Source organism: Lethenteron reissneri, chromosome 1 (genome assembly GCF_015708825.2).
Source record: "Lethenteron reissneri isolate LAM-NWPU_2019-01 chromosome 1, ASM1570882v1, whole genome shotgun sequence".
Taxonomy (NCBI): Eukaryota; Metazoa; Chordata; class Hyperoartia; order Petromyzontiformes; family Petromyzontidae; genus Lethenteron; species Lethenteron reissneri.
This window is the reverse complement of record NC_083779.1, coordinates 6230383-6302471: the sequence shown is the minus strand read 5'-3', so window position 1 is coordinate 6302471 and position 72089 is coordinate 6230383.

Genomic DNA, 72089 nt, shown 5'->3' with positions numbered 1-72089 from the left:
CTATTTTCTTGCAATATATTGGGGGGGGGACATTTTGAGCATATTTGAATATTGGGGGGGGGGGGGGGAATGTGTCCCCCAAATATATAGCATAATTACGGCCTTGATGTGTACTGTATTGTAAAACTCCCTGAAGTAGCTACTGCCACGCAGTGTCAATCACGAAAGGTTGTTTGACCATACTTCACTGCACTGGTCGGTGCGAATTCTGCTGAGAACCAAGCTCGGCACGGAGCGCTGACCACGCACCCCTACACAGTTACATTGAATGGTGTACAACACCGTACTGAGTGTACTAGATACCCTCTTAACGTGGATAATTGGATTCCACGAAACCGGTCGTGAAGTGATTTGCTCGTTAAGAGAGTATAGGAGATACACGTTAAAGGCTTACATTTGTTCTGATGACGTCGAAAGTAACAATTTCTCACCCCAAAAAAACATGCTCTATGATATGTAAACAAAGGATGTTAATACATAAATACTAACGGCATTATAAACATTTAACATTAAAATAAACATGAATAATCAATGCATTAATTCATATTTACTCTAAGCGCAACAGCCAGTCGTTAACAGAATGGTCGATAAGCAAACACATTGGGCTCTAGGGAGGCACTACACTACGATACACTAGGGCTGAACGATTAATCGATCTAAAATCGAAATCTCAATTTGAAACAAAGCGATTAGCAAATCGCAAAGGATGAGATTGTTTGCGATTTGAAAAGTCCTCTTACTTTCTTATTGGAATTGTTTTATTTATTATTATAACTTAATTTATTTAACTGACTTGTTCTATATTTGATTGTTCTATTTCAATTAAACATTTTAATTAATACATGATGGAAGCAATTCATATCTTTTAAGTCGCTCATCCTTGCATTAGAATATATAGAGCAGTTCATATTTTTATGGTATCGTGTGGTAATGCTCCATCACATGTTTTAAATCTATTACACAGTGAATATTGAACTGAAGCTTGACTGTAACATTTTTAATCGCAAATCAAATCGCAATTTCAGAAAAATCGCCATTTAATAGTTTCCCAAAATCGTTCAGCCCTACTATACACTACACTATACACTACACATTGGGCTCTATGTAGGACCGTCGTTAAGCGATTAGTCGTTAACACAGGGGTGGTCGTTAAGAAGGTTTTAGTTTACACTACTCTACACCACCGTCACGGGGCGACTGGGAGAATGAGAGGGGGATATTGCTACTTCCCCAAACTTCACTCCCTGCCCCGCTAAGTATTGTAATTCTTTCTAATTGCGAGCCAGGGCATCCCTCCCCCCCCATAAACGGGGGACTGTGTGGTGTGGGTGGGTTGCCACACAATTAACGGAGGTCTCGGATACGTCGTGATGAGGCATGTGTATTAAAAGCAGCCGGACACATAGAGGATTTGACATAAACATGCGTTTATCTATACAATTTATCCTTACAAGTTCCAGGACATATTCCCACGCTGCAAAAACCACACGAACCCGTCACACACACACACTCTGCTGCAATTGTGCGACTCTTCCTGGCAACATCATGTATCACCATGCAGCCAGCAATGCGAGTCTGACAGTAGCCACCACTGTGCATGCTGAACACACCAGTAGATCCCAGTCCACACGCATTCTCCACATGAGGACACCCTGGTAGCGGCAGCAGCAGAGGCCAACTTCCCCCCTCTCCCCGAGTCACAGGGGGTACAGCCAGCAGTGGGCACTGTGCACTGGCCCTGCTACCTACCAGTCGTGCTTCTCTCCACTTGCTCGTCCAGCTTGACACGTTCCAGCCTCACTCCTGCTCAGGCCCACCCTGGGTGCCGAGACACAAATAAAGGCCGTCTAACCTTTGACAATACCTTCCGAACAACCCCAAAATCCACATTAATGACAATTTCGAATTCTACTTAAGGCTCAGGAAGTCTCCCTTGCCCAGAGTCCCGTCTTCTGCTCCAGGCTTGAAGCCCTTCTTCCTCCAGTGCTGTACGGGCTGCTGAAGGAATGGCTCCTGCCTGCTTCGATCTGAGCACTTTCTTTTATACTACCCCAGGGGAACTCAACCCCCATCAACCTCACATCGACAGGGTCCAAAACTACTGGTCATACCGCCTATTTCGCTTAGGGGCCGTCCATAAATGACGTCACACACCTAGGGGGGGGGGGTCAGACATTTGTGACTATGTGTGACGAGGAGGGGGGGGGGGGGGTTGAGAAATGTGACGTCACATCAAAATGTGCAAATTGTAATAAATATTACTTAATTAAATATACTTTTTAATAAATGTTTTCTTCTACATCAGAGTGCAGCGCCACATTAAATACGCACTACAATGACAATAGTTTAAAGCGATTTGAAGCATGTTTTTGTTTTTTTGGGGAGGGGGGGGTCTGGCTTTTTGTGACGTCGTGTGACGAAGGGGGGGGGGGGGAGGAAAAAATCGTCCAAAATCGCATGACGTCATTTATGGACGGCTCCTGAGCCAGTTTCAACCTTAATATCATGGCTGGTACTGTATATTGTTCACCCTTCATATCCATTTGGCTATGGGAAACAGCCCATAAGGAGCCTTCATCACAACTACACTATACACTACACTATACGCTACACTTACACTACTATTATGCACGTCACTATACACGACACATTGGGCTCTATGGAGACCCGTCGTTAAGCAATTAGTCGTTAACAGGGGTGGTCGTTCATAGGGGTTCTACTGTATTATTACATTCGTTTGGAATGTAAATATAGATATGAACAACGTTAACATGTTCAAAACTAAATTTTAACAAATGTCCTCTTCTGAGACTGGAAGCAAAAACCGGTGTGGTTGAAAATTGATTACAGGAAACCCAAATTCAAAATATGAACAAAATGAGGTAAAATACACTGCTCTTAATTTGTCTTAATGAAACATTTCTTTAAAATAATTTAATATCCTAAGAAAGAGGATGAAAGGTGTTGAACCGTGAAAATTATTTCCAAATTAAAAAACAATGCACATGTATGCAAAGTATAATAAAAACGAGTGCATGTATACTGTACTATGAACATGACACGTATTTTGTTTACAGGGCAAACAACAATTCTTTCAACAACATCACAGGTGACTACAACCACAAGTGTGGTAACAGGTACAACAACCAAACTAGCACCAACCACAAATGCAGCAACAACCACAACTGCTGCAACCATAGCACAAACCACAACAGCAGCAACAACTACAATATTACCAACAACAACTCCATTAGCAACAACCACAACTGCAGCACCAACCACAACTGCTGCAGGAGCAACCACAACTCCAGCAGCAACCACAACCCCAGGAGCAACCACAACTCCAGCACCAACCACAACTCCAGCACCAACCACAACTCCAGCACCAACCACAACCCCAGCACCAACCACAACTCCAGCACCAACCACAACTCCAGCAGCAACCACAACCCCAGCAGCAACCACAACCCAAGCACCAACCACAACTCAAGCACCAACCACAACTCCAGCTGCAACCACAACCTCAGCAGCAACCACAACTCCAGCACCAACCACAACTCCAGCTCCAACCACAACTCCAGCAGCAACCACAACTCCAGCAGCAACCACAACCCCAGCTGCAACCACAACTCCAGCAGCAACCACAACTCAAGCACCAACCACAACTCCAGCAGCAACCACAACTCCAGCAGCAACCACAACTCAAGCGCCAACCACAACTCCAGCACCAACCACAACTCCAGCTGCAACCACAACTCCAGCAGCAACCACAACTCCAGCAGCAACCACAACTCCTGCAGCAACCACAACTCCAGCACCAACCACAACTCAAGCACCAACCACAACTCCAGCAGCAACCACAACCCCAGCACCAACCACAACTCCAGCACCAACCACAACTCCAGCTGCAACCACAACTCCAGCAGCAACCACAACCCCAGCAGCAACCACAACTCCAGCACCAACCACAACTCCAGCTCCAACCACAACTCCAGCAGCAACCACAACTCCAGCAGCAACCACAACCCCAGCAGCAACCACAACCCCAGCAGCAACCACAACTCAAGCACCAACCACAACTCCAGCAGCAACCACAACTCCAGCAGCAACCACAACTCAAGCACCAACCACAACTCCAGCACCAACCACAACTCCAGCTGCAACCACAACTCCAGCAGCAACCACAACTCCAGCAGCAACCACAACTCCTGCAGCAACCACAACTCCAGCAGCAACCACAACTCCAGCAGCAACCACAACTCCTGCAGCAACCACAACTCCAGCACCAACCACAACTCAAGCACCAACCACAACTCCAGCAGCAACCACAACCCCAGCACCAACCACAACTCCAGCTGCAACCACAACTCCAGCAGCAACCACAACTCCAGCAGCAACCACAACTCCTGCAGCAACCACAACTCCAGCACCAACCACAACTCCAGCAGCAACCACAACCCCAGCACCAACCACAACTCCAGCAGCAACCACAACTCCAGCAGCAACCACAACTCCAGCAGCAACCACAACTCAAGCACCAACCACAACTCAAGCACCAACCACAACTCTAGCACCGACCACAACTCCAGCTGCAACCACAACTCCAGCACCAACCACAACTCAAGCACCAACCACAACCCCAGCAGCAACCACAACCTCAGCACCAACAACAACTCCAGCACCAACCACAACTCCAGCACCAACCACAACTCCAGCAGCAACCACAACTCCAGCAGCAACCACAACTCAAGCACCAACCACAACTCCAGCACCAACTACATCTCCAGCTGCAACCACAACTCCAGCAGCAACCACAACTCCAGCAGCAACCACAACTCCTTCAGCAACCACAACTCTAGCACCAACCACAACTCAAGCACCAACCACAACTCCAGCACCAACCACAACCCCAGCACCAACCACAACTCCAGCCCCAACCACAACTCCAGCACCAACCACAACTCCAGCTGCAACCACAACTCCAGCAGCAACCACAACCCCAGCAGCAACCACAACTCCAGCACCAACCACAACTCCAGCTCCAACCACAACTCCAGCAGCAACCACAACTCCAGCAGCAACCACAACCCCAGCAGCAACCACAACCCCAGCAGCAACCACAACTCAAGCACCAACCACAACTCCAGCAGCAACCACAACTCAAGCACCAACCACAACTCCAGCACCAACCACAACTCCAGCTGCAACCACAACTCCAGCAGCAACCACAACTCCAGCAGCAACCACAACTCCTGCAGCAACCACAACTCCAGCACCAACCACAACTCAACCACCAACCACAACTCCAGCAGCAACCACAACCCCAGCACCAACCACAACTCCAGCCCCAACCACAACTCCAGCACCAACCACAACTCCAGCTGCAACCACAACTCCAGCAGCAACCACAACTCCAGCAGCAACCACAACCCCTGCAGCAACCACAACTCCAGCACCAACCACAACTCCAGCAGCAACCACAACCCCAGCACCAACCACAACTCCAGCACCAACCACAACTCCAGCAGCAACCACAACCCCAGCACCAACCACAACCCCAGCACCAACCACAACTCCAGCAGCAACCACAACCCCAGCACCAACCACAACTCCAGCAGCAACCACAACCCCAGCAGCAACCACAACTCCAGCAGCAACCACAACTCCAGCAGCAACCACAACCCCAGCACCAACCACAACTCCAGCAGCAACCACAACCCCAGCACCAACCACAACTCCAGCAGCAACCACAACTCCAGCAGCAACCACAACTCCAGCAGCAACCACAACTCCAGCAGCAACCACAACTCCAGCACCAACCACAACTCCAGCAGCAACCACAACCCCAGCACCAACCACAACCCCAGCAGCAACCACAACCCCAGCAGCAACCACAACTCAAGCACCAACCACAACTCAAGCACCAACCACAACCCCAGCACCAACCACAACTCAAGCACCAACCACAACCCCAGCACCAACCACAACTCCAGCAGCAACCACAACCCCAGCAGCAACCACAACTCCAGCAGCAACCACAACTCCAGCAGCAACCACAACTCAAGCACCAACCACAACTCCAGCACCAACCACAACTCAAGCACCAACCACAACCCCAGCACCAACCACAACTCAAGCACCAACCACAACCCCAGCAGCAACCACAACCCCAGCGGCAACCACAACTCCAGCAGCAACCACAACTCCAGCAGCAACCACAACTCAAGCACCAACCACAACTCCAGCAGCAATCACAACCCCAGCAGCAACCACAACTCCAGCAGCAACCACAACTCCAGCAGCAACCACAACTCAAGCACCAACCACAACTCCAGCACCAACCACAACTCAAGCACCAACCACAACTCCAGCAGCAACCACAACTCCAGCAGCAACCACAACTCAAGCACCAACCACAACTGCAGCACCAACCACAACTCCAGCACCAACCACAACTCCAGCACCAACCACAACTCCAGCACCAACCACAACTCCAGCACCAACCACAACTCCAGCACCAACCACAACCCCAGCAGCAACCACAACCCCAGCAGCAACCACAACTCCAGCAGCAACCACAACTCCAGCATCAACCACAACTCCAGCACCAACCACAACTCCAGCAGCAACCACAACTCCAGCAGCAACCACAACTCCAGCAGCAACCACAACTCCAGCAGCAACCACAACCCCAGCACCAACCACAACCCCAGCAGCAACCACAACCCCAGCAGCAACCACAACCTCAGCAGCAACCACAACTCAAGCACCAACCACAACCCCAGCACCAACCACAACCCCAGCAGCAACCACAACCCCAGCACCAACCACAACTCCAGCACCAACCACAACCCCAGCACCAACCACAACCCCAGCAGCAACCACAACCCCAGCAGCAACCACAACTCCAGCAGGAACCACAACCCCAGCACCAACCACAACCCCAGCACCAACCACAACCCCAGCAGCAACCACAACTCCAGCTGCAACCACAACCCCAGCACCAACCACAACCCCAGCACCAACCACAACCCCAGCAGCAACCACAACTCCAGCACCAACCACAACCCCAGCAGCAACCACAACCCCAGCACCAACCACAACCCCAGCACCAACCACAACCCCAGCACCAACCACAACCCCAGCACCAACCACAACCCCAGCACCAACCACAACCCCAGCACCAACCACAACCCCAGCACCAACCACAACTCAAGCACCAACCACAACTCCTGCAGCAACCACAACCCCAGCACCAACCACAACTCCAGCAGCAACCACAACTCCAGCAGCAACCACAACCCCAGCACCAACCACAACTCAAGCACCAACCACAACTCCTGCAGCAACCACAACCCCAGCACCAACCACAACTCCAGCAGCAACCACAACTCCAGCTGCAACCACAACTCAAGCACCAACCACAACTCCTGCACCAACCACAACTCAAGCACCAACCACAACTCCTGCAGCAACCACAACCCCAGCAGCAACCACAACTCCAGCTGCAACCACAACCCCAGCATTAACAACAACCCCAGCAGCAACCACAACTCCAGCACCAACCACAACTCCAGCTGCAACCACAACTCCAGCACCAACCACAACTCCAGCACCAACCACAACTCAAGCACCAACCACAACCCCAGCAGCAACCACAACTCCAGCACCAACCACAACTCCAGCACCAACCACAACTCCAGCACCAACCACAACTCCAGCAGCAACCACGACCCCAGCACCAACCACAACCCCAGCACCAACCACGACCCCAGCACCAACCACGACCCCAGCACCAACCACAACCCCAGCAGCAACCACAACTCCAGCACCAACCACAACTCCAGCTGCAACCACAACTCCAGCAGCAACCACAACTCCAGCACCAACCACGACCCCAGCACCAACCACAACCCCAACAGCAACCACAACTCCAGCACCAACCACAACTCCAGCTGCAACCACAACTCCAGCACCAACCACAACTCCAGCACCAACCACAACTCCAGCTGCAACCACAACTCCAGCACCAACCACAACTCCAGCAGCAACCACAACCCCAGCACCAACCACAACTCCAGCACCAACCACAACTCCAGCACCAACCACAACCCCAGCACCAACCACAACCCCAGCACCAACCACAACTCCAGCACCAACCACAACTCCAGCACCAACCACAACTCCAGCACCAACCACAACCCCAGCAGCAACCACAACTCCAGCACCAACCACAACTCCAGCACCAACCACAACTCCAGCACCAACCACAACTCCAGCACCAACCACAACCCCAGCAGCAACCACAACTCCAGCACCAACCACAACTCCAGCACCAACCACAACTCCAGCACCAACCACCACTCCTGCACCAACCACAACCCCAGCACCAACCACAACTCCAGCACCAACCACAACTCAAGCACCAACCACAACTCCAGCAGCAACCACAACTCCAGCACCAACCACAACTCCAGCACCAACCACAACTCAAGCACCAACCACAACTCCAGCACCAACCACAACTCAAGCACCAACCACAACTCCAGCAGCAACCACAACTCCAGCACCAACCACAACTCCAGCACCAACCACAACTCAAGCACCAACCACAACTCCAGCAGCAACCACAACTCCAGCACCAACCACAACTCAAGCACCAACCACAACTCAAGCACCAACCACAACTCCAGCACCAACCACAACTCAAGCACCAACCACAACTCCAGCAGCAACCACAACTCCTGCATCAACCACAACCCCAGCAGCAACCACAACTCCTGCACCAACCACAACCCCAGCACCAACCACAACTCAAGCACCAACCACAACTCAAGCACCAACCACAACCCCAGCACTAACCACAACTCAAGCACCAACCACAACTCAAGCACCAACCACAACCCCAGCAGCAACCACAACTCCAGCACCAACCACAACTCAAGCACCAACCACAACTCCAGCAGCAACCACAACCCCAGCAGCAACCACAACTCAAGCACCAACCACAACTCCAGCACCAACCACAACCCCAGCAGCAACCACAACCCCAGCAGCAACCACAACTCCAGCAGCAACCACAACTCCAGCACCAACCACAACTCCAGCACCAACCACAACTCCAGCACCAACCACAACCCCAGCAGCCACCACAACCCCAGCAGCAACCACAACTCCAGCAGCAACCACAACCCCAGCACCAACCACAACTCCAGCAGCAACCACAACTCCAGCACCAACCACAACTCCTGCACCAACCACAACCCCAGCAGCAACCACAACTCCAGCAGCAACCACAACCTCAGCAGCAACCACAACTCCAGCTGCAACCACAACCCCAGCAGCAACCACAACCCCAGCAGCAACCACAACTCCAGCACCAACCACAACTCCAGCAGCAACCACAACCCCAGCACCAACCACAACTCCAGCACCAACCACAACCCCAGCAGCAACCACAACCCCAGCAGCAACCACAACTCCAGCAGCAACCACAACCCCAGCAGCAACCACAACTCCAGCACCAACCACAACCCCAGCACCAACCACAACTCCAGCACCAACCACAACTCCAGCTGCAACCACAACCCCAGCACCAACCACAACCCCAGCAGCAACCACAACTCCAGCACCAACCACAACTCCAGCAGCAACCACAACCCCAGCAGCAACCACAACTCCAGCACCAACCACAACCCCAGCACCAACCACAACCCCAGCAGCAACCACAACTCCAGCTGCAACCACAACCCCAGCACCAACCACAACCCCAGCAGCAACCACAACTCCAGCACCAACCACAACTCCAGCACCAACCACAACTCAAGCACCAACCACAACCCCAGCAGCAACCACAACTCCAGCACCAACCACAACCCCAGCACCAACCACAACCCCAGCACCAACCACAACCCCAGCAGCAACCACAACTCCAGCAGTAACCACAACCCCAGCACCAACCACAACCCCAGCACCAACCACAACTCCAGTAGCAACCACAACCCCAGCAGCAACCACAACCCCAGCAGCAACCACAACCCCAGCACAAACCACAACCCCAGCAGCAACCACAACTCCAGCTGCAACCACAACCCCAGCACCAACCACAACCCCAGCAGCAACCACAACTCAAGCACCAACCACAACCCCAGCACCAACCACAACTCAAGCACCAACCACAACCCCAGCAGCAACCACAACTCCAGCAGCAACCACAACCCCAGCAGCAACCACAACTCAAGCACCAACCACAACTCCAGCACCAACCACAACTCCAGCTGCAACCACAACTCCAGCTGCAACCACAACCCCAGCAGCAACCACAACTCAAGCACCAACCACAACTCCAGCACCAACCACAACTCCAGCTGCAACCACAACTCCAGCTGCAACCACAACCCCAGCACTAACCACAACTCCAGCACCAACCACAACTCCAGCACCAACCACAACTCCAGCACCAACCACAACCCCAGCAGCAACCACAACTCCAGCAGTAACCACAACCCCAGCACCAACCACAACCCCAGCACCAACCACAACTCCAGTAGCAACCACAACCCCAGCAGCAACCACAACCCCAGCAGCAACCACAACCCCAGCACAAACCACAACCCCAGCAGCAACCACAACTCCAGCTGCAACCACAACCCCAGCACCAACCACAACCCCAGCACCAACCACAACTCCAGCACCAACCACAACTCCAGCACCAACCACAACTCCAGCACCAACCACAACTCCAGCTGCAACCACAACTCCAGCTGCAACCACAACCCCAGCACCAACCACAACTCCAGCACCAACCACAACTCCAGCACCAACCACAACTCCAGCACCAACCACAACCCCAGCACCAACCACAACTCCAGTAGCAACCACAACCCCAGCAGCAACCACAACCCCAGCAGCAACCACAACCCCAGCACAAACCACAACCCCAGCAGCAACCACAACTCCAGCAGCAACCACAACTCAAGCACCAACCACAACCCCAGCACCAACCACAACTCAAGCACCAACCACAACCCCAGCAGCAACCACAACTCCAGCTGCAACCACAACTCCAGCTGCAACCACAACCCCAGCACCAACCACCACTCCTGCACCAACCACAACTCAAGCACCAACCACAACTCCAGCACCAACCACAACTCCAGCTGCAACCACAACTCCAGCTGCAACCACAACCCCAGCACCAACCACAACTCAAGCACCAACCACAACTCCAGTAGCAACCACAACTCCAGCAGCAACCACAACCCCAGCAGCAACCACAACTCCAGCACCAACCACAACTCCAGCACCAACCACAACCCCAGCAGCAACCACAACTCCAGCAGCAACCACAACCCCAGCACCAACCACAACTCCAGCAGCAACCACAACTCAAGCAGCAACCACAACTCCTGCACCAACCACAACCCCAGCAGCAACCACAACTCAAGTAGCAACCACAACTCCTGCACCAACCACAACCCCAGCAGCAACCACAACTCCTGCACCAACCACAACCCCAGCACCAACCACAACCCCAGCAGCAACCACAACTCCAGCACCAACCACAACTCCAGCAGCAACCACAACCCCAGCACCAACCACAACTCCAGCAGCAACCACAACCCCAGCACCAACCACAACTCCAGCAGCAACCACAACCCCAGCACCAACCACAACTCCAGCACCAACCACAACCCCAGCACCAACCACAACTCCAGCAGCAACCACAACCCCAGCACCAACCACAACTCCAGCAGCAACCACAACTCCAGCACCAACCACAACTCCAGCACCAACCACAACCCCAGCACCAACCACAACTCCAGCAGCAACCACAACCCCAGCACCAACCACAACTCCAGCAGCAACCACAACTCCAGCACCAACCACAACTCCAGCACCAACCACAACCCCAGCACCAACCACAACTCCAGCAGCAACCACAACCCCAGCACCAACCACAACTCCAGCAGCAACCACAACTCCAGCACCAACCACAACTCCAGCACCAACCACAACCCCAGCACCAACCACAACTCCAGCACCAACCACAACTCAAGCACCAACCACAACCCCAGCAGCAACCACAACTCCAGCTGCAACCACAACTCCAGCTGCAACCACAACCCCAGCACCAACCACCACTCCTGCACCAACCACAACTCAAGCACCAACCACAACTCCAGCACCAACCACAACTCCAGCACCAACCACAACTCCAGCACCAACCACAACCCCAGCACCAACCACAACTCCAGCAGCAACCACAACCCCAGCACCAACCACAACCCCAGCAGCAACCACAACTCCAGCAGCAACCACAACTCCTGCACCAACCACAACCCCAGCACCAACCACAACCCCAGCAGCAACCACAACCCCAGCAGCAACCACAACTCAAGCACCAACCACAACTCCAGCACCAACCACAACTCTAGCACCGACCACAACTCCAGCTGCAACCACAACCCCAGCATCAACCACAACCCCAGCAGCAACCACAACCCCAGCACCAACCACAACCCCAGCAGCAACCACAACCCCAGCACCAACCACAACTCCAGCAGCAACCACAACCCCAGCAGCAACCACAACTCAAGCACCAACCACAACTCCAGCACCAACCACAACTCCAGCTGCAACCACAACTCCAGCTGCAACCACAACCCCAGCACCAACCACAACTCAAGCACCAACCACAACTCCAGTAGCAACCACAACCCCAGCAGCAACCACAACTCCAGCAGCAACCACCACTCCTGCACCAACCACAACCCCAGCAGCAACCACAACCCCAGCAGCAACCACAACCCCAGCACCAACCACAACTCCAGCACCAACCACAACTCAAGCACCAACCACAACTCCAGCAGCAACCACAACTCAAGCACCAACCACAACTCAAGCACCAACCACAACTCCAGCAGCAACCACAACTCCAGCAGCAACCACAACTCAAGCACCAACCACAACTCCTGCAGCAACCACAACTCAAGCACCAACCACAACTCAAGCACCAACCACAACTCCAGCAGCAACCACAACTCCAGCACCAACCACAACTCAAGCACCAACCACAACTCCTGCAGCAACCACAACTCAAGCACCAACCACAACTCAAGCACCAACCACAACTCCAGCAGCAACCACAACTCCAGCAGCAACCACAACTCAAGCACCAACCACAACTCCAGCAGCAACCACAACTCAAGCACCAACCACAACTCAAGCACCAACCACAACTCCAGCACCAACCACAACTCAAGCACCAACCACAACTCCAGCAGCAACCACAACTCAAGCACCAACCACAACTCAAGCACCAACCACAACTCCTGCAGCAACCACAACTCAAGCACCAACCACAACTCAAGCACCAACCACAACTCCAGCACCAACCACAACTCAAGCACCAACCACAACTCCAGCAGCAACCACAACTCAAGCACCAACCACAACTCAAGCACCAACCACAACTCAAGCACCAACCACAACTCCAGCAGCAACCACAACTCCAGCAGCAACCACAACTCCAGCAGCAACCACAACTCCAGCACCAACCACAACTCCAGCAGCAACCACAACTCCTGCACCAACCACAACCCCAGCAGCAACCACAACTCCAGCAGCAACCACCACTCCTACACCAACCACAACTCCAGCAGCAACCACAACTCCAGCACCAACCACAACTCCAGCACCAACCACAACTCCAGCACCAACCACAACCCCAGCAGCAACCACAACTCCAGCACCAACCACAACTCCAGCACCAACCACAACTCCAGCACCAACCACAACTCCAGCAGCAACCACAACTCCAGCACCAACCACAACTCCAGCACCAACCACAACTCCAGCACCAACCACAACCCCAGCAGCAACCACAACTCCAGCACCAACCACAACTCCTGCACCAACCACAACTCCAGCACCAACCACAACTCCAGCACCAACCACAACTCCAGCACCGACCACAACTCCAGCTGCAACCACAACTCCAGCACCAACCACAACCCCAGCAGCAACCACAACTCCAGCAGCAACCACAACCCCAGCACCGACCACAACTCCAGCTGCAACCACAACTCCAGCACCAACCACAACCCCAACAGCAACCACAACTCCAGCTGCAACCACAACTCCAGCACCAACCACAACCCCAGCAGCAACCACAACCCCAGCAGCAACCACAACTCCAGCTGCAACCACAACTCCAGCAGCAACCACAACCCCAGCACCAACCACAACTCCAGCAGCAACCACAACTCAAGCACCGACCACAACTCCAGCTGCAACCACAACTCCAGCACCAACCACAACCCCAACAGCAACCACAACTCCAGCAGCAACCACAACCCCAGCAGCAACCACAACTCCAGCACCAACCACAACCCCAGCAGCAACCACAACTCCAGCACCAACCACAACTCCAGCAGTAACCACAACCCCAGCAGCAACCACAACTCCAGCAGCAACCACAACTCCAGCACCAACCACAACTCCAGCACTAACCACAACTCCAGCACCAACCACAACTCCAGCAGTAACCACAACCCCAGCAGCAACCACAACTCCAGCAGCAACCACAACTCCAGCACCAACCACAACTCCAGCAGTAACCACAACCCCAGCACCAACCACAACCCCAGCACCAACCACAACTCCAGCACCAACCACAACTCCAGCAGCAACCACAACTCCAGCACCAACCACAACCCCAGCAGCAACCACAACCCCAGCAGCAACCACAACTCAAGCACCAACCACAACTCCAGCACCAACCACAACTCAAGCACCAACCACAACCCCAGCAGCAACCACAACTCCAGCAGCAACCACAACCCCAGCACCAACCACAACTCCAGCACCAACCACAACTCCAGCACCAACCACAACTCAAGCACCAACCACAACCCCAGCACCAACCACAACTCCAGCACCAACCACAACTCCTGCACCAACCACAACCCCAGCACCAACCACAACTCAAGCACCAACCACAACCCCAGCACCAACCACAACTCCAGCACCAACCACAACTCCAGCACCAACCACAACTCCAGCACCAACCACAACTCCAGCTGCAACCACAACTCCAGCAGCAACCACAACCCCAGCAGCAACCACAACTCCAGCAGCAACCACAACTCAAGCACCGACCACAACTCCAGCTGCAACCACAACTCCAGCACCAACCACAACCCCAACAGCAACCACAACTCCAGCTGCAACCACAACTCCAGCACCAACCACAACCCCAGCAGCAACCACAACCCCAGCAGCAACCACAACTCCAGCAGAAACCACAACCCCAGCACCAACCACAACTCCAGCAGCAACCACAACCCCAGCACCAACCACAACCCCAGCAGCAACCACAACCCCAGCACCAACAACAACTCCAGCACCAACCACAACTCCAGCACCAACCACAACTCCAGCAGCAACCACAACCCCAGCACCAACCACAACTCCAGCACCAACCACAACCCCAGCACCAACCACAACTCCAGCACCAACCACAACTCCAGCACCAACCACAACTCCAGCACCAACCACAACTCCAGCACCAACCACAACCCCAGCAGCAACCACAACCCCAGCACCAACCACAACTCCAGCACCAACCACAACCCCAGCACCAACCACAACTCCAGCACCAACCACAACTCCAGCACCAACCACAACTCCAGCACCAACCACAACTCCAGCACCAACCACAACTCCAGCACCAACCACAACTCCAGCACCAACCACAACTCCAGCACCAACCACAACTCCAGCACCAACCACAACTCCAGCACCAACCACAACCCCAGCACCAACCACAACTCCAGCACCAACCACAACTCCAGCACCAACCACAACTCCAGCACCAACCACAACCCCAGCACCAACCACAACTCCAGCACCAACCACAACTCCAGCAGCAACCACAACTCCAGCACCAACCACAACTCCAGCACCAACCACAACCCCAGCACCAACCACAACTCAAGCACCAACCACAACTCAAGCACCAACCACAACTCCAGCAGCAACCACAACTCAAGCACCAACCACAACTCCAGCAGCAACCACAACTCAAGCACCAACCACAACTCAAGCACCAACCACAACTCCAGCAGCAACCACAACCCCAGCACCAACCACAACCCCAGCACCAACCACAACTCCAGCACCAACCACAACCCCAGCAGCAACCACAACTCAAGCACCAACCACAACTCAAGCACCAACCACAACTCAAGCACCAACCACAACTCAAGCACCAACCACAACTCCAGCACCAACCACAACCCCAGCAGCAACCACAACCCCAGCACCAACCACAACTCCAGCACCAACCACAACCCCAGCACCAACCACAACTCCAGCACCAACCACAACTCCAGCACCAACCACAACTCCAGCACCAACCACAACTCCAGCAGCAACCACAACTCCAGCACCAACCACAACCCCAGCAGCAACCACAACCCCAGCACTAACCACAACTCCAGCACCAACCACAACTCCAGCACCAACCACAACTCCAGCACCAACCACAACTCCAGCACCAACCACAACCCCAGCACCAACCACAACTCCAGCAGCAACCACAACCCCAGCAGCAACCACAACCCCAGCAGCAACCACAACCCCAGCAGCAACCACAACCCCAGCACTAACCACAACTCCAGCAGCAACCACAACCCCAGCAGCAACCACAACCCCAGCACCAACCACAACTCCAGCAGCAACCACAACCCCAGCAGCAACCACAACCCCAGCAGCAACCACAACCCCAGCAGCAACCACAACCCCAGCAGCAACCACAACCCCAGCACTAACCACAACCCCAGCAGCAACCACAACCCCAGCAGCAACCACAACCCCAGCACTAACCACAACCCCAGCACCAACCACAACTCCAGCAGCAACCACAACCCCAGCAGCAACCACAACCCCAGCACTAACCACAACTCCAGCAGCAACCACAACTCCAGCACCAACCACAACCCCAGCACCAACCACAACCCCAGCACCAACCACAACTCCAGCAGCAACCACAACTCCAGCAGCAACCACAACCCCAGCAGCAACCACAACCCCAGCACTAACCACAACCCCAGCAGCAACCACAACCCCAGCAGCAACCACAACCCCAGCACTAACCACAACCCCAGCACCAACCACAACTCCAGCAGCAACCACAACCCCAGCAGCAACCACAACCCCAGCACTAACCACAACTCCAGCAGCAACCACAACTCCAGCACCAACCACAACCCCAGCACCAACCACAACCCCAGCACCAACCACAACTCCAGCAGCAACCACAACCCCAGCAGCAACCACAACCCCCGCTCCAACCACAACTCCAGCAGCAACCACAACTCCAGCAGCAACCACAACTCCAGCACCAACCACAACCCCAGCACCAACCACAACTCCAGCTGCAACCACAACTCCAGCACCAACCACAACGCCAGCAGCAACCACAACTCCAGCAGCAACCACAACTCCAACACCAACCACAACCCCAACAGCAACCACAACTCCAGCACCAACCACAACTCCAGCAGCAACCACAACTCCAGCACCAACCACAACCCCAACAGCAACCACAACTCCAGCACCAACCACAACTCCAGCTGCAACCACAACTCCAGCAGCAACCACAACCCCAGCAGCAACCACAACTCCAGCTGCAACCACAACTCCAGCAGCAACCACAACTCCAACAGCAACCACAACCCCAGCACCAACCACAACTCCAGCAGCGACCACAACTCCAGCTGCAACCACAACTCCAGCACCAACCACAACTCCAGCAGCAACCACAACTCCAGCACCAACCACAATTCCAGCACCAACCACAACTCCAGCACTAACCACAACTCCAGCAGCAACCACAACTCCAGCTGCAACCACAACTCCAGCACCAACCACAACTCCAGCAGCAACCACAACCCCAGCACCAACCACAACTCCAGCAGCAACCACAACCCCAGCAGCAACCACAACTCAAGCACCAACCACAACTCCAGCAGCAACAACAACTCCTGCACCAACCACAACTCCAGCACCAACCACAACTCCAGCAGCAACCACAACTCCAGCACCAACCACAACTCCAGCAGCAACCACAACTCCAGCACCAACCACAACCCCAGCAGCAACCACAACTCCAGCAGCAACTACAACTCCAGCACCAACCACAACTCCAGCAGCAACCACAACCCCAGCAGCAACCACAACTCCAGCACCAACCACAACTCCAGCACCAACCACAACTCCAGCACCAACCACAACTCCAGCACCAACCACAACTCCAGCAGCAACCACAACTCCAGCTGCAACCACAACTCCAGCACCAACCACAACTCCAGCAGCAACCACAACCCCAGCACCAACCACAACTCCAGCACCAACCACAACTCCAGCAGCAACCACAACCCCAGCAGCAACCACAACTCAAGCACCAACCACAACTCCAGCAGCAACAACAACTCCAGCAGCAACCACAACTCAAGCACCAACCACAACTCCAGCAGCAACAACAACTCCAGCACCAACCACAACTCCAGCACCAACCACAACTCCAGCAGCAACCACAACTCCAGCACCAACCACAACTCCAGCAGCAACCACAACTCCAGCAAAAACCACAACCCCAGCAGCAACCACAACTCCAGCAGCAACCACAACTCCAGCAGCAACCACAACCCCAGCAGCAACCACAACTCCAGCACCAACCACAACTCCAGCACCAACCACAACTCCAGCACCAACCACAACTCCAGCAGCAACCACAACTCCAGCTGCAACCACAACACCAGCACCAACCACAACTCCAGCAGCAACCACAACCCCAGCACCAACCACAACTCCAGCACCAACCACAACCCCAGCACCAACCACAACTCCAGCAGCAACCACAACCCCAGCAGCAACCACAACTCAAGCACCAACCACAACTCCAGCAGCAACAACAACTCCTGCACCAACCACAACTCCAGCACCAACCACAACTCCAGCAGCAACCACAACTCCAGCACCAACCACAACTCCAGCAGCAACCACAACTCCAGCACCAACCACAACCCCAGCAGCAACCACAACTCCAGCAGCAACTACAACTCCAGCACCAACCACAACTCCAGCAGCAACCACAACCCCAGCAGCAACCACAACTCCAGCACCAACCACAACTCCAGCACCAACCACAACTCCAGCACCAACCACAACTCCAGCACCAACCACAACTCCAGCAGCAACCACAACTCCAGCTGCAACCACAACTCCAGCACCAACCACAACTCCAGCAGCAACCACAACCCCAGCACCAACCACAACTCCAGCACCAACCACAACTCCAGCAGCAACCACAACCCCAGCAGCAACCACAACTCAAGCACCAACCACAACTCCAGCAGCAACAACAACTCCAGCAGCAACCACAACTCAAGCACCAACCACAACTCCAGCAGCAACAACAACTCCAGCACCAACCACAACTCCAGCACCAACCACAACTCCAGCAGCAACCACAACTCCAGCACCAACCACAACTCCAGCAGCAACCACAACTCCAGCAAAAACCACAACCCCAGCAGCAACCACAACTCCAGCAGCAACCACAACTCCAGCAGCAACCACAACCCCAGCAGCAACCACAACTCCAGCACCAACCACAACTCCAGCACCAACCACAACTCCAGCACCAACCACAACTCCAGCAGCAACCACAACTCCAGCTGCAACCACAACTCCAGCACCAACCACAACTCCAGCAGCAACCACAACCCCAGCACCAACCACAACTCCAGCACCAACCACAACCCCAGCACCAACCACAACTCCAGCAGCAACCACAACCCCAGCAGCAACCACAACTCCAGCACCAACCACAACTCCAGCAGCAACCACAACTCCAGCACCAACCACAACTCCAGCACCAACCACAACTCCAGCAGCAACCACAACTCCAGCACCAACCACAACTCCAGCACCAACCACAACTCCAGCACCAACCACAACTCCAGCAGCAACCACAACTCCAGCACCAACCACAACTCCAGCAGAAACCACAACTCCAGCACCAACCACAACCCCAGCAGCAACCACAACTCCAGCAGCAACTACAACTCCAGCACCAACCACAACTCCAGCAGCAACCACAACCCCAGCAGCAACCACAACTCCAGCAGCAACCACAACTCCAGCAGCAACCACAACTCCAGCAGCAACCACAACTCCAGCAGCAACCACAACTCCAGCAGCAACCACAACTCCAGCACCAACCACAACCCCAGCACCAACCACAACTCCAGCACCAACTACAACTCCAGCACCAACCACAACTCCAGCAGCAACCACAACTCCAGCAGCAACCACAACTCCAGCACCAACCACAACTCCAGCAGCAACCACAACTCCAGCAGCAACCACAACTCCAGCACCAACCACAACTCCAGCACCAACCACAACCCCAGCACCAACCACAACTCCAGCACCAACCACAACCCCAGCAGCAACAACAACTCCAGCACCAACCACAACTCCAGCAGCAACCACAACTCCAGCACCAACCACAACTCCAGCTGCAACCACAACTCAAGCTGCAACCACAACTCCAGCTGCAACCACAACTCCAGCACCAACCACAACTCTAGCACCAACCACAACCCCAGCAGCAGCCACAACTCCAGCACCAACCACAACTCCAGCTGCAACCACAACTCCAGCACCAACCACAACTCCAGCTGCAACCACAACTCCAGCAGCAACCACAACTCCAGCACCAACCACAACTCCAGCTGCAACCACAACTCCAGCAGCAACAACAACTCCATCACCAACCACAACTCAAGCAGCAACCACAACTCCAGCACCAACCACAACTCCGGCAGCAACCACAACTCCAGCACCAACCACAACTCCAGCACCAACCACAACTCTGGCAGCAACCACAACTCCAGCACCAACCACAACTCCAGCTGCAACCACAACTCCAGCAGCAGCCACAACCCCATCAGCAACCACAACTCCAGCAGCAACCACAACTCCAGCAGCAACCACAACTCCAGCACCAACCACAACTCAAGCAGCAACCACAACTCCAGCACCAACCACAACTCCGGCAGCAACCACAACTCCAGCAGCAACCTCAACTCCAGCAGCAACCACAACTCCTGCAGCAACCACAACTCCAGCACCAACCACAACTCCAGGACCAACCACAACTCCAGCTGCAACCACAACTGCAGCAGTAATCACAACTCCAGCAGCAACCACAACTCCTGCAGCAACCACAACTCCAGCAGCAACCACAACTCAAGCACCAACCACAACTCCAGCACCAACCACAACTCCAGCAGCAACCACAACCCCAGCAGCAACCACAACTCAAGCACCAAGCACAACTCCAGCTGCAACCACAACTCCAGCAGCAACCACAACTCCAGCAGCAACAACAACTCCAGCAACAACCACAACTCCAGCAGCAACCACAACTCCAGCACCAACCACAACTCCAGCAGCAACCACAACTCCAGCACCAACCACAACCCCAGCAGCAACCACAACTCCAGCAGCAACCACAACTCAAGCACCAACCACAACTCCAGCAGCAACCACAACTCCAGCACCAACCACAACCCCAGCAGCAACCACAACCCCAGCAGCAACCACAACTCCAGCAGCAACAACAACCCCAGCAGCAACCACAACTCCAGCAGCAACCACAACTCCAGCACCAACCACAACTCCAGCAGCAACCACAACTCCAGCAGCAACCACAACTCCAGCAGCAACCACAACCCCAGCAGCAACCACAACTCCAGCAGCAACCACAACTCCAGCACCAACCATAACTCCAGCAGCAACCACAACTCCAGCACCAACCACAACCCCAGCAGCAACCACAACCCCAGCAGCAACCACAACTCCAGCTGCAACCACAACTCCAGCAGCAACCACAACTCCAGCACCAACCACAACTCCAGCAGCAACTACAACTCTAGCACCAACCACAACTCCAGCACCAACCACAACTCAAGCACCAACCACAACTCCAGCAGCAACCACAACTCCAGCAGCAACAACTCTTGCACCAACCACAACTCCAGCAGCAACCACAACTCCAGCAGCAACCACAACCCCAGCAGCAACAACTCTTGCACCAACCACAACTCCAGCAGCAACCACAACCCCAGCAGCAACCACAACTCCAGCAGCAACCACAACCCCAGCAGCAACAACTCTTGCACCAACCACAACTCCAGCAGCAACCACAACCCCAGCAGCAACCACAACTCCAGCACCAACCACAACCCCAGCAGCAACCACAACTCCAGCAGCAACCACAACTCCAGCACCAACCACAACTCCAGTACCAACCACAACCTCAGCAGCAACCACAACCCCAGCACAAACCACAACTCCAGCTGCAACCACAACTCCTGCACCAACCACAACTCCAGCCCTAACCACAACTCCAGCTGCAACCACAACTCCAGCAGCAACCACAACTCCAGCTGCAACCACAACTCCAGCTGCAACCACAACTCCTGCAGCAACCACAACTCCTGCACCAACCACAACCCCATCAGCAACCACAACTCCAGCTGCAACCACAACTCCTGCACCAACCACAACTCCAGCACCAACCACAACTCCAGCAGCAACCACAACTCCAGCATCAACCACAACCCCATCAGCAACCACAACTCCAGCTGCAACCACAACCCCATCAGCAACCACAACTCCAGCACCAACCACAACTCCAGCACCAACCACAACTCCAGCAGCAACCACAACCCCATCAGCAACCACAACTCCAGCACCAACCACAACCCCAGCAGCAACCACAACCCCATCAGCAACCACAACTCCAGCACCAACCACAACTCCAGCACCAACCACAACTCCATCAGCAACCACAACTCCAGCAGCAACTACAACTCTAGCACCAACCACAACTCCAGCACCAACCACAACTCAAGCACCAACCACAACTCCAGCAGCAACCACAACTCCAGCAGCAACAACTCTTGCACCAACAACTACTCCAGCAGCAACCACAACCCCAGCACCCACCACAACCCCAGCACCAACCACAACCCCAGCACCAACCACAACCCCATCAGCAACCACAACTCCAGCACCAACCACAACTCCAGCACCAACCACAACTCTAGCAGCAACCACAACTCCTCCTGCATCCACAACTCCAGCACCAACCACAACTCCACCTGCAACCACAACTCCTGCACCAACCACAACCCCATCAGTAACCACAACTCCAGCAGCAACCACAACTCCAGCACCAACCACAACTCCAGTAGCAACCACAACTCCAGCACCAACCACAACTCCAGCAGCAACCACAACGCCATCTGCAACCACAACTCCAGCACCAACCACAACTCCAGCAGTAACCACAACTCCAGCACCAACCACAACTCCAGCTGCAACCACAACTCCAGCAGCAACCACAACTCCAGCAGCAACCACAACCCCAGCAGCAACCCCAACTCCAGCACCAACCCCAACCGCAACAACTCCAGCAACAACCACAACTCCAGCAGCAACAACCCCAGCTGCAACCACAACTCCAGCAGCAACAACCCCAGCCACATCCACAACTGGTGCACCGACCACAACTCAAGCTCCATCCACAACACCGGGTAAGTTTTTTTCTAACTTTCGCGTCAACTTTTTGCTTGCAGAGTGTTTAATAATTGTAAACCCTACACTGTGAAGGACATTTGTAAATGTACAGCTATTTACATTTATTTCCAGTATTCTACAGATTATAAGATGCACCCTAAACCTTCGTCCAATATCAATTAAGTTATACACACACCACCCACCTAGCATATTATACCATTCTCCCACCACTTTTGCTTTCTGAAATAGAGGCTAAGAAATAATTGTATAACCCAAAGAACATGGTATCTCATTGTAACTTATAATCCCACATGCCCCGTTTGGTTCTCATGTGTAAATTTTATTGTATCCATCTTCAATATTCAATTCAGAATAATCGATAGTTTATATTTGCTCTAAATAGGTTATATCGTCCAAAGAATGCATGCATCGCAAAGACACAATCATTTCTGGTGCAAAATACCCAAATATTTTGACTTGCATTTGAAGTGTGTTAACATTGCATGAACTCCGAATGAACAGCATTAGTTCGTTAACTCTGAATGATCTGGTGCAATGTAAGTGGGGGGCGCGGGGAGAGGGCACCAGGGGAAGGGTGGTATTGCCCAGATAAAACAAAAACACGGATATCAACATGCAAATCATGGTATAAATAACATATTAATTGTTTACCTACAGTTTTTAGTTCATTAAATGATGACGAAATTTGTGAGTACTCTACTGGCACAGGGATAGAGTTCAAATGTATCTGAGCCGGAGTGCGTTCGGTGACCACCATATGGAGAAAATATGTCGTGTTTACTTATATAACGCGGGGGTCAAGATGTCTGATGTTGCGGCCTGCTTATTTACCTTTAGTGCAGCCTTGCACCCCTTTGTCTCTCAATGGTTAAAAATGATGGTTAATACATGCAAAGGTTTCATTTGTGTTTCGGTGATTTGCCTTCGAAAAAAAGTCTGGCATGTCTCGCATCCACCAGAAAGGGATTCTCGCATCCCCAAGGCGTGTGCTTGCACCCCAGGTTAAGAACCACTGGTCTAACGCATACCACTGGTTTAGAGCCCTTGTTTAGAGAACCACTGGTTTAGAACCAATGGTTTAGAGCAATTGCTTTACTTGGAAATACTTTGTGTCGTTAAACACTAATTTAGAACCACTAGTTTAGAACCACTAGTTTGCTTGTGTTGTTAACCACTGGTTTAGAATCACTTGTTTAGAGCGACTGTTTTTCTCTGAAAGCATGTTTGCGGTAACAATGGCATCGAGTCCACTGACTCCTGCCAAGCGAGCGGTAGCTAATCAACAATTCTGCATGCCCATAAAGATCGGAGCTGACCTTAGGGGTGTGGCGACAGCACCATCAGGTGTGTGCCAATATCCAAGTCTTAGTTTGCCTACTTAATCTGAGTTGCAGATTAAGTTATGTTCATGTTAGTATGGTTAATGTGCAACCCAAATAATCCTCTAATGGATGATTGAGACTTAACTATTGCCAAAGCATTGAATTTAAGGATCATAACGTTTGTGATTGATTTGGCTTTCGAAAGGTGATGTTATTGGGCAGGTAAGTGATGGGCAGCACATTAAGCGTGAAACACCTGACCAATGATTGATAATTGCAACAATACACCTCATTGCTGAATACAGCGAATACTTTTGGAAATTCAACGATTACAGGGAAAAAAATCCAAGCAATGAAACACTAATCTGGCACTGAATTCAATTGTAAATAGCCACATATTTTATAGAAATAACACGCTGGAATCTAGCGATAACATGCTGAAATCTAGTAACAAAAAAACTAGTAAAGATGTGCAATTATAAATCACACTAACATGTGAATGAAACAGATTTTGAGAAAATACACAATTAAACTGGCAATAAAACTAAATGCCCATTAATTGCATGATTCACAAAAAATCTTAATGATTTCACAGGATCACTGGTGACAACGTCACCATCAACAACTGCACTACAAACAACTGCAGTATTCACATCATCTCCACAAACAACACAATCACCGAGTTCATCCACAGCACCAACAACAGCAGCACCAATCACAACTACAGCACAAATCACAACAGTAGGAACAACCACTCCTGCAGCACTGACTTCAACAGTGGCACAAACCACAACCATTGCTCCACCATCAACTGTAGTGACAACGTTAGCACCATCCACAACTGTTGCTTCAACGACAACTGCAGCTCCAACAACTAATTCTCCAAGCTCAACTGCAGTAACAACTATATCTCCAACTACAACTGCTGCATCAACAACTGCAGCACCAACGACAACTGTTTACCTGAGCACAACTGCTACACCAACAACTGATGCCCTAACCACAACAGCTATTCCAAGTACAACTGCGGTACCAACAACTGTTGCTCCAACCACAACTGCTGCACTAACAACTGCTACTCCAACCACGACTCCTCCACCAACAACTCCTGGCCTAACCACAACAGCAGGTCTAACAACAACTGGATCACCAACTGTTCCTCCAACCACAACTGCTGCATCAACTGCAGCACTTTCCACAACTGCAGCACCAACCACAGCTGTTTATCCAAGCACAACTGCACGACCAACGACTGTTGCTCCAACTACATCTGCTGTGCCAACTACAACTCCTGGCCTAACCACAACAGCGAGTCCAACAACTGCAGCATCAACAACTGCTGGTCCAACCACAGGTTCGGTAACAACCACCGCAGTACCCTCCACAACTGCAGCACCAACAACTGTTACTCCAGCCACGACTCCTCCACCAACTACAACACTAAGCCTAACCACAACAGCGGGTCTAACCACAACTGGTTCACCAACAACTGTTGCTCCAAGCACAACTCCTGCAACAACAACTCCTGGCCAAACCACAACAGCTGGTCCAAGCACATCTGCGGCACCAACAACTGTTGGTCCAACCACGACTCCACCACCAACAACTCCTAGCCAAACCACAACAGCTGGTCCAAGCACAACTGCGGCACCAACAACTGTTCCTTCAACCACAACCGTTGCACCAACTACAACTCCTGCAGGAACCACAACAGCAGGTTCAACGACAACTACATTACCACCAACGGTTGCTCCAAGCACAACTGCTGCACCAAGTACAACCGCTGGCCTAACCACAACAGCAGGTCTAACCACAACTGGTTCACCAACAACTGTTGCTCAAACCACAACTCCACCAACTAAAACTCCTGGCCAAACCACAACAGCAGGTCCAAGCACATCTGCGGCACCAACAACTGTTGCTCCAACCACAACTCCACCACCAACAACTCCTGGCCAAACCACAACAGCTGGTCCAAGCACATCTGCGGCACAAACAACTGTTGCTCCAACCACAATTGGCACACTAACAACTGTTACTCCAACCACAATTCTTCCACCAACTACAACCCCTGGCCAAACCACAACAACAGGTCCAAGCACATCCGCAGCACCAACAACTCTTGCTCCAACCACAACTGTTGTACCAACTACAGCTCCTGGAGGAACCACAGTAGGTTCAACAACAACTGCATTACCACTAACGGTTGCTCCAAGCACAACTGCTGTCCCAACTACAACCACTGGCCTAACCACAACAGCAGGTCTAACCACAACTGGATCACCAACAACTGTTGCTCAAACCACAACTCCAGCAACTACAACTCCTGGCCAAACCACAACAGCAGGTCCAAGCACATCTGCGGCACCAACAACTGTTGCTCCAACCACAACTGGTTCACCAACAACTGTTGCTCAAACCACGACTCCTCCACCAAGTACAACCCCTGGCCAAACCACAACAGCAGGTCCAAGCACATCTGCGGCACCAACAACTGTTGCTCCAACCACAACTGGCGCACTAACAACTGTTGCTCAAACCACGACTCCTCCACCAACTACAACTCCTGGCAAAACCACAACAGCAGGTCCAAGCACATCCGTAGCACCAACAACTGTTGCTCCAACCACAACGGTTGCACCAACTACAGCTCCTGGAGGAACCACAGCAGGTTCAACAACCGCATTACCACCAACGGTTGCTCCAAGCACAACTGCTGCACCAACTACAACTCCTGGCCAAACCACAACAGCTGGTCCAAGCACATCTGGGGCACCAACAACTGTTGCTCCAACCACAACTGGCGCACTAACAACTATTTCTCCAACCACGACTCCTCCACCAACTACAACTCCTGGCCAAACCACAACAGCTGGTCCAAGCACAACTGGGGCACCAACAACTGTTGTTCCAACCACAACTGGTTCACCAACAACTGCTGCTCCAACCACAACTCCACCAACAACAACTCCTAGCCAAACCACAACAGCTGGTCCAAGCACATCTGCAGCACCAACAACTATTGCTCCAACCACAACTGGCGCACTAACAACTGTTACTCCAACCACGACTCTTCCACCAACTACAACTCCTGGCCAAACCACAACAGCAGGTCCAAGCACATCTGCGGCACCAACAACTGTTGCTCCAACCACAACTGGTGCACTAACAACTGTTTCTCCAACCACGACTCCTCCACCAACTACAACTCCTGGCCAAACCACAACAGCTGGTCCAAGCACAACTGGGGCACCAACAACTGTTGCTCCAACCACAACTGGTGCACTAACAACTGTTTCTCCAACCACGACTCCTCCACCAACTACAACTCCTGGCCAAACCACAACAGCTGGTCCAAGCACAACTGGGGCACCAACAACTGTTGCTCCAACCACAACTCCACCAACAACAACTCCTGGCCAAACCACAACAGCTGGTCTAACTACAACAGCATCACCAACAACTGTTGCTCCAACCACAACTCCACCAACAACAACTCCTAGCCAAACCACAACAGCTGGTCCAAGCACATCTGCAGCACCAACAACTATTGCTCCAACCACAACTGGCGCACTAACAACTGTTACTCCAACCACGACTCTTCCACCAACTACAACTCCTGGCCAAACCACAACAGCAGGTCCAAGCACATCTGCGGCACCAACAACTGTTGCTCCAACCACAACTGGTGCACTAACAACTGTTTCTCCAACCACGACTCCTCCACCAACTACAACTCCTGGCCAAACCACAACAGCTGGTCCAAGCACAACTGGGGCACCAACAACTGTTGCTCCAACCACAACTGGTGCACTAACAACTGTTTCTCCAACCACGACTCCTCCACCAACTACAACTCCTGGCCAAACCACAACAGCTGGTCCAAGCACAACTGGGGCACCAACAACTGTTGTTCCAACCACAACTGGTTCACCAACAACTGCTGCTCCAACCACAACTCCACCAACAACAACTCCTAGCCAAACCACAACAGCTGGTCCAAGCACATCTGCAGCACCAACAACTATTGCTCCAACCACAACTGGCGCACTAACAACTGTTACTCCAACCACGACTCTTCCACCAACTACAACTCCTGGCCAAACCACAACAGCAGGTCCAAGCACATCTGCGGCACCAACAACTGTTGCTCCAACCACAACTGGTGCACTAACAACTGTTTCTCCAACCACGACTCCTCCACCAACTACAACTCCTGGCCAAACCACAACAGCTGGTCCAAGCACAACTGGGGCACCAACAACTGTTGCTCCAACCACAACTCCACCAACAACAACTCCTGGCCAAACCACAACAGCTGGTCTAACTACAACAGCATCACCAACAACTGTTCCTCAAACCACAACTCCAGCAACTACAACTCCTGGCCAAACCACAACAGCAGGTCCAAGCACATCTGCGGCACCAACAACTGTTGTTCCAACCACAACTGGTTCACCAACAACTGTTGCTCAAACCACGACTCCTCCACCAACTACAACTCCTGGCCAAACCACAACAGCAGGTCCAAGCACATCCGCAGCACAAACAACTGTTGCTCCAACCACAACTGGTGCACTAACAACTGTTGCTCAAACCACGACTCCTCCACCAACTACAACTCCTGGCCAAACCACAACAGCAGGTCCAAGCACATCCGTAGCACCAACAACTGTTGCTCCAACCACAACTCCACCAACTACAACTCCTGGCCAAACCACAACAGCAGGTCCAAGCACATCTGCGGCACCAACAACTGTTGCTCCAACCACAACTCCACCACCAACAACTCCTGGCCAAACCACAACAGCTGGTCCAAGCACATCTGCGGCACAAACAACTGTTGCTCCAACCACAATTGGCACACTAACAACTGTTAATCCAACCACAATTCTTCCACCAACTACAACCCCTGGCCAAACCACAACAACAGGTCCAAGCACATCCGCAGCACCAACAACTCTTGCTCCAACCACAACTGTTGTACCAACTACAGCTCCTGGAGGAACCACAGTAGGTTCAACAACAACTGCATTACCACTAACGGTTGCTCCAAGCACAACTGCTGTCCCAACTACAACCACTGGCCTAACCACAACAGCAGGTCTAACCACAACTGGATCACCAACAACTGTTGCTCAAACCACAACTCCAGCAACTACAACTCCTGGCCAAACCACAACAGCAGGTCCAAGCACATCTGCGGCACCAACAACTGTTGCTCCAACCACAACTGGTTCACCAACAACTGTTGCTCAAACCACGACTCCTCCACCAAGTACAACCCCTGGCCAAACCACAACAGCAGGTCCAAGCACATCTGCGGCACCAACAACTGTTGCTCCAACCACAACTGGCGTACTAACAACTGTTGCTCAAACCACGACTCCTCCACCAACTACAACTCCTGGCAAAACCACAACAGCAGGTCCAAGCACATCCGTAGCACCAACAACTGTTGCTCCAACCACAACGGTTGCACCAACTACAGCTCCTGGAGGAACCACAGCAGGTTCAACAACTGCATTACCACCAACGGTTGCTCCAAGCACAACTGCTGCACCAACTACAACTCCTGGCCAAACCACAACATCTGGTCCAAGCACATCTGGGGCACCAACAACTGTTGCTCCAACCACAACTGGCGCACTAACAACTATTTCTCCAACCACGACTCCTCCACCAACTACAACTCCTGGCCAAACCACAACAGCTGGTCCAAGCACAACTGGGGCACCAACAACTGTTGTTCCAACCACAACTGGTTCACCAACAACTGCTGCTCCAACCACAACTCCACCAACAACAACTCCTAGCCAAACCACAACAGCTGGTCCAAGCACATCTGCAGCACCAACAACTATTGCTCCAACCACAACTGGCGCACTAACAACTGTTACTCCAACCACGACTCTTCCACCAACTACAACTCCTGGCCAAACCACAACAGCAGGTCCAAGCACATCTGCGGCACCAACAACTGTTGCTCCAACCACAACTGGTGCACTAACAACTGTTACTCCAACCACGACTCCGCCACCAACTACAACCCCTGGCCAAACCACAACAGCAGGTCCAAGCACATCCGCAGCACCAACAACTGTTGCTCCAACCACAACTGGCGCACTAACAACTGTTTCTCCAACCACGACTCCTCCACCAACTACAACTCCTGGCCAAACCACAACAGCTGGTCCAAGCACAACTGGGGCACCAACAACTGTTGTTCCAACCACAACTCCACCAACAACAACTCCTGGCAAAACCACAAAAGCTGGTCTAACTACAACAGCATCACCAACAACTGTTCCTCAAACCACAACTCCAGCAACTACAACTCCTGGCCAAACCACAACAGCAGGTCCAAGCACATCTGCGGCACCAACAACTGTTGTTCCAACCACAACTGGTTCACCAACAACTGTTGCTCAAACCACGACTCCTCCACCAACTACAACTCCTGGCCAAACCACAACAGCAGGTCCAAGCACATCCGCAGCACAAACAACTGTTGCTCCAACCACAACTGGCGCACTAACAACTGTTGCTCAAACCACGACTCCTCCACCAACTACAACTCCTGGCCAAACCACAACAGCAGGTCCAAGCACATCCGTAGCACCAACAACTGTTGCTCCAACCACAACGGTTGCACCAACTACAGCTCCTGGAGGAACCACAGCAGGTTCAACAACTGCATTACCACCAACGGTTGCTCCAAGCACAACTGCTGCACCAACTACAACTCCTGGCCAAACCACAACAGCTGGTCCAAGCACATCTGGGGCACCAACAACTGTTGTTCCAACCACAACTGGCGCACTAACAACTATTTCTCCAACCACGACTCCTCCACCAACTACAACTCCTGGCCAAACCACAACAGCTGGTCCAAGCACAACTGGGGCACCAACAACTGTTGTTCCAACCACAACTGGTTCACCAACAACTGCTGCTCCAACCACAACTCCACCAACAACAACTCCTAGCCAAACCACAACAGCTGGTCCAAGCACATCTGCAGCACCAACAACTATTGCTCCAACCACAACTGGCGCACTAACAACTGTTACTCCAACCACGACTCTTCCACCAACTACAACTCCTGGCCAAACCACAACAGCAGGTCCAAGCACATCTGCGGCACCAACAACTGTTGCTCCAACCACAACTGGTGCACTAACAACTGTTACTCCAACCACGACTCCGCCACCAACAACTCCTGGCCAAACCACAACAGCTGGTCTAACTACAACAGCATCACCAACAAATGTTCCTCAAACCACAACTCCAGCAACTACAACTCCTGGCCAAACCACAACAGCAGGTCCAAGCACATCTGCGGCACCAACAACTGTTGTTCCAACCACAACTGGTTCACCAACAACTGTTGCTCAAACCACGACTCCTCCACCAACTACAACTCCTGGCCAAACCACAACAGCAGGTCCAAGCACATCCGCAGCACAAACAACTGTTGCTCCAACCACATCTGTTGCACAAACTACAGCTCCTGGAGGATCCACAGCAGGTGCAACAACAACTGCATTACCACCAACGGTTGCACCAAGCACAACTGCTGCACCAACTACAACTCCTGGCCAAACCACAACAGCTGGTCCAAGCACATCTGGGGCACCAACAACTGTTGCTCCAACCACGACTCCACCACCAACAACTCCTAGCCAAACCACAACAGCTGGTCCAAGCACATCTGCAGCACCAACAACTGTTGCTCCAACCACAACTGGCACACTATCAACTGTTTCTCCAACCACGACTCCTCCACCAACTACAACTCCTGGCCAAACCACAACAGTTGGTCCAAGCACAACTGGGGCACCAACAACTGTTGTTCCAACCACAACTGGTTCACAAACAACTGTTGCTCCAACCACAACTCCACCGCCAACAACTCCTGGCCAAACCACAACAGCTGGTCCAAGCACATCTGGGGCACCAACAACTGTTGTTCCAACCACAACTGGTTCACCAACAACTGTTGCTCCAACCACGACTCCACCACCAACAACTCCAAGCCAAACCACAACAGCTGGTCCAAGCACATCTGCAGCACCAACAACTGTTGCTCCAACCACAACTGGCACACTAACAACTGTTTCTCCAACCACGACTCCTCCACCAACTACAACTCCTGGCCAAACCACAACAGCTGGTCCAAGCACAACTGGGGCACCAACAAGTGTTGTTCCAACCACAACTGGTTTACCAACAACTGTTGCTCCAACCACAACTCCACCAACAACAACTCCTGGCCAAACCACAACAGCTGGTCTAACTACAACAGCATCACCAACAACTGTTCCTCAAACCACAACTCCAGCAACTACAACTCCTGGCCAAACCACAACAGCAGGTCCAAGCACATCTGCGGCACCAACAACTGTTGTTCCAACCACAACTGGTTCACCAACAACTGTTGCTCAAACCACGACTCCTCCACCAAATACAACTCCTGGCCAAACCACAACAGCAGGTCCAAGCACATCCGCAGCACAAACAACTGTTGCTCCAACCACAACTGTTGCACAAACTACAGCTCCTGGAGGATCCACAGCAGGTGCAACAACAACTGCATTACCACCAACGGTTGCACCAAGCACAACTGCTGCACCAACTACAACTCCTGGCCAAACCACAACAGCTGGTCCAAGCACATCTGGGGCACCAACAACTGTTGCTCCAACCACGACTCCACCACCAACAACTCCTAGCCAAACCACAACAGCTGGTCCAAGCACATCTGCAGCACCAACAACTGTTGCTCCAACCACAACTGGCACACTATCAACTGTTTCTCCAACCACGACTCCTCCACCAACTACAACTCCTGGCCAAACCACAACAGCTGGTCCAAGCACAACTGGGGCACCAACAACTGTTGTTCCAACCACAACTGGTTCACAAACAACTGTTGCTCCAACCACAACTCCACCGCCAACAACTCCTGGCCAAACCACAACAGCTGGTCCAAGCACATCTGGGGCACCAACAACTGTTGTTCCAACCACAACTGGTTCACCAACAACTGTTGCTCCAACCACGACTCCACCACCAACAACTCCAAGCCAAACCACAACAGCTGGTCCAAGCACATCTGCAGCACCAACAACTGTTGCTCCAACCACAACTGGCACACTAACAACTGTTTCTCCAACCACGACTCCTCCACCAACTACAACTCCTGGCCAAACCACAACAGCTGGTCCAAGCACAACTGGGGCACCAACAACTGTTGTTCCAACCACAACTGGTTCACAAACAACTGTTGCTCCAACCACAACACCACCAACAACAACTCCTGGCCAAACCACAACAGCTGGTCTAACTACAACAGCATCACCAACAACTCCTAGCCAAACCACAACAGCTGGTCCAAGCACATCTGCAGCACCAACAACTGTTGTTCCAACCACAACTGGTGCACTAACAACTGTTACTCCAACCACGACTCTTCCACCAACTATAACCCCTGGCCAAACCACAACAGCAGGTCCAAGCACATCTGGGGCACCAACAACTGTTGTTCCAACCACAACTGGTTCACCAACAACTGTTGCTCCAACCACGACTCCACCACCAACAACTCCAAGCCAAACCACAACAGCAGGTCCAAGCACATCTACAGCACCAACAACTGTTGCTCCAACCACAACTGGCGCACTAACAACTGTTTCTCCAACCACGACTCCACCACCAACTACAACTCCTGGCCAAACCACAACAGCAGGTCCAAGCACATCCGCAGCACAAACAACTGTTGCTCCAACCACAACTGTTGCACAAACTACAGCTCCTGGAGGAACCACAGCAGGTGCAACAACAACTGCATTACCACCAACGGTTGCACCAAGCACAACTGCTGCACCAACTACAACTCCTGGCCAAACCACAACAGCTGGCCCAAGCACATCTGGGGCACCAACAACTGTTGCTCCAACCACGACTCCACCACCAACAACTCCTAGCCAAACCACGACAGCAGGTCCAAGCACATCTGCGGCACCAACAACTGTTGTTCCAACCACAACTGGTTCACCAACAACTGTTGCTCAAACCACGACTCCTCCACCAACTACAACTCCTGGCCAAACCACAACAGCAGGTCCAAGCACATCCGCAGCACAAACAACTGTTGCTCCAACCACAACTGTTGCACAAACTACAGCTCCTGGAGGAACCACAGCAGGTGCAACAACAACTGCATTACCACCAACGGTTGCACCAAGCACAACTGCTGCACCAACTACAACTCCTGGCCAAACCACAACAGCTGGTCCAAGCACATCTGGGGCACCAACAACTGTTGTTCCAACCACGACTCCAACACCAACAACTCCTAGCCAAACCACAACAGCTGGTCCAAGCACATCTGCAGCACCAACAACTGTTGCTCCAACCACAACTGGCGCATTAACAACTGTTTCTCCAACCACGACTCCTCCACCAACTACAACTCCTGGCCAAACCACAACAGCTGGCCCAAGCACAACTGGGGCACCAACAACTGTTGTTCCAACCACAACTGGTTCACAAACAACTGTTGCTCCAACCACAACACCACCAACAACAACTCCTGGCCAAACCACAACAGCTGGTCTAACTACAACAGCATCACCAACAACTGTTGCTCTAACCACAACTCCTAGCCAAACCACAACAGCTGGTCCAAGCACATCTGCAGCACCAACAACTGTTGCTCCAACCACAACTGGCGCACTAACAACTGTTACTCCAACCACGACTCTTCCACCAACTACAACTCCTGGCCAAACCAACACAGCAGGTCCAAGCACATCCGCAGCACAAACAACTGTTGCTCCAACCACAACTGTTGCACAAACTACAGCTCCTGGAGGAACCACAGCAGGTTCAACAACAACTGCATTACCACTAACGGTTGCTCCAAGCACAACTGCTGCACCAACTACAACGCCTGGCCAAACCACAACAGCTGGATCAAGCACATCTGGGGCACCAACAACTGTTGTTCCAACCACAACTGGTTCACCAACAACTGTTGCTCAAACCACAACTCCAGCAACTACAACTCCTGGCCAAACCACAACAGCAAGTCCAAGCACATCTGCGGCACCAACAACTGTTGTTCCAACCACAACTGGTTCCCCTACAACTGTTGCTCCAACCACGACTCCACCACCAACAACTCCTAGCCAAACCACGACAGCAGGTCCAAGCACATCTGCGGCACCAACAACTGTTGTTCCAACCACAACTGGTTCACCAACAACTGTTGCTCAAACCACGACTCCTCCACCAACTACAACTCCTGGCCAAACCACAACAGCAGGTCCAAGCACATCCGCAGCACAAACAACTGTTGCTCCAACCACAACTGTTGCACAAACTACAGCTCCTGGAGGAACCACAGCAGGTGCAACAACAACTGCATTACCACCAACGGTTGCACCAAGCACAACTGCTGCACCAACTACAACTCCTGGCCAAACCACAACAGCTGGTCCAAGCACATCTGGGGCACCAACAACTGTTGTTCCAACCACGACTCCAACACCAACAACTCCTAGCCAAACCACAACAGCTGGTCCAAGCACATCTGCAGCACCAACAACTGTTGCTCCAACCACAACTGGCGCATTAACAACTGTTTCTCCAACCACGACTCCTCCACCAACTACAACTCCTGGCCAAACCACAACAGCTGGCCCAAGCACAACTGGGGCACCAACAACTGTTGTTCCAACCACAACTGGTTCACAAACAACTGTTGCTCCAACCACAACACCACCAACAACAACTCCTGGCCAAACCACAACAGCTGGTCTAACTACAACAGCATCACCAACAACTGTTGCTCTAACCACAACTCCTAGCCAAACCACAACAGCTGGTCCAAGCACATCTGCAGCACCAACAACTGTTGCTCCAACCACAACTGGCGCACTAACAACTGTTACTCCAACCACGACTCTTCCACCAACTACAACTCCTGGCCAAACCACAACAGCAGGTCCAAGCACATCCGCAGCACAAACAACTGTTGCTCCAACCACAACTGTTGCACAAACTACAGCTCCTGGAGGAACCACAGCAGGTTCAACAACAACTGCATTACCATTAACGGTTGCTCCAAGCACAACTGCTGCACCAACTACAACGCCTGGCCAAACCACAACAGCTGGATCAAGCACATCTGGGGCACCAACAACTGTTATTCCAACCACAACTGGGTCACCAACAACTGTTGCTCCAACCACAACTCCACCCACAACAACTCCTGGCCAAACCACAACAGCAGGTCTAACTACAACTGGATCACCAACAACTGTTGCTCAAACCACAACTCCAGCAACTACAACTCCTGGCCAAACCACGACAGCAGGTCCAAGCACATCTGCGGCACCAACAACTGTTGTTCCAACCACAACTGGTTCACCAACAACTGTTGCTCAAACCACGACTCCTCCACCAACTACAACTCCTGGCCAAACCACAACAGCAGGTCCAAGCACATCCGCATCACAAACAACTGTTGCTCCAACCACAACTGTTGCACAAACTACAGCTCCTGGAGGAACCACAGCAGGTGCAACAACAACTGCATTACCACCAACGGTTGCACCAAGTACAACTGCTGCACCAACTACAACTCCTGGCCAAACCACAACAGCTGGTCAAAGCACATCTGGGGCACCAACAACTGTTGTTCCAACCACGACTCCAACACCAACAACTCCTAGCCAAACCACAACAGCTGGTCCAAGCACATCTGCAGCACCAACAACTGTTGCTCCAACCACAACTGGCGCACTAACAACTGTTTCTCCAACCACGACTCCTCCACCAACTACAACTCCTGGCCAAACCACAACAGCTGGCCCAAGCACAACTGGGGCACCAACAACTGTTGTTCCAACCACAACTGGTTCACAAACAACTGTTGCTCCAACCACAACACCACCAACAACAACTCCTGGCCAAACCACAACAGCTGGTCTAACTACAACAGCATCACCAACAACTGTTGCTCTAACCACAACTCCTAGCCAAACCACAACAGCTGGTCCAAGCACATCTGCAGCACCAACAACTGTTGCTCCAACCACAACTGGCGCACTAACAACTGTTACTCCAACCACGACTCTTCCACCAACTACAACTCCTGGCCAAACCACAACAGCAGGTCCAAGCACATCCGCAGCACAAACAACTGTTGCTCCAACCACAACTGTTGCACAAACTACAGCTCCTGGAGGAACCACAGCAGGTTCAACAACAACTGCATTACCATTAACGGTTGCTCCAAGCACAACCGCTGCACCAACTACAACGCCTGGCCAAACCACAACAGCTGGATCAAGCACAACTGGGGCACCAACAACTGTTATTCCAACCACAACTGGGTCACCAACAACTGTTGCTCCAACCACAACTCCACCAACAACAACTCCTGGCCAAACCACAACAGCAGGTCTAACTACAACTGGATCACCAACAACTGTTGCTCAAACCACAACTCCAGCAACTACAACTCCTGGCCAAACCACGACAGCAGGTCCAAGCACATCTGCGGCACCAACAACTGTTGTTCCAACCACAACTGGTTCACCAACAACTGTTGCTCAAACCACGACTCCTCCACCAACTACAACTCCTGGCCAAACCACAACAGCAGGTCCAAGCACATCCGCATCACAAACAACTGTTGCTCCAACCACAACTGTTGCACAAACTACAGCTCCTGGAGGAACCACAGCAGGTGCAACAACAACTGCATTACCACCAACGGTTGCACCAAGCACAACTGCTGCACCAACTACAACTCCTGGCCAAACCACAACAGCTGGTCCAAGCACATCTGGGGCACCAACAACTGTTGCTCCAACCACGACTCCACCACCAACAACTCCTAGCCAATCCACAACAGCTGGTCCAAGCACATCTGCAGCACCAACAACTGTTGCTCCAACCACAACTGGCACACTAACAACTGTTTCTCCAACCACGACTCCTCCACCAACTACAACCCCTGGCCAAACCACAACAGCTGGTCCAAGCACAACTGGGGCACCAACAACTGTTGTTCGAACCACAACTGGTTCACCAACAACTGTTGCTCCAACCACACCTCCACCAACAACAACTCCTGGCCAAACCACAACAGCTGGTCCAAGCACATCTGCAGCACCAACAACTGTTGCTCCAACCACAACTGGCGCACTAACAACTGTTTCTCCAACCACGACTCCTCCACCACCAACAACTCCTGGCCAAACCACAACAGCTGGACCAAGCACATCTGCGGCACCAACAACTGTTCCTTCAACCACAATCGTTGCACCAACTACAACTCCTGCAGGAACCACAACAGCAGGTTCAACGACAACTACATTACCACCAACGGTTGCTCCAAGCACAACTGCTGTCCCAACTACAACTACTGGCCTAACCACAACAGCAGGTCCAAGCACATCTGCGGCACCAACAACTGTTGTTCCAACCACAACTGGTTCACCAACTGTTGCTCAAACCACGACTCCTCCACCAAATACAACTCCTGGCCAAACCACAACAGCAGGTCCAAGCACATCCGCAGCACAAACAACTGTTGCTCCAACCACAACTGTTGCACAAACTACAGCTCCTGGAGGAACCACAGCAGGTGCAACAACAACTGCATTACCACCAACGGTTGCTCCAAGCACAACTGCTGCAACAACTACAACTCCTGGCCAAACCACAACAGCTGGTCCAAGCACATCTGCAGTACCAACAACTGTTGTTCCAACCACAACTAGTTCACCAACAACTGTTGCTCCAACCACGACTCCACCACCAACAACTCCTAGCCAAACCACAACAGCTGGTCCAAGCACATCTGCAGCACTAACAACTGTTGCTCCAACCACAACTGGCGCACTAACAACTGTTTCTCCAACCACGACTCCTCCACCACGAACAACTCCTGGCCAAACCACAACAGCTGGACCAAGCACATCTGCGGCACCAACAACTGTTCCTTCAACCACAATCGTTGCACCAACTACAACTCCTGCAGGAACCACAACAGCAGGTTCAACGACAACTACATTACCACCAACGGTTGCTCCAAGCACAACTGCTGTCCCAACTACAACTACTGGCCTAACCACAACAGCAGGTCCAAGCACATCTGCGGCACCAACAACTGTTGTTCCAACCACAACTGGTTCAACAACTGTTGCTCAAACCACGACTCCTCCACCAACTACAACTCCTGGCCAAACCACAACAGCAGTTCCAAGCACATCCGCAGCACAAACAACTGTTGCTCCAACCACAACTGTTGCACAAACTACAGCTCCGGGAGGAACCACAGCAGGTGCAACAACAACTGCATTACCATCAACGGTTGCTCCAAGCACAACTGCTGCACCAACTACAACTCCTGGCCAAACCACAACAGCTGGTCCAAGCACATCTGCAGTACCAAAAACTGTTGTTCCAACCACAACTGGTTCACCAACAACTGTTGCTCCAACCACGACTCCACTGCCAACAACTCCTAGCCAAACCACAACAGCTGGTCCAAGCACATCTGCAGCACCAACAACTGTTGCTCCAACCACAACTGGTTCACCAACAACTGTTGCTCAAACCACGACTCCTCCACCAACTACAACTCCTGGCCAAACCACAACAGCAGGTCCAAGCACATCTGCGGCACCAACAACCGTTACTCCAACCACAACTGGTGCACTAACAACTGTTACTCCAACCACGACTCCTCCACCAACTACAAACCCTGGCCAAACCACAACAGCAGGTCCAAGCACATCCGCAGCACCAACAACTGTTGCTCCAACCACAGCTGTTGCACCAACTACAGCTCCTGGAGGAACCACAGCAGGTTTAACAACAGCATTACCACCAACGGTTGCTCCAAGCACAACTGCTGCACAAACTACAACTCCTGGCCAAACCACAACAGCTGGTCCAAGCACATCTGGGGCACCAACAACTGTTGTTCCCACCACAACCGGTTCACCAACAACTGTTGCTCCTACAAGGACTCCACCACCAACAACTCCTAGCCAAACCACAACAGCTGGTCCAAGCACATCTGCAGCACCAACAACTGTTGCTCCAACCACAACTGGCGCACTAACAACGGTTTCTCCTACCACAACTCCTCCACCAACTACAACTACTGGCCAAACCACAACAGCTGGTCCAAGCACAACTGGGGCACCAACAACTGTTGTTCCAACCACAACTGGTTCACCAACAACTGTTGCTCCAACCACAACTCCACCAACAACTCCTGGCCAAACCACAACAGCTGGTCTAACTACAACAGCATCACCAACAACTGTTGCTCTAACCACAACTCCACCGCCAACAACTCCTAGCCAAACCACAACAGCTGGTCCAAGCACATCTGCAGCACCAACAACTGTTGCTCCAACCACAACTGGTTCACCAACAACTGTTGCTCAAACCACGACTCCTCCACCAACTACAACCCCTGGCCAAACCACAACAGCAGGTCCAAGCACATCTGCAGCACAAACAACTGTTGCTCCAACCACAACTGGCACACTAACAACTGTTACTCCAACCACGACTCCTCCACCAACTACAACTCCTGGCCAAACCACAACAGCAGGTCCAAGCACATCCGCAGCACCAACAACTGTTGCTCCAACCACAACTGTTGCACCAACTACAGCTCCTGGAGGAACCACAGCAGGTTCAACAACAACTGCATTGCCACCAACGGTTGCTCCAAGCACAACTGCTGCACCAGCTACAACTCCTGGCCAAACCACAACAGCTGGTCCAAGCACATCTGGGGTACCAACAACTGTTGTTCCAACCACAACTGGTTCACCAACAACTGTTACTCCAATCACGACTCTTCCACCAACTCCAACTCCTGGCCAAACCATAACAGCTGGTCCAAGCACATCTACGGCACCAACTGTTGTTTCAACCACAACTGGTGCATTAACAACTGTTACTCCAACCACGACTCCTCCACCAACTACAACCCCTGGCCAAACCACAACAGCAGTTCCAAGCACACTCTTCATAACTTCTCCCCCAGCCACACCAACCTCCGCAGCAACCACAACATCGGCACTCACAACAGCCGGAGTATTGACTGCGGCAACAACCCCTGCCTCTCTAACTACAAGCGCAATTATGACTGCAACTGCAGCCACAGTCACCCCGGTGGCATTGGTGACATCTGCAACAACTACTGCTATTGGGACATCTGTTGCACTAACAACTACTGCACCAATAACTTCTACAGCACTGACAACTACAACATCACCGTTGAGCACAACGGCAACTTCAGCAGTCGTGCAAACAACTGCCCCATCGACGTCAACTGTACCCATCACCACATCAATCCTAACGACCTCACTAACATCATCTGTAGGTTCAACAACAGCAGCTCCACCAACCTCTGGATCCACAACAGCCACCACTACTGTTCTACTCTCCACGACCACTTCAGGTAAGCATCATCATGATGATCGTTACACTGTTTATACTGTGCCTCGCATGTAGAATCAATTTATCTATGGGGGACCGTAGGGCGGCAGCTGTCCCTGTGTGGCTCAAGGTGAACACAGCACTGACCAGGAAATGGACATTATTCTGCCAGTTTCAGACAATGTTAGCATGTTTTTTTTCCTCCCTGCAATGACTTAGTAACTTGGCAAATTTCAACCACGACACTGGCACACATGGTCCATCCATTTTAATATCGTCACGGGACACTTGAAGCAGATCGCTGGTCCAAGTCAAAGTCCGAAGCTCCACGTGACACAGCAGTAGACATCGCAGCACCTGAAAATTGCTTGTGCTTGGCCATGATAGCGGTTTATTTTATTTGAAAATATTTGGCAGTTTTTAAATTGCGGAATGTTGTGTAAACTGTCCAGATGCAGTCCAAAAGCAGAGCCGCACTGTATGTTGTAAACTGCCTGTGTTGCAGGATACCATGGGAAATGAATGAGTACTACTCTGGCTAATAAGAGTGTTGAACGTTTGTTGTGCTTCATTTAGCTAAATTTCAGTTCTGAGAATTGAAATCATTGGTTGGACTGTGATGAGATTAACATTACTCTCCCTAGCAGGGTGTAGGAGAATTAGAGGTTGTATGAAGGGATATTAGAAGTAGTTACGTGATATCTGCTTCAGCGGACAGGTTTGAAATTGGGATGATAGTAAATATTTCATGAAAAGTAGTTAAAATATACATTATTTTATCGATGATATACACCAATATTAAACAAAACCACAACAATTGTAAAAGCAAACATGAGCAACAAATGTATTACAAACAACAAAATTCAACAATTCAATAAAAACGGACCCAACTTCACATAACTAACAATATTCAACAACAAAAAACGTGGAATAAGTAATTTTGTTTTCATAAACACAGAATCAGAATTGGAATCTTGATTTATCCTGGATAAATGACAATGTCAATTGACAAATACAGCTAGCTTTGTGATGAGTTTACAAGTTGTAATGTATGCGCTTTGGCATGAAGCAGACCATCGGACATTGTGCCGAATAACACAAAGTACAACTTTTAAACATGTCGAGAGAACTTTCACGACATGAAAACACCCGCAAAGTGATGAAAAAATAGTAACGTACTCAACAGTTAATGTGAAAACATACGACTCATTTCACAGGTACTGTGCAAACTGCACAAATATCTACAACTACGTCAGAAAACCCAACAACCACAATTGAGCCTACAACCCTAACGCTCTTGACTACTTCAACCACAATATTAGGACTGAGTACGACACAACCCAAGACTACAGCACAAATATCAACAACACAACCAACACTGACAACAAGCACAGCTGCGGTCCAAACTACTCCAGGAAAAACAGCAGCAACAACAGCATCAGCTACAACTGTAGTACAAACAACATCAGGTGCCGCAACATCTCCAGCAATAACCACTTCAGCTGCAACAACACCATTGTCCACAACACCACCACAATCTACAGCAGCATCAACATCAGCAGTAGTAACCACATCAGCAGAAATGTCTAAAACTGCAGGACCAACAACAGAAGTATCAACTCCAATACCACAAACATCAACTCCTTCACCAACTCAAGTGTCCACAACTCCAGGACAAACAACAACAGCAGCATCAACATCTGCAGCAGTAACTACATCAGCAGCAAAAACACCATTGGCTACAACTCTCGCACAAACAACTGCAGGTCCCTCAACATCTGCAGCAATAACCACATCAGCTGCAACAACACCATTGCCCACAACACTACAATCTACAGCATCATCATCTGCAGCCGTAACAACATCAGCAGCAACATCAACATCAGCTACAACTGTAGGACAAACAACATCAGGTGCCGCAACTTCTGTAGCAATAACCACATCAGCTGCAACAACACAATTGCCCACAATACCACCACAATCTACAGCAGCATCAACATCTGCAGCAATAACCACATCAGCTGCAACAACACCATTGTCCACAACACCACCACAATCTACAGCAGCATCCACACCAGCAGTAGTAACCACATCAGCAGCAACAACACCATCGGCTACAACTCTAGCGCAAACAACTTCAGCAGTGTCAACATCTGCAGCAATAACCACATCAGCTGCAACAACACCATTGTCCACAACACCACCACAATCTACAGCATCATCAACATCTGCAGCCATAACCACATCACCAGCAACAACACCATCGGCTACAAGTGTAGGACAAACAACATCAGGTGCGGCAACTTCTGCAGCAATAACCACATCAGCTGCAACAACACCATTTTCCACAACACCACTACAATCTACAGCAGCATCCACACCAGCAGTAATAACCACATCCGCAGCAACAACACCATCAGCAACAACTGTAGCACAAACATCAGGTGTCTCAACATCTGCAGCAATAACGACATCAGCGGCAACAACACCATTGTCCACAACACCACCACAATCTACAGCAGCAACAACATCTGCAGCCATAACCACATCAGCAGCAACAACACCATCAGCAACAACTGTAGCACAAACATCAGGTGTCTCAACATCTGCAGCAATAGCCACATCAGCTGCAACAACACCATTGCCCACATCACAACTATCTACAGCATCATCAACATCTGCAGCCCTAACAACATCAGCAGCAACAACACCATCAGCTACAACTGTAGGACAAACCACACCAGGTGCCGCAACATCTGCAGCAATAACCACATCAGCTGCAGCAACACCATTAACCACAACACCACCACAATCTACAGCAGCATCAACATCTGCAGTAGTAACCACATCAGCAGTAATTTCTACAACTGCAGGACCAACAACAGAAGTATCAGCTCCAATACCACAAACATCAACTCCTTCACCAACTCAAATGTCCACAACTCCAGGACAAACAACAGCAGCATCAACAACTGCAGCAGTAACCACATCAGCAGCAACAACACCATCAGCTACAACTGTAGGACAAACATCAGGTGCCTCAACAACTGCAGCAATAACCACATCAGCTGCAACAACATTGCCGACAACACTACCACAATCTACAGCATCATCAACATCTGCAGCTGTAACCACATCAGCAGCAACAACACCATCAGCTACAACTGCAGGACAAACATCTGGTGCAGCAACAACTACAGCAATAACCACATCAGCTGCAACAACACCATTATCCACAACACCACCACAATCTACAGTAGCATCAACATCTGCAGTCGTAACCACCTTAGCAGCAACAACACAATCAGCTACATCTCCAGGAAAAACAACATCAGCAGTCTCAACATCTGCATCAATAACAACATCAGCGGCAACAACACCATTGTCAACAACACCACCACCACAATCTACAGCATCATCAACATCTGCATCAATAACAACATCACCAGCAACTACACCATTGTCCGCAACACCACCACAATCTACAGCAGCATCCACACCACCAGTAGTAACCACATCAGCAGCAACTACACCATCGGCTACAACTCTAGGGCAAACAACTTCAGCAGTGTCAACATCTGCAGCAATAACTACATCAGCTGCAACAACACCATTGCCCACAACACCACTACAATCTACAGCAGCATCAACATATGCAGTAGTAACCACATCAGCAGCAACAACACCATCGGCAACAACTGTAGCACAAACATCAGGTGTCTCAACATCTGCAGCAATAACCACATCAGCTGCAACAACACCATTGCCCACAACATCACCACAATCTACAGCATCATCGACATCTGCAGCCATAACCACATCACCAGCAACAACACCATCGGCTACAACTGTAGGACAAACATCAGGTGCCTCAACAACTGAAGCAATAACCACATCAGCTGCAACAACACCATTGCCCACATCACAACTATCTACAGCATCATCAACATCTGCAGCCCTAACAACATCAGCAGCAACAACACCATCAGCTACAACTGTAGGACAAACCACATCAGGTGCCGCAACATCTGCAGCAATAACCACATCAGCTGCAGCAACACCATTAACCACAACACCACCACAATCTACAGCAGCATCAACATCTGCAGTAGTAACCACATCAGCAATCATTTCTACAACTGCAGGACCAACAACAGAAGTATCAACTCCAATACCACAAACATCAACTCCTTCACCAACTCAAATGTCCACAACTCCAGGACAAACAACAGCAGCATCAACAACTGCAGCAGTAACCACATCAGCAGCAACAACACCATCAGCTACAACTGTAGGACAAACATCAGGTGCCTCAACAACTGCAGCAATAACCACATCAGCTGCAACAACACCATTGTCCACAACACCACCACAATCTACAGTACAATCAACATCTGCAGTCGTAACCACATCAGCAGCAACAACACCATCAGCTACAACTGTAGGACAAACATCAAGTGCAGCAACAACTGCAGCAATAACCACATCAGCTGCAACAACACCATTGTCCACAACACCACCACAATCTACAGTAGCATCAACATCTGCAGTCGTAACCACCTTGGCAGCAACAACACAATCAGCTACATCTCCAGGAAAAACAACTTCAGCAGTCTCAACATCTGCATCAATAACAACATCAGTGGCAACAACACCATTGTCCACAACACCACCACAATCTACAGCAGCATCCACACCTGCAGTAGTAACCACATCAGCAGCAACCACACCATCGGCAACAACTGTAGCACAAACATCAGGTGTCTCAACATCTGCAGCAATAACCACATCAGCTGCAACAACACCATTGCCCACAACATCACCACAATCTACAGCATCATCAACATCTGCAGCCATAACCACATCACCAGCAACAACACCATCGGCTACAACTGTAGGACAAACAGCAGGTGCATCAACAACTGCATCAATAACCACATCAGCGGCAACAACACCATCGGCATCAACTCTCGCACAAACAACTGCAGGTCCCTCAACATCTGCAGCAGTTACCACATCAGCAGCAACATCACCATCATCTATAACTCTAGGACTAGCAACTTCAGGTGCCTCAACATCTGCAGCAATAACAACATCAGCTGCAACAACACCATTGCCTACAACACCACCACAATCTACATCAGCATCAACATCAGCAGTCGCAACACCATCAGCTACAACTGTAGGACAAACAACATCAGGTGCAACAACATCTGAAGCAATAACCACATCAGTTGCAATAACACCATTGTCCACAACACCACCAAAATCTACAGTAGCATCAACATCTGCAGTCGTAACCACCTTGGCAGCAACAACACAATCGGCTACAAGTGTAGGACAAACAACATCAGGTGCAGCAACTTCTGCAGCAATAACCACATCAGCTGCAACAACGCCATCGTCCACAACACCACCACAATCTACAGCAGCATCCACACCAGCAGTAGTAACCACATCAGCAGCAACAACACCATCAGCAACAACTGTAGCACAAACATCAGGTGTCTCAACATCTGCAGCAATAGCCACATCAGCTGCAACAACACCATTGCCCACATCAAAATTATCTACAGCATCATCAACATCTGCAGCCCTAACAACATCAGCAGCGACAACACCATCAGCTACAACTGTAGGACAAACCGCATCAGGTGCCGCAACATCTGCAGCAATAACCACATCAGCTGCAGCAACACCATTAACCACAACACCACCACAATCTACAGCAGCATCAACATCTGCAGTAGTAACCACATCAGCAGTAATTTCTACAACTGCAGGACCAACAACAGAAGTATCAACTCCAATACCACAAACATCAACTGCTTCACCAACTCAAATGTCCACAACTCCAGGACAAACAACAGCAGCATCAACATCTGCAGCAGTAACCACATCAGCAGCAACAACACCATCGGCAATGACTGTAGCACAAACATCAGGTGTCTCAACATCTGCAGCAATAACCACATCAGCTGCAACAACACCATTGCCCACAACATCACCACAATCTACAGCATCATCAACATCTGCAGCCATAACCACATCACCAGCAACAACACCATCGGCTACAACTGTAGGACAAACATCAGGTACAGCAACAACTGCAGCAATAACCACATCAGCTGCAACAACACCATTGTCCACAACACCACCACAATCTACAGTAGCATCAACATCTGCAGTCGTAACCACCTTGGCAGCAACAACACAATCAGCTACATCTCCAGGACAAACAACATCAGCAGTCTCAACATCTGCATCAATAACAACATCAGCGGCAACAACACCATTGTCCACAACACCACCACCACAATCTACAGCATCATCAACATCTGCAGCCATAACCACATCAGCAGCAACTACACCATCGGCTACAAGTGTAGGACAAACAACATCAGGTGCGGCAACTTCTGCAGCAATAACCACTTCAGCGGCAACAACACCATTGTCTGCAATACCACCACAATCTACAGCATCATCAACATCTGCAGCCATAACCACATCAGCAGCAACTACACCATCGGCTACAAGTGTAGGACAAACAACATCAGGTGCGGCAACTTCTGCAGCAATAACCACTTCAGCGGCAACAACACCATCGGCAACAACTGTAGCACAAACATCAGGTGTCTCATCATCTGCAGCAATAACTACATCAGCTGCAACAACACCATTGCCCACAACATCACCACAATCTACATCAGCATCAACATCAGCAGCCGCAACACCATCAGCTACAACTGTAGGACAAACAACATCAGGTGCCACAACATCTGAAGCAATAACCACATCAGCGGCAACAACACCATTGTCCACAACACCACCACCACCACAATCTACAGCAGCAACAACATCTGCAGCCATAACCACATCAGCAGCAACAACACCATCAGCAACAACTGTAGCACAAATATCAGGTGTCTCAACATCTGCAGCAAAACCCACCTCAGCGGCAACAACACCATTGTCCACAACACCACCACCACCACAATCTACAGCAGCAACAACATCTGCAGCCATAACCACATCAGCAGCAACAACACCATCAGCAACAACTGTAGCACAAACATCAGGTGTCTCAACATCTGCAGCAATAGCCACATCAGCTGCAACAACACCATTGCCCACATCACAACTATCTACAGCATTAGCAACATCTGCAGCCCTAACAACATCAGCAGCAACAACACCATCAGCTACAACTGTAGGACAAACAACAACAGGTGCCACACCATCTGAAGCAATAACCACATCAGCTGCAACAACACCATTGTCCACAACACCACCACAATCTACAATAGCATCAACATCTGCAGCCGTAACCACCTTGGCAGCAACAACACCATCAGCTACAAGTGTAAGACAAACAACATCAGGTGCAGCAACTTCTGCAGCAATAACCACATCAGCTGCAACAACGCCATCGTCCACAACACCACCACAATCTACAGCAGCATCCACACCAGCAGTAGTAACCACATCAGCAGCAACAACACCATCAGCAACAACTGTAGCACAAACATCAGGTGTCTCAACATCTGCAGCAATAACCACATCAGCGGCAACAACACCATTGTCCACAACACCACCACCACCACAATCTACAGCAGCAACAACATCTGCAGCCATAACCACATCAGCAGCAACAACACCATCAGCAACAACTGTAGGACAAACATCAGGTGTCTCAACATCTGCAGCAATAGCCACATCAGCTGCAACAACACCATTGCCCACATCACAACTATCTACAGCATCATTAACATCTGCAGCCCTAACAACATCAGCAGCAACAACACCATCAGCTACAACTGTAGGACAAACCACACCAGGTGCCGCAACATCTGCAGCAATAACCACATCAGTTGCAGCAACACCATTAACCACAACACCACCACAATCTACAGCAGCATCAACATCTGCAGTAGTAACCACATCAGCAGTAATTTCTACAACTGCAGGACCAACAACAGAAGTATCAACTCCAATACCACAAACATCAACTCCTTCACCAACTCAAATGTCCACAACTCCAGGACAAACAACAGCAGCATCAACATCTGCAGCAGTAACCACATCAGCAGCAACAATACCGTCAGCTACAACTGTAGGACAAACAGCAGGTGCCTCAACAACTGAAGCAATAACCACATCAGCTGCAACAACAACATTGCCGACAACACCACCACAATCTACAGCATCATCAACATCTGCAGCTGTAACCACATCAGCAGCAACAACACCATTATCCACAACACCACCACAATCTACAGTAGCATCAACATCTGCAGTCGTAACCACCTTGGCAGCAACAACACAATCAGCTACATCTCCAGGAAAAACAACATCAGCAGTCTCAACATCTGCATCAATAACAACATCAGCGGCAACAACACCATTGTCCACAACACCACTACCACAATCTACAGCATCATCAACATCTGCAGCCATAACCACATCAGCAGCAACTACACCATCGGCTACAAGTGTAGGACAAACAACATCAGGTGCGGCAACTTCTGCAGCAATAACCACTTCAGCTGCAACAACACCATTGTCAGCAACACCACCACAATCTACAGCATCATCAACATCTGCAGCTATAACCACATCAGCAGCAACAACACCATCAGCTACAACTGTAGGACAAACATCAGGTACAGCAACAACTGCAGCAATAACCACATCAGCTGCAACAACACCATTGTCCACAACACCACCACAATCTACAGTAGCATCAACATCTGCAGTCGTAACCACCTTGGCAGCAACAACACAATCAGCTACATCTCCAGGAAAAACAACATCAACAGTCTCAACATCTGCATCAATAACAACATCAGCGGCAACAACACCATTGTCCACAACACCACCACCACAATCTACAGCATCATCAACATCTGCAGCCATAACCACATCAGCAGCAACTACACCATCGGCTACAAGTGTAGGACAAACAACATCAGGTGCGGCAACTTCTGCAACAATAACCACTTCAGCTGCAACAACACCAATGTCAGCAACACCACCACAATCTACAGCAGCATCCACACCAGCAGTAGTAACCACATCAGCAGCAACAACATCATCGGCAACAACTGTAGCACAAACATCAGGTGTCTCAACATCTGCAGCAATAACCACATCAGCTGCAACAACACCATTGCCCACAACATCACCACAATCTACAGCTTCATCAACATCTGCAGCCATAACCACATCAGCAGCAACAACACCATCGGCAACAACTGTAGCACAAACATCAGGTGTCTCAACATCTGCAGCAATAACCACATCAGCTGCAACAACACCATTGCCCACAACATCACCAGAATCTACAGCATCATCGACATCTGCAGCCATAACAACATCACCAGCAACAACACCATCGGCTACAACTGTAGGACAAACATCAGGTGCCTCAACAACTGAAGCAATAACCACATCAGCTGCAACAACAACATTGCCGACAACACCACCACAATCTACAGCATTATCAACATCTGCAGCTATAACCACATCAGCAGCATCAACACCATCAGCTACAACTGTAGGACAAACATCAGGTGCAGCAACAACTGCAGCAATAACCACATCAGCTGCAACAACACCATTGTCCACAACACCACCACAATCTACAGTGGCATCAACATCTGCAGTCGTAACCACCTTGGCAGCAACAACACCATTGGCTACAAGTGTAGGACAAACAACATCAGGTGTGGCAACTTCTGCAGCAATAACCACTTCAGGTGCAACACCACCATTGTCAGCAACACCACCACAATCTACAGCAGCATCCACACCAGCAGTAGTAACCACATCAGCAGCAACAACACCATCAGCTACAACTCGAGGGCAAACAACTTCAGCAGTGTCAACATCTCCAGCAATAACCACATCAGCTGCAACAACACCATTGCCCACAATACCACCACAATCTACAGCAGCATCAACATCTGCAGTAGTAACCACATCAGCAGCAACAACACCATCGGCAACAACTGTAGCACAAACATCAGGTGCCTCAACAACTGAAGCAATAACCACATCAGCTGCAACAACAACATTGCCGACAACACCACCACAATCTACAGCATCATCGACATCTGCAGCCATAACCACATCACCAGCAACAACACCATCAGCTACAACTGTAGGACAAACCACACCAGGTGCCGCAACATCTGCAGCAATAACCACATCAGCTGCAGCAACATCATTAACCACAACACCACCACAATCTACAGCAGCATCAACATCTGCAGTAGTAACCACATCAGCAGTAATTTCTACAACTGCAGGACCAACAACAGAAGTATCAACTCCAATACCACAAACATCAACTCCTTCACCAACTCAAATGTCCACAACTCCAGGACAAACAACAGCAGCATCAACATCTGCAGCAGTAACCACATCAGCAGCAACAATACCGTCAGCTACAACTGTAGGACAAACATCAGGTGCCTCAACAACTGAAGCAATAACCACATCAGCTGCAACAACAACATTGCCGACAACACCACCACAATCTACAGCATCATCAACATCTGCAGCTGTAACCACATCAGCAGCAACAACACCATTATCCACAACACCACCACAATCTACAGTAGCATCAACATCTGCAGTCGTAACCACCTTGGCAGCAACAACACAATCAGCTACATCTCCAGGAAAAACAACATCAGCAGTCTCAACATCTGCATCAATAACAACATCAGCGGCAACAACACCATTGTCCACAACACCACCACCACAATCTACAGCATCATCAACATCTGCAGCCATAACCACATCAGCAGCAACTACACCATCGGCTACAAGTGTAGGACAAACAACATCAGGTGCGGCAACTTCTGCAGCAATAACCACTTCAGCTGCAACAACACCATTGTCAGCAACACCACCACAATCTACAGCATCATCAACATCTGCAGCTATAACCACATCAGCAGCAACAACACCATCAGCTACAACTGTAGGACAAACATCAGGTGCCTCAACAACTGAAGCAATAACCACATCAGCTGCAACAACAACATTGCCGACAACACCACCACAATCTACAGCATCATCAACATCTGCAGCTATAACCACATCAGCAGCAACAACACCATCAGCTACAACTGTAGGACAAACATCAGGTACAGCAACAACTGCAGCAATAACCACATCAGCTGCAACAACACCATTGTCCACAACACCACCACAATCTACAGTAGCATCAACATCTGCAGTCGTAACCACCTTGGCAGCAACAACACAATCAGCTACATCTCCAGGAAAAACAACATCAGCAGTCTCAACATCTGCATCATTAACAACATCAGCGGCAACAACACCATTGTCCACAACACCACCACCACAATCTACAGCATCATCAACATCTGCAGCCATAACCACTTCAGGTGCAACACCACCATTGTCAGCAACACCACCACAATCTACAGCAGCATCCACACCAGCAGTAGTAACCACATCAGCAGCAACAACACCATCGGCTACAACTCGAGGGCAAACAACTTCAGCAGTGTCAACATCTCCAGCAATAACCACATCAGCTGCAACAACACCATTGCCCACAATACCACCACAATCTACAGCAGCATCAACATCTGCAGTAGTAACCACATCAGCAGCAACAACACCATCGGCAACAACTGTAGCACAAACATCAGGTGCCTCAACAACTGAAGCAATAACCACATCAGCTGCAACAACAACATTGCCGACAACACCACCACAATCTACAGCATCATCGACATCTGCAGCCATAACCACATCACCAGCAACAACACCATCAGCTACAACTGTAGGACAAACCACACCAGGTGCCGCAACATCTGCAGCAATAACCACATCAGCTGCAGCAACATCATTAACCACAACACCACCACAATCTACAGCAGCATCAACATCTGCAGTAGTAACCACATCAGCAGTAATTTCTACAACTGCAGGACCAACAACAGAAGTATCAACTCCAATACCACAAACATCAACTCCTTCACCAACTCAAATGTCCACAACACCACCACAATCTACAGCATCATCAACATCTGCAGCTATAACCACATCAGCAGCAACAACACCATCAGCTACAACTGTAGGACAAACATCAGGTGCCTCAACAACTGAAGCAATAACCACATCAGCTGCAACAACAACATTGCCGACAACACCACCACAATCTACAGCATCATCAACATCTGCAGCTATAACCACATCAGCAGCAACAACACCATCAGCTACAACTGTAGGACAAACATCAGGTACAGCAACAACTGCAGCAATAACCACATCAGGTGCAACACCACCATTGTCAGCAACACCACCACAATCTACAGCAGCATCCACACCAGCAGTAGTAACCACATCAGCAGCAACAACACCATCGGCTACAACTCTAGGGCAAACAACTTCAGCAGTGTCAACATCTGCAGCAATAACGACATCAGCTGCAACAACACCATTGCCCACAATACCACCACAATCTACAGCAGCATCAACATCTGCAGTAGTAACCACATCAGCAGCAACAACACCATCAGCAACAACTGTAGCACAAACATCAGGTGTCTCAACATCTGCAGCAATAGCCACATCAGCTGCAACAACACCATTGCCCACATCACAACTATCTACAGCATCATTAACATATGCAGCCCTAACAACATCAGCAGCAACAACACCATCAGCTACAACTGTAGGACAAACCACACCAGGTGCCGCAACATCTGCAGCAATAACCACATCAGTTGCAGCAACACCATTAACCACAACACCACCACAATCTACAGCAGCATCAACATCTGCAGTAGTAACCACATCAGCAGTAATTTCTACAACTGCAGGACCAACAACAGAAGTATCAACTCCAATACCACAAACATCAACTCCTTCACCAACTCAAATGTCCACAACTCCAGGACAAACAACAGCAGCATCAACATCTGCAGCAGTAACCACATCAGCAGCAACAATACCGTCAGCTACAACTGTAGGACAAACATCAGGTGCCTCAACAACTGAAGCAATAACCAGATCAGCTGCAACAACAACATTGCCGACAACACCACCACAATCTACAGCATCATCAACATCTGCAGCTGTAACCACATCAGCAGCAACAACACCATTATCCACAACACCACCACAATCTACAGTAGCATCAACATCTGCAGTCGTAACCACCTTGGCAGCAACAACACAATCAGCTACATCTCCAGGAAAAACAACATCAGCAGTCTCAACATCTGCATCAATAACAACATCAGCGGCAACAACACCATTGTCCACAACACCACCACCACAATCTACAGCATCATCAACATCTGCAGCCATAACCACATCAGCAGCAACTACACCATCGGCTACAAGTGTAGGACAAACAACATCAGGTGCGGCAACTTCTGCAGCAATAACCACTTCAGCTGCAACAACACCATTGTCAGCAACACCACCACAATCTACAGCATCATCAACATCTGCAGCTATAACCACATCAGCAGCAACAACACCATCAGCTACAACTGTAGGACAAACATCAGGTGCCTCAACAACTGAAGCAATAACCACATCAGCTGCAACAACAACATTGCCGACAACACCACCACAATCTACAGCATCATCAACATCTGCAGCTATAACCACATCAGCAGCAACAACACCATCAGCTACAACTGTAGGACAAACATCAGGTACAGCAACAACTGCAGCAATAACCACATCAGCTGCAACAACACCATTGTCCACAACACCACCACAATCTACAGTAGCATCAACATCTGCAGTCGTAACCACCTTGGCAGCAACAACACAATCAGCTACATCTCCAGGAAAAACAACATCAGCAGTCTCAACATCTGCATCATTAACAACATCAGCGGCAACAACACCATTGTCCACAACACCACCACCACAATCTACAGCATCATCAACATCTGCAGCCATAACCACATCAGCAGCAACTACACCATCGGCAACAACTGTAGCACAAACATCAGGTGTCTCAACATCTGCAGCAATAACCACATCAGCTGCAACAACACCATTGCCCACAACATCACCACAATCTACAGCTTCATCAACATCTGCAGCCATAACCACATCAGCAGCAACAACACCATCGGCAACAACTGTAGCACAAACATCAGGTGTCTCAACATCTGCAGCAATAACCACATCAGCTGCAACAACACCATTGCCCACAACATCACCACAATCTACAGCATCATCGACATCTGCAGCCATAACCACATCACCAGCAACAACACCATCGGCTACAACTGTAGGACAAACATCAGGTGCCTCAACAACTGAAGCAATAACCACATCAGCTGCAACAACAACATTGCCGACAACACCACCACAATCTACAGCATTATCAACATCTGCAGCTATAACCACATCAGCAGCATCAACACCATCAGCTACAACTGTAGGACAAACATCAGGTGCAGCAACAACTGCAGCAATAACCACATCAGCTGCAACAACACCATTGTCCACAACACCACCACAATCTACAGTGGCATCAACATCTGCAGTCGTAACCACCTTGGCAGCAACAACACCATTGGCTACAAGTGTAGGACAAACAACATCAGGTGTGGCAACTTCTGCAGCAATAACCACTTCAGGTGGAACACCACCATTGTCAGCAACACCACCACAATCTACAGCAGCATCCACACCAGCAGTAGTAACCACATCAGCAGCAACAACACCATCGGCTACAACTCGAGGGCAAACAACTTCAGCAGTGTCAACATCTCCAGCAATAACCACATCAGCTGCAACAACACCATTGCCCACAATACCACCACAATCTACAGCAGCATCAACATCTGCAGTAGTAACCACATCAGCAGCAACAACACCATCGGCAACAACTGTAGCACAAACATCAGGTGCCTCAACAACTGAAGCAATAACCACATCAGCTGCAACAACAACATTGCCGACAACACCACCACAATCTACAGCATCATCGACATCTGCAGCCATAACCACATCACCAGCAACAACACCATCAGCTACAACTGTAGGACAAACCACACCAGGTGCCGCAACATCTGCAGCAATAACCACATCAGCTGCAGCAACATCATTAACCACAACACCACCACAATCTACAGCAGCATCAACATCTGCAGTAGTAACCACATCAGCAGTAATTTCTACAACTGCAGGACCAACAACAGAAGTATCAACTCCAATACCACAAACATCAACTCCTTCACCAACTCAAATGTCCACAACACCACAATCTACAGCATCATCAACATCTGCAGCTATAACCACATCAGCAGCAACAACACCATCAGCTACAACTGTAGGACAAACATCAGGTGCCTCAACAACTGAAGCAATAACCACATCAGCTGCAACAACAACATTGCCGACAACACCACCACAATCTACAGCATCATCAACATCTGCAGCTATAACCACATCAGCAGCAACAACACCATCAGCTACAACTGTAGGACAAACATCAGGTACAGCAACAACTGCAGCAATAACCACATCAGGTGCAACACCACCATTGTCAGCAACACCACCACAATCTACAGCAGCATCCACACCAGCAGTAGTAACCACATCAGCAGCAACAACACCATCGGCTACAACTCTAGGGCAAACAACTTCAGCAGTGTCAACATCTGCAGCAATAACCACATCAGCTGCAACAACACCATTGCCCACAATACCACCACAATCTACAGCAGCATCAACATCTGCAGTAGTAACCACATCAGCAGCAACAACACCATCGGCAACAACTGTAGCACAAACATCAGGTGTCTCAACATCTGCCGCAATAACCACATCAGCTGCAACAACACCATTGCCCACAACATCACCACAATCTACAGCATCATCAACATCTGCAGCCATAACCACATCACCAGCAACAACACCATCGGCTACAACTGTAGGACAAACATCAGGTGCCTCAACAACTGAAGCAATAACCACATCAGCTGCAACAACAACATTGCCGACAACACCACCACAATCTACAGCATCATCAACATCTGCAGCTATAACCACATCAGCAGCAACAACACCATCAGCTACAACTGTAGGACAAACATCAGGTGCCTCAACAACTGAAGCAATAACCACATCAGCTGCAACAACAACATTGCCGACAACACCACCACAATCTACAGCATCATCAACATCTGCAGCTATAACCACATCAGCAGCAACAACACCATCAGCTACAACTGTAGGACAAACATCAGGTACAGCAACAACTGCAGCAATAACCACATCAGGTGCAACACCACCATTGTCAGCAACACCACCACAATCTACAGCAGCATCCACACCAGCAGTAGTAACCACATCAGCAGCAACAACACCATCGGCTACAACTCTAGGGCAAACAACTTCAGCAGTGTCAACATCTGCAGCAATAACCACATCAGCTGCAACAACACCATTGCCCACAATACCACCACAATCTACAGCAGCATCAACATCTGCAGTAGTAACCACATCTGCAGCAACAACACCATCGGCAACAACTGTAGCACAAACATCAGGTGTCTCAACATCTGCCGCAATAACCACATCAGCTGCAACAACACCATTGCCCACAACATCACCACAATCTACAGCATCATCAACATCTGCAGCCATAACCACATCACCAGCAACAACACCATCGGCTACAACTGTAGGACAAACATCAGGTGCCTCAACAACTGAAGCAATAACCACATCAGCTGCAACAACACCATTAACCACAACACCACCACAATCTACAGCAGCATCAACATCTGCAGTAGTAACAACATCAGCAGTAATTTCTACAACTGCAGGACCAACAACAGAAGTATCAACTCCAATACCACAAACATCAACTCCTTCACCAACTCAAATGTCCACAACTCCAGGACAAACAACAGCAGCATCAACAACTGCAGCAGTAACCACATCAGCAGCAACAACACCATCAGCTACAACTGTAGGACAAACATCAGGTGCCTCAACAACTGAAGCAATAACCACATCAGCTGCAACAACAACATTGCCGACAACACCACCACAATCTACAGTATCATCAACATCTGCAGCTGTAACCACATCAGCAGCAACAACACCATCAGCTACAACTGTAGGACAAACATCAGGTGCAGCAACAACTGCAGCAATAACCACATCAGCTGCAACAACACCATTGTCCACAACACCACCACAATCTACAGTAGCATCAACATCTGCAGTCGTAACCACCTTGGCAGCAACAACACAATCAGCTACATCTCCAGGAAAAACAACTTCAGCAGTCTCAACATCTGCATCAATAACAACATCAGCGGCAACAACTTCATTGTCCACAACACCACCACAATCTACAGCATCATCAACATCTGCAGCCATAACCACATCAGCAGCAACTACACCATTGGCTACAAGTGTAGGACAAACATCATCAGGTGCGGCAACTTCTGCAGCAAAAACCACTTCAGCTGCAACAACACCATTGTTCGCAACACCACCACAATCTACAGCAGCATCCACACCAACAGTAGTAACCACATCAGCAGCAACAACACCATCGGCAACAACTGTAGCACAAACATCAGGTGTCTCAACATCTGCAGCAATAACCACATCAGCTGCAACAACACCATTGCCCACAACATCACCACAATCTACAGCATCATCAACATCTGCAGCCATAACCACATCACCAGCAACAACACCATCGGCTACAACTGTAGGACAAACATCAGGTGCATCAACAACTGCATCAATAACCACATCAGCGGCAACAACACCATCGGCAACAACTCTCGCACAAACAACTGCAGGTCCCTCAACATCTGCAGCAGTTACCACATCAGCAGCAACATCACCATCAGCTATAACTCTAGGACAAGCAACTTCAGGTGCCTCAACATCTGCAGCAATAACAACATCAGCTGCAACAACACCATTGCCTACAACACCACCACAATCTACATCAGCATCAACATCAGCAGCCGCAACACCATCAGCTACAACTGTAGGACAAACAACATCAGGTGCCACAACATCTGAAGCAATAACCACATCAGCTGCAATAACGCCATTGTCCACAACACCACCACAATCTACAGTAGCATCAACATCTGCAGTCGTAACCACCTTGGCAGCAACAACACCATCGGCTACAAGTGTAGGACAAACATCAGGTGCAGCAACTTCTGCAGCAATAACCACATCAGCTGCAACAACACCATTGTCCACAACACCACCACAATCTACAGTAGCATCAACATCTGCAGCCATAACCACATCACCAGCAACAACACCATCGGCAACAACTGTAGCACAAACATCAGGTGTCTCAACATCTGCAGCAATAGCCACATCATCTGCAACAACACCATTGCCCACATCACTACAATCTACAGCATCATCAACATCTACAGCCCTAACAACATCAGCAGCAACAACACCATCAGCTACAACTGTAGGACAAACCACATCAGGTGCCGCAACATCTGCAGCAATAACCACATCAGCTGCAGCAACACCATTAACCACAACACCACCACATTCTACAGCAGGATTAACATCAGCAGTAGTAACCACATCAGCAGTACTTTCTACAACTGCAGGACCAACAACAGAAGTATCAACTCCAATACCACAAATATCAACTCCTTCACCAACTCAAATGTCCACAACTCCAGGACAAACAACAGCAGTATCAACATCTGGAGCAGTAACCACATCAACAGCACCATCGGCTACAACTGTAGGACAAACATCAGGTGCCTCAACATCTGCAGCAATAACCACATCAGCTGCAACAACACCATTGCCCACAATATCACCACAATCTACAGCATCATCAACATCTGCAGCCGTAACCACATCAGCAGCAACAACTACAACCGCAATAATAGCTTCAACTACTGCAACAATAATAACAACTTCCGCAATGCAACAAGTGATCACAACTACCACAGCAGGTACTTTGTGCACTAATAACAACTCAAAACACTCTTGGCAATGTTTAGCCCATTAATGTGCTAATGAAAAAGACTGTCCAAGATTATTAAATCCCCCCAACCACCTAAGCCAGTAGTAAACAAGCGGACAGCACAGTTTGCTGAATGGTAAGTAGCTTGTGGTTGAGGCACTTCCACCTGGCTGGGACAGTGTGGATGAATGGCCATAGTGCCATCTTAGAGCCGGTTGTCTTGGAGAATATTCTGTTACCATTGGCGTGAGCTGTTTACAAAATGTAAACCAAAGCGGTGGCCATCTTGAGATTAAAGTAATCAATTACTCTGAGGAAGTTTATTCAGTGTCAGAATTGATTCGATTGTATGACATGTGAGGAGTTAAAATTACAGTGCACACTTAGATTTGTAGTGTTTATTGGCTTATTGCAATCACACAATAACAATTTTACAATACAGTATCTAGTACAATAGAACAATGCCTATCTGTTGTAAGATTTTTAAATTGGAGATATTGTAAATGGTAAAACTGATCATTTGTAATGGGTAAAATTCAGTTATTGATTGTTGACCTTATTCATGTGAAGTACATATGACAAGTTTCAAAATGACACTTCATAACTTGAAATTGGTGGAGTGGTCTATGACTAGTTCTCTGGACAATGACAGCTCAGCCACTGATTCTGTAGATGTGTGTTTAATGTGACTAGATTATACTCAACGGACAAATATCATTTTGTCACCTATAGGATCTACAGCACAACAAACTACTGGCACAAAAATACCTCAGACTGTCACGGAAGGTAACACACACGCAATTGTCAAAATGCGCACAAAAATACTTTTCATGAATTGCTGTTACTGTGCAAAACAAATACAATGCGTGCGACTAACATGTTGTAAAGTGTGGTGACTTGCCATTAAACTTCTCCGTGTTTTCTTACTCAAGAAACCATCGTTCCTGCGACAAACGCACCAATATATAACGCACCGACCACGACAGGTAAACACGCAAGCAGCGACGCACAATCGTGCACATTGCACTGACGCGCACACAATGTATTAGTAAGGGTTGTCACGTAAACAGAACGTGCCAATTGATCACTAGTACAGCACACCGGTCTGTTGGAGAGCCAAGCCACAACATTTACAATCTGAGTACGACGTTAACAATAACCAAGTTAACAATAACCAAGTTTACACCAAGCTGCCACTAATAGATGAATTCAACCTGTGCTACACAATAATATGTAACGACTAACAACACGAACAAAAACACAAACAATTCCAATTGTAAACATGATCGCAATACAACTGCATGTCAAGACGCATCCCATGAGATGGCAATTCTGGGGTCATCGGTTCGATTCCATCTCCCGGTGCCGCCATTTAAATAACGGTTCAAGTTACTTCAATGCCCTCCAATTCTCTCTGCGGCTCTGTCCATCCGGCAGGAAAAATGGGTTCACTACCATGGTCGATCGGCTTATTTCGTGTGGAAGGGTAAAGCGTGGGTCCTCCCACATCTTCAGAAACGTCCATCCAGCATGAAAGAGTATGCCAAAATACCATCCTGAAGCTCCCTCTCTCGTGGAGGCCCTTCTGCCAGCAGTGGCATGGGCAAGCAGTTCCTGGGCTGTACCTTTACCTCTAAATTATTTTAAAACAACCCAGTGTGTGCTCTATGTCTTTTAAATAGGGCATTGTGATTTGCGCTCATTTTCTCAGGATCAACGGTGGGAATTCCTACCACGACATCCGTACAAGCTTCAACTTCGGGTGCCACAACCGTGCCTCCTCCACCACCGTCAACAACAGCAACACCGACAACAACAGGCATGACAACTGCAGCATCCTCAACCTCGACACCTATACTTGCTGTCTCAACATCAACAGTAGGCATTACCACGGCAGATGTATCGAGTACAACCGTGACGCCAGTGACAATACCAGGTGTTGCTACAACGATAATATCTTCACCTCTAACTGCGACGACAACAGTAGGGACAAAACCAAGCTCAACTGCTGCAACAATGATACAAACATCAATGACCCCTTTGACAACAACAGTAGCAGCACCGGTGATGACTGTACCAACAACAACTACCACGCAAGCCTCATCAACAACTACAGCATCACTCAAAACATCAGGACAAAGCATAACAGCAGCTTCAACATCAATAGCACAAACTTCATCACAAGCAGCATCACAGGCAGCCACAACTGTAGGACCAATTACAACAAGTGTCTCAACATCAGTGCCACAAACATCATCGTCATCAGCACAAACAACACCAGAACAAACCACATCAGGTGCCTCAACATTAGTAGCACCAACATCCACAGGAGCCACATCACCATTCCCCACAATAGGTGCCACAACTACAGGAGCAACAACAGCAGCCTCAACTTCGACAGCAATAACAACTTCACCAGCATCACCACCATCACCCACAACAGGATCCACAACAACTGCAGGTCAAACAACTTCAGGTATCTCAACATCAGTGCCACAAACATCATCATCATTAGCACTGACAACACCAGCACAAACCACGAGTGCAGCCACATCTATAGGACGAACATCAGAAAAACCAACATCAATTTCTACATCACCACCATCTAGCACAACCTCAACATCAGCAAAAATGACCACGTCAGTAGCGACATCACCTTTGCTCACAACTCGAGGATCTACAATAGGCATTTCAACATCAGCAGGAATAACCACATCACCAGCAACATCAACATCACCCACACCAGGTTCCACAACAAATGCAGGTCAGAAAACTTCAAATGACTTAACATCAAGAACACCAACATCATCAGGAGCCACATCACCATCACCTATAACGTCAGCACAAACCACATCAGGTGCCTCAACATCAGTAGTACCAACATCATCAGGAGCCGCATCTCCATCACCCATAACGTCAGCACAAACCACATCCGCTGCCTCAACATCAGTAGCATCAACATCATCAGGAGCAATATCCCCATCACCCATAACGTCAGGACAAACCACCTTAGGTGCCTCAACATCAGTAGCATCAACATCATCAGGAGCAACATCACCATCACCCATAACGTTAGCACAAACCACCTCAGGTGCCTCGACATCAATAGCATCAACAACATCAGGAGCCACATCACCATCACCCTTAATGTCAGGACAAACCACATCCGCTGACTCAACATCAGTAGTACCAACGTTATCAGGAGCAACATCCCCATCACTCATAACGTCAGCACAAACTACATCAGAAGCCACATCACCATCACCCATAACGTCAGGGCAAACCACCTCAGGTGCCTTGACATCAGTAGCATCAACATCATCAGAAACAACATCACCATCACCCATAACGTCAGAACAAACCACATCCGCTGCCTCAACGTCAGTAGCATCAACATCATCAGGATCAACATCCCCATCACCCATAACATCAGCACAAACCACATCAGGAGCCACATCACCATCACCCATAACGTCAGGACAAACCACACCAGGTGCCACGACATCAATAGCATCAACATCATCAGGATCCACATCTCCATCACCCATAACGTCAGCACAAACCACATCAGGAGCCACATCTCCATCACCCATAACGTCAGCACAAACCACATCCGCTGTCTCAACATCAGTAGCATCAATATCGTCAGGAGCAACATCCCCATCACCAATAACGTCAGGACAAACCACCTTAGGTGCCTCAACATCAGCAGAATCAAAATCATCAGGATCCACATCACCATCACCCATAACGTCAGGACAAACCACATCAGGTGCCTCAACATCAGTAGCATCAACATCCTCAGGAGCAACATCACCATCACCCATAACGTCAGGACAAACCATATCAGGTGCCTCAACATCAGTAGTGCAAGCATCATCAGGAGCAACATCACCATCACCCTTAACGTCAGCACAAACCACATCAGGTGCATCAACATCCGTAGCACCAACATCATCAGGAGCCACATCTCCATCACCCATAACATCAGCAAAAACCACATCAGGAGCCACATCTCCATCACCCACAACATCAGGACAAACCACATTAGGTGCCTCAACATCAGTAGCATCAACATCATCAGGAGCAACATCCCCATCACCCATAACGTCAGGACAAACCACCTTAGGTGCCTCAACATCAGTAGCATCAACATCATCAGGAGCAACATCACCATCACCCATAACGTCAGGACAAACCACATCTGCTGCCTCAACATCAGGAGTACCAACATCATCAGGAGCAACAATAACATCACCCATAACGTCAGCACAAACCACCGCAGGTGCCTCCACATCAGTAGCATCAACATCATCAGGAGCAACATCCCCATCACCCATAACGTCAGCACAAACCACATCTGCTGCCTCAACATCAGTAGTACCAACATCAACAGGAGCAACAACAACATCACCCATAACGTCAGCACAAACCACATCAGGTGCCTCAACATCAGTAGCATCAACATCATCAGGAGTCACATCACCATCACCCATAACGTCAGGACAAACCACATCAGGTGCCTCAACATCAGTAGCATCAACATCATCAGGAGCAACATCACCATCATCCATAACGTCAGGACAAACCATATCAGGTGCCTCAACATCAGTAGTGCTAGCATCATCAGGAGCAACATCACCATCACCCTTAACGTTACCACAAACCACATCAGGTGCATCAACATCCATAGCATCAACATCATCAAGAGCCACATCTCCATCACCCATAACGTCAGCACAAACCACATCAGGAGCCACATCACCATCACCCATAACGTCAGGACAAACCACATCCACTGCCTCAACATCAGTAGCATCAACATCATCAGGAGCAACATCCCCATCACCCATAACGTCAGCACAAACCACGTTAGGAGCCACATCACCATCACCCATAACGTCAGGACAAACCACATCAGGAGCCACATCACCATCACCCATAACGTCAGGACAAACCACACCAGGTGCCACGACAGCAATAGCATCAACATCATCAGGATCCACATCTCCATCACCCATAACGTCAGCACAAACCACATCAGGAGCCACATCTCCATCACCCATAACGTCAGGACAAACCACATCAGGAGCCACATCACCATCACCCATAACGTCAGGACAAACCACACCAGGTGCCACGACAGCAATAGCATCAACATCATCAGGATCCACATCTCCATCACCCATAACGTCAGCACAAACCACATCCGCTGTCTCAACATCAGTAGCATCAATATCGTCAGGAGCAACATCCCCATCACCAATAACGTCAGGACAAACCACCTTAGGTGCCTCAATATCAGCAGCATCAAAATCATCAGGATCCACATCACCATCACCCATAACGTCAGGACAAACCACATCAGGTGCCTCAACATCAGTAGCATCAACATCCTCAGGAGCAACATCACCATCACCCATAACGTCAGGACAAACCATATTAGGTGCCTCAACATCAGTAGTGCAAGCATCATCAGGAGCAACATCGCCATCACCCTTAACGTCAGCACAAACCACATCAGGTGCATCAACATCCATAGCACCAACATCATCAGGAGCCACATCTCCATCACCCATAACGTCAGCAAAAACCACATCAGGAGCCACATCTCCATCACCCACAACATCAGGACAAACCACATTAGGTGCCTCAACATCAGTAGCATCAACATCATCAGGAGCAACATCCCCATCACCCATAACGTCAGGACAAACCACCTTAGGTGCCTCAACATCAGTAGCATCAACATCATCAGGAGCAACATCACCATCACCCATAACGTCAGGACAAACCACATCTGCTGCCTCAACATCAGGAGTACCAACATCATCAGGAGCAACAATAACATCACCCATAACGTCAGCACAAACCACCGCAGGTGCCTCTACATCAGTAGCATCAACATCATCAGGAGCAACATCCCCATCACCCATAACGTCAGGACAAACCACATCTGCTGCCTCAACATCAGTAGTACCAACATCATCAGGAGCAACAACAACATCACCCATAACGTCAGGACAAACCACATCAGGTGCCTCAACATCAGTAGCATCAACATCATCAGGAGTCACATCACCATCACCCATAACGTCAGGACAAACCACATCAGGTGCCTCAACATCAGTAGCATCAACATCATCAGGAGCAACATCACCATCATCCATAACGTCAGGACAAACCATATCAGGTGCCTCAACATCAGTAGTGCTAGCATCATCAGGAGCAACATCACCATCACCCTTAACGTTACCACAAACCACATCAGGTGCATCAACATCCATAGCATCAACATCATCAAGAGCCACATCTCCATCACCCATAACGTCAGCACAAACCACATCAGGAGCCACATCTCCATCACCCATAACGTCAGGACAAACCACATCCGCTGCCTCAACATCAGTAGCATCAACATCATCAGGAGCAACATCCCCATCACCCATAAAGTCAGCACAAACCACGTTAGGAGCCACATCACCATCACCCATAACGTCAGGACAAACCACATCAGGAGCCACATCACCATCACCCATAACGTCAGGACAAACCACACCAGGTGCCACGACAGCAATAGCATCAACATCATCAGGATCCACATCTCCATCACCCATAACGTCAGCACAAACCACATCCGCTGCCTCAACATCAGTAGCATCAACATCATCAGGAGCAACATCCCCATCACCCATAACGTCAGGACAAACCACCTTAGGTGCCTCAACATCAGTAGCATCAACATCATCAGGAGCAACATCACCATCACCCATGACGTCAGGACAAACCACATCCGCTGCCTCAACATCAGTAGTACCAACATCATCAGGAGCAACAACATCACCCATAACGTCAGCACAAACCACCGAAGGTGCCTCCACATCAGTATCATCAACATCATCAGGAGCCACATCACCATCACCCATAATGTCAGGACAAACCACATCAGGAGCCACATCACCATCACCCATAACGTCAGGACAAACCACAACAGGTGCCTCAACATCAGTAGCATCAACATCATCAGGATCCACATCTCCATCACCCATAACGTCAGCACAAACCACATCAGGAGCCACATCTCCATCACCCATAACGTCAGCACAAACCACATCCGCTGTCTCAACATCAGTAGCATCAATATCGTCAGGAGCAACATCCCCATCACCAATAACGTCAGGACAAACCACCTTAGGTGCCTCAACATCAGCAGCATCAAAATTATCAGGATCCACATCACCATCACCCATAACGTCAGGACAAACCACATCAGGTGCCTCAACATCAGTAGCATCAACATCCTCAGGAGCAACATCACCATCACCCATAACGTCAGGACAAACCATATCAGGTGCCTCAACATCAGTAGTGCAAGCATCATCAAGAGCAACATCGCTATCACCCTTAACGTCAGCACAAACCACATCAGGTGCATCAACATCCGTAGCACCAACATCATCAGGAGCCACATCTCCATCACCCATAACGTCAGCAAAAACCACATCAGGAGCCACATCTCCATCACCCACAACATCAGGACAAACCACATTAGGTGCCTCAACATCAGTAGCATCAACATCATCAGGAGCAACATCCCCATCACCCATAACGTCAGGACAAACCACCTTAGGTGCCTCAACATCAGTAGCATCAACATCATCAGGAGCAACATCCCCATCACCCATAACGTCAGGACAAACCACCTTAGGTGCCTCAACATCAGTAGCATCAACATCATCAGGAGCAACATCACCATCACCCATAACGTCAGCACAAACCACATCTGCTGCCTCAACATCAGTAGCATCAACATCATCAGGAGCAACATCACCATCACCCATAACGTCAGGACAAACCACATTAGGTGCCTCAACATCAGTAGCATCAACATCATCAGGAGCAACATCCACATCACCCATAACGTCAGGACAAACCACCTTAGGTGCCTCAACATCAGTAGCATCAACATCATCAGGAGCAACATCCCCATCACCCATAACGTCAGGACAAACCACCTTAGGTGCCTCAACATCAGTAGCATCAACATCATCAGGAGCAAAATCACCATCACCCATAACGTCAGCACAAACCACATCTGCTGCCTCAACATCAGTAGCATCAACATCATCAGGAGTCACATCACCATCACCCATAACGTCAGGACAAACCACATCAGGTGCCTCAACATCAGTAGCATCAACATCATCAGGAGCAACATCACCATCATCCATAACGTCAGGACAAACCATATCAGGTGCCTCAACATCAGTAGTGCTAGCATCATCAGGAGCAACATCACCATCACCCTTAACGTTACCACAAACCACATCAGGTGCATCAACATCCATAGCATCAACATCATCAGGAGCCACATCTCCATCACCCATAACGTCAGGACAAACCACATCTGCTGCCTCAACATCAGTAGCATCAACATCATCAGGATCCACATCCCCATCACCCATAACGTCAGGACAAACCACCTTAGGTGCCTCAACATCAGTAGCATCAACATCATCAGGAGCCACATCACCATCACCCATAACGTCAGAACAAACCACGTTAGGAGCCACATCACAATCACCCATAACGTCAGGACAAACCACATCCGCTGCCTCAACATCAGTAGTACCAACATCATCAGGAGCAACAACAGCATCACCCATTACGTCATCACAAACCACCGAAGGTGCCTCCACATCAGTATCATCAACATCATCAGGAGCCACATCTCAATCACCCATAACGTCAGCACAAACCACATCAGGAGCCGCATCTCCATCACCCATAACGTCAGCACAAACCACATCCGCTGCCTCAACATCAGTAGCATCAACATCATCAGGAACAACATCACCATCACCCATAACGTCAGGACAAACCACCTTAGGTGCCTCAACATCAGTAGCATCAACATCATCAGGAGCAACATCCCCATCACCCATAACGTCAGGACAAACCACCTTAGGTGCCTCAACATCAGTAGTACCAACATCAACAGGAGCAACAACAACATCACCCATAACGTCAGCACAAACCACATCAGCTGCCTCAACATCAGTTGTACCAAAATCATCAGGAGCAACATCCCCATCACCCATAACGTCAGGACAAACCACATCAGGAGCAACATCACCATCACCCATAACGTCAGGACAAACCACATCAGGAGCCACATCACCATCACCCATAACGTCAGGACAAACCACATCAGGAGCCACATCTCCATCACCCATAACGTCAGCACAAACCACATCAGGAGCCACATCTCCATCACCCATAACGTCAGGACGAACCACATCCGCTGCCTCAACATCAGTAGCATCAACATCATCAGGAGCAACATCCCCATCACCCATAACGTCACCACAAACCACCTCAGGTGCCTCAACATCAGTAGCATCAACATCATCAGAAACAACATCACCATCACCCATAACGTCAGAACAAACCACATCCGCTGCCTCAACGTCAGTAGCATCAACATCATCAGGATCAAAATCCCCATCACCCATAACATCAGCACAAACCACATCAGGAGCCACATCACCATTACCCATAACGTCAGGACAAACCACACCAGGTGCCACGACATCAATAGCATCAACATCATCAGGATCCACATCTCCATCACCCATAACGTCAGCACAAACCACATCAGGAGCCACATCTCCATCACCCATAACGTCAGCACAAACCACATCCGCTGTCTCAACATCAGTAGCATCAATATCGTCAGGAGCAACATCCCCATCACCAATAACGTCAGGACAAACCACCTTAGGTGCCTCAACATCAGCAGCATCAAAATCATCAGGATCCACATCACCATCACCCATAACGTCAGGACAAACCACATCAGGTGCCTCAACATCAGTAGCATCAACATCCTCAGGAGCAACATCACCATCACCCATAACGTCAGGACAAACCATATCAGGTGCCTCAACATCAGTAGTGCAAGCATCATCAGGAGCAACATCGCTATCACCCTTAACGTCAGCACAAACCACATCAGGTGCATCAACATCCGTAGCACCAACATCATCAGGAGCCACATCTCCATCACCCATAACGTCAGCAAAAACCACATCAGGAGCCACATCTCCATCACCCACAACATCAGGACAAACCACATTAGGTGCCTCAACATCAGTAGCAACAACATCATCAGGAGCAACATCCCCATCACCCATAACGTCAGGACAAACCACCTTAGGTGCCTCAACATCAGTAGCATCAACATCATCAGGAGCAACATCCCCATCACCCATAACGTCAGGACAAACCACCTTAGGTGCCTCAACATCAGTAGCATCAACATCATCAGGAGCAACATCACCATCACCCATAACGTCAGCACAAACCACATCTGCTGCCTCAACATCAGTAGCATCAACATCATCAGGAGCAACATCACCATCACCCATAACGTCAGGACAAACCACATTAGGTGCCTCAACATCAGTAGCATCAACATCATCAGGAGCAACATCCCCATCACCCATAACGTCAGGACAAACCACCTTAGGTGCCTCAACATCAGTAGCATCAACATCATCAGGAGCAACATCCCCATCACCCATAACGTC